This window comes from Apodemus sylvaticus, chromosome 9 (genome assembly GCF_947179515.1).
Source record: "Apodemus sylvaticus chromosome 9, mApoSyl1.1, whole genome shotgun sequence".
Classification (NCBI taxonomy): domain Eukaryota; kingdom Metazoa; phylum Chordata; class Mammalia; order Rodentia; family Muridae; genus Apodemus; species Apodemus sylvaticus.
In genome coordinates this window covers 49936718-50008806 of record NC_067480.1, presented here as the reverse complement: position 1 = coordinate 50008806, position 72089 = coordinate 49936718, and the positions used below count along the sequence as shown (strand labels likewise).

Below are 72089 nucleotides of genomic sequence, written 5' to 3'. Positions count from 1 at the left end.
CATTCAACCCAGAGCATAGATCACTTTTCCAACACTGAGCTACGTTCCCAACCAACATAGAATTCGATTTTCTGAGGAATAATTGAATAATCTTTCTGGTCTTCTCTTCAAAACATCATTGCTGTTGTAATGCGGTGCTGGGAACGGCAAGCAGGACCTTTTGCTAGTTTGGGGGAAACTTCCACTTAGCTACACTTGTTTGGATGAAATTTACAATGTTTTGTTTAAGTTTTAAATTCAAACAAAAGCAAAATGTTTTCAAAATGTACCCATGACAGCTACCAGTATGATTGTCTTTTAGTGGTTTTGAGGATGAACTTTGAATTGTCATCTCCTCTGCTTTGCACAAGAAGTCTTAGTGATTATATTCAGCATGACAAATTCAACAAGGTTTCTGAGAAGCAGGCTTTGGGGCTTATAATGGTTTGTTTGTCTTACATGGTTCTAGAGGAAAATCTGTGAGAAACAAATATACAGGGGAAAAAGAGTCTTTAAAAAGTTGTATTATATCAAGTAATTTGTTATTAAATTTCTGCCAAGTCCTTTGTCAGTAAATGTGGCAATAAAGAAAAGCAAGGTATGTAGGGATTTTCTGGTAGCTTTTTGAACTTTGGGTGAGGATTTGTGTTTGCTTTTGGCTTTTGAGTCACCTAACTGTTTGGGGCAGTGCTGAAATGTGCCTGCTCCTATCCTTTCTGTAAATCACCATGTTTAATGATCTTTAAAAGATGATTTTTATTTTTCTCAAATCTAGATCTTTGTAGCACAAGATGGTTAATATATCAATATGAAAGAAAGAGCATATGGAGCTGAGAAGATGGCTCAGTGGCTACCTCACTGCATGCAGCACACATATGAGGACCTGGGTCAGAGTCCTAGCACTAGTGCAAAAGCAGGGCAGAGAAGCACGACTGTTACCCAGAGTGGGGAAGGAAGCAGGCAGGGGCAAGAGGAGTCTGAGGCTTTCTGCATCTCTCTCTCTCTCTCTCTCTCCTCTCTCTCTCTGTCTGTCTCCTCTCTCTCTGTCTCCTCTCTCTCTGTCTCTCTCTCCTCTCTCTCTCTCTCTGTCTCTCTCTCTGTCTCTCTCTCTCTCACACACACACACACACACACACACACACACACACACAGAGAGAGAGAGAGAGAGAGAGAGAGAGAGAGAGAGAGAGAGAGAGAGAGAGAGAGACTCATTAGGGGGGAAAGCTATTAAATAAAAGCAATCATTTTCATATCTGTGTCTTACTGTACCTGGTTAGACCAAGTCTGGGGACATGATTACAAGTGTGTTGACTGGAACCAGTCACAGATGATGGGCCTTTGTCTGCTCTGGATTTAGTAATCGGTCCTAGGCAGCAGCCGCTGTATAAGCATGCCTGTGCCCATACGGAGGGTTTTGGTTTGCTCTTCTGGACATTGCTTCCTCCTCCTCCTCCTCCTCCTCCTCCTCCTCCTCCTCCTCCTCCTCCTCCTTCTTCTCCTCCTCTGCTTTTCTTCTTCTTTTGTCTGAACTTCAAACTAGGGGGTAGGGGGAAATCCAAGTCCTTCAGGATTCACTTTAGAAAAGCTTGTATACGTGAAGTGTTCGTTTTAGAGAAACTGGTTCTGATGTTTCAGAACCAGACCGGAGGTGCTCTGAAATGGAAGAAAATGATAGGCAGATCCCGCAGTTGCTTGCACAACATGCAGTTTGCTGGGGACTTAGAAACAAAAGCAAACGCTTTTCTTTGTAAACTTTAGACATTTTTAAACAACAGTGAGCATACACATAAAATTTAGCTTTTATGAACCTTTAACAATATACTTTAACCTTTAGTTTTAACTTTATATGTCTAACTTATAATCTTAAAGTGGGGGGAGGCTTTTAGTCAGAAGTGTAGTTGGCAGCTATCTCACTGCAGGAGGAAGGAGTTAAACCAGACAAAGGGTAGCTGAGACTTTTTTTTTTTTTCCAAAAAAGTAATATCATGTTTCAAAAAGTTAAGCACTTTGAAAGTTAGGTGTCCTGTAATACAAAACAACTAGGTGGTCTGAAACAAGAGGATTGGTAATTTGAGACTGATGTAGACGATACAAGACTTTACCTGTGTTAAAAAGCAAAACAGGACAACAACAAAAACCACAACAGAACGAAAGTACTAAAAGGTCACCACCCGTTGTTTGATCTCCAGGAGCCACATATGGAAAGTTACTATTTCCACAAGCTTGTGGAAAAACAGTGTACAGAAGTGCATTTGTGGGATCTGGCAGGCGCACATGCACACACACAGGCACACGCAGGCACGCACACACGCACATGCACACACGCGCGCACGGCACGCACTCAATGAATAAACATGGTGAGATGAGATGGCAACCACCTTTAATCCCAGCACCTGGGAGACAGGGGTGGGCAGAACTCTCTGAGTTCAACACCATCCTGGTCTATGTAGTGAGTTCCTGGCCAGACAGGGACTGTCTTGAAAAATACATCAATACACAGAAATACATAAATACATACATGTGTGAAAATAAAAAGTAAATAAATGTTAAACACAAGAAAGCAGAAAACACTGACTTTCTAAATAGTCCAGGCATCAGTGGGGCACCGTGCTGAGCTGTCCTCACAACTCTGACCTATAGGACTAGGGATGTGTGCCAGGGGTTGGATAAAACAAGCGATTAAGACCAAGACGCCCGAAGTCACATTAAGCTCGATCCCTACAGCGAGGTCCCTGGTGCAGTGTATGTGTTGCAGCTCACAAAAATCTTGTGCCAGAATACTCTTGACAGCAACGTAGTGGGTGTTAAGCTAGCACTGCTGCGAAGAGTTCTGAGGGGAGCAAACTGGGAAGCACAATTACTGCCAAGCCGCTGTGCCCTGATAGAGTTTGCAGAGATCTCAGAGGTGATTTTGCCTTCTCGGTTCATTCACCAGATTGTTGTATGCATTCAGAAAGTTGGAGAAAATGATTTGCTTATTGAATTGGTAGTTTAGTATGATAGATAGAGATAAAGGATAGCATTTGGGAATAGACAACTGCAGGTGAGACACAGGATGAGCCTTGTGGAAGGGAACCTCAACTCCTATGCCCCTTCCCCAGATGAGGTTAGGATCTGGTGTGATTACCTATCTAGGGTTAGCTGTCAATCTTTTACACTAGTAACCTTTTTGGGTTCCTGGGCTAGGTACACTGCTGTGTTGATTGCCAGTCTCAATGAAGCCTGGACTCTTGGAGAGAGTGTATGTGATAGTCCTGTCTCTTCAAATACTTGCGGCTACAATGGACAGAGCTCCAGTTTCTTGTTGGAACCCTTTGAGGAATGATATGACCTAAGTATGTGTGTTTGGGTGCATTAAACATCCCAGCCAACTTGTCTTGGAATCTCCAAATGTCATTATCCCCTAGAGTTTTCATCTTGGACTCTTTTGGGGTTCCGTGCACTACAGCTTGTCTTGAAATGTGCTTGTGGCACCCAGTTAGCACTGCTGTGTGCTGTACCAGTAACAGTTTTTATATCTCTGTCAGGACTCTTACTCAGCTCAAGAAGAACTCAGCTCTCCAGTTTCCCCAGTTTGATATTTCGAATGACGTCAAAAGGAGAGAAGATACTCACATAGCGGACATCAGCGGGCAGCGTGCTCCCACTAGCGGCATCTTCTTGGTTAGAGCTGATGCCCGCATCACCAGGTACTAAGCCCAGAGCAACAGGCAGATAGATCATCATGTAGTGGGGTCCAAACCACCACATTACTGAGCCAATTTAATCATGTCCCCAGACTCAGCTGAGTTATAGTAAAATATGAACATGACTTAGAAAGATTGTCTTCAAAAGATAATTGTAAGGATGCAGGTGGCTCAGTCCCATAAGATCACACTAAGTGACCCAGAGTTTGAGAAGAGCAGGTACTCACAGGAACACTCTAGAACCTTCAGTATACGTCCTATGAACTAAAAGGGCAAAATGAGATAAGTAGAACACGGCTAGGGTTGCAGTCTGGCCTTTTTTTCTGCCAAGATTTTAAAGCAGGGTAGTGCACATTATTAACGAAGTTACCCGGTTTGCTTCTTTCAAGGGTCTATTTCGTAGTGTGGGTCACAGTCACACTGTGTGACAGATGCTGAGAATTATCTTTCCTTGTAAATCTGAACTTCCGTGACCCATGAACCCTGGAGCTCCCTTCCCATCCCCCAGTCCTTGGAAATCTTTTTCTGTCTGTGAGTGGCCCTCCAGTCCTTCAGTCCTCCCAGGCGGGCGTCTTACCCTGCCGGCAGCTGTGTCTCCTTTGTGTGGTTCTTTGTTTGCAGGACCTGACACACAGATTTGTGTGGTGGCCGCCTCGCTCGCTGTCCCTCGCTGTCCGCGTCCTCCAGTCCCCTCTCTTCACTATCCGCACTCCTTTCTGCTTTCTGCTTTTCTTGTGCAGTCCAGATTTCCTTTGGTTGTGTTAAGGATTTGTACACATTTTAATTTGTACACACAACACATCCTATGTATGGGGTTTGCTGCAGCGTATTTTTTGTTTTGTTTTTGTTTTTGTTTTGCTGAAGGCTCGTCCCACTTTAGCTCACGATTTTCTTGAAAACCTTCTATTTTCTTGTCTTGACTGCTCTGGCTAGGTTGCAGCTGTGTGAGACCTTGCTGGAGCTTCGGTTTGTCCACAATTCTTTACGTACTTCAGTGAAGGTTTATTTCACTGTGTGTGTGTATGTGTGTGTGTGTGTGTGTGTGTGTGTGCGCGCGCGCGCGCGCGCACGCTCATGACACTTTTTTTCACCTTTATGTGAGTTCTGGAGATCAAACTTAGAATGTCAGGCTTTAATAAAGTACTATTACCTACACTGCCATCTTTCTAGCTTCTCGCAGAAAATTGAACAGCTAGCTATATAGTCATTATTTCTCTTTAATTTTTTAGATTTTTATTTTACTTTATGAATTATTGGGTGAATGCTTTACCTGAATATATGTATGTATGTATGTATGTATGTTATATGCACCACATCCCTGCCTGGTGCCCACAGATATTAGAAGAGGGTGTCAGATCCTGTAGAATTAGAGTTTGGGCACACACTTTTAATCCCAGCACTCTGGAGGCAGAATAAGGCAGATCTTAGAGTTTGAGGCACCGTGGTCTACAGAACAGCGTGGTTTCCAGGACAGCCTGGGCTACATTGAGAATACCTGTGTTGTCTCAAAAAATAAATAAATAAAACAACCCCCAAAAAATCAAACCAAACAAAAACCTGAAATACCCCAAAACAGAACAAAAAGGATGGTTGTGAACTATCATTTGGGTATTGGGGATTGAACCTGGGTCCTCTTCAAGAGCAGCCAGTAGTTTCAGCACCATCACTATCTCTCCAGTAATATTTTTAAAAGAATTATTTATTTTGTGTATATTATTATACTGTCGCTGTCTTGAGACACACTAGAGGAGGGCATCAGATTCCACTATAGATGGTTGTGAGCCACCGTGTGGTTTCTGGGAATTGATCTCAGAACCTCTGGAAGATCAGTCAGTCAGTGCTTTTAACCGCTGAGCCATCTTTCTAGATCCCCATATTCTTTTATGAACAGATTTAGTGTCTTTCTAGTCTAAAAGTTGGAGGCATAATTAGGATGTTCAAATGTCAATAAGCGTTTAATTCACAATTCAGTGTTACTAAACTGGACACTCATGACGGAACACCTACAGTTAAGAGGAGACCCAGGAACAAGAGCAGTTTCCCTCAGGAAATAGCTCATGAAATTGTGCAAGGAGTACAATTTAAAATATTCAATACATTTCAATTGCAGGATTGTGACACCCAGTTGACATTTGTCCGCTTTTGTTTTTATAAATATGTATTCTTCCACATTTGCACTGGGGCTGCCTGACCAACATTTGTTTTGTTTTGTTTTGTTTTGATTTGATTTGGTTTGGTTTTAGACTTTTATCCACCAGAAGCCTCAATCTTCGTTATTTCTTCTTTAGTCAGGAGGAAACAAAGAATGGGTGCAGACCTGGTGTCCAAAACAGAGGCCTTTTTTTTTCTTGAAAGCCCCCCAAAATAGCCTATACTCCTCCCCGCAGTAGGTGTGGTGCTGGGATCAATGCCGGGCTCTGTGAACCTTAAGCTGGTGCTTCCCAGCCGTGCTTCAGCGCGCCTTTGTTTGTTTTGTGTTTGTTGTTTTCCAGACAAGCTTTCTCTGTATAACCCTGGCTGTCCAGGAGCCACTTTTTTTTTCCTCAAGAAAAGTCTTTGGAATGGCTTATTTCTAGGCAGCTAAAATATATTTCCCCTCACCCTGGACATTTGCCAAGCTCCTGATAGTATCAAATATTCCCTGCTGTGAGCCGCAGCCTCCATTTCGAATTCTGACTGTCCTTGTTCCTGACCAGCTGCTTCCTGCTCTAAGGTCTCCTCATTAGGGTCAGAGGGACAAAGAGAAAGAAGGTCCCAAATAGACCCCACAGTCTTCAGGCTTATTGTCCCACAGCGATGCCATTCATTTGCTGGTTGTGAGCTTATTCCCTACAGAGAACACAGGCTAGGGATGGCCCTGCAGTAACTCCTCAGTCAGTGGGTTCAGGGACTCACTCCCTGTTCCTTTGCTATGGGAATTAATTTCCTGTACACCTCAGCCCTTGACCCGACAATTAGATCTCACCTGGTCGGCTCTCTGTTGGCAAGAGGAAGGGGCCTTGGCATCAGTCTTTCCTCTCTGTGGTCTCTCTGTTCCTGTCAGGACGGGAGATGTCATTTTCCTCCCTGTGGGAGGATTCATGATCACACTGGCAACTGAATACTTGAGGGTGGACTGGGATATGACCAGGGCACTATGCTGTGCGGCAGGAAAGAGCCACAGACCCTCAGTGACAGAGCTCTGAGTTTCCCAGTGCAGCTTCTGGGCTTTGCTTTGTGGGAGTGTGGAAGAGCTAACAGCAGGGTCGAGGGCAGCCCTCTGATGCCTTGACTCTCCTGCTTGCAACTCTCTTTTTACACTGTTACCGCTCTGTAACTCTGTTTTTTTATCCTGTCTTCCTCTAATTTCGTTGTGTGGTGGCAGGAAGAGGGACTCAGCTTTGGGCTGACAAGATTTGGAGGTAGTCATGGATTAGTCCCCTAGCCTTTCTCTGGACCCCTCGGTGGCCTGGCTTCATAGTGGTTGGGTGTCAGAACAGTAATCAGGTGTTCTTCACAGGGGGAACTTACTTTTGCAGATGAGCCTTGATTTATAATGAGGTGACACCTTGATAAACACATTGTAAGATGAACACATCTTAAATTGAAAACAGATTGAATAGGCCTAAGCTACTGCACATTGTTGCTTAGCAACACACTGCGCAGCAGAGTACCATTTTTTTTTTCCTCCTGGTGATTACGTGGCTGACTGAGAGCTGTGGCTTGCTGCTCTGCCTGGTGTCTGAAGTGTTTGTTATATTGCTAATCCTGGAAAAGACGAAAATTTAAAATATGAAGCACAGTCTCTGCTCAATGCACACTGCTCTCTCTATCTCCCCGAACCTAAATCCCCAGCTCTGAGGCTTATCACCGTATCTGAGGGTGTCTCACTACCAGACACCCGGGGTCACTGTCTGGTTTTTATCCAGTTTATTTCTAGGGAGACAGAGTCTAGGAGAGCCCTACTGGTAAGAGAGAAGGTGCATGCGGGTCAGGTGAGAAGGGAGAAGGCAGGAGAATAAAGCACGGTGGACAGCAGATCACTGGGATAATTACAAATCCCAGAGAAGACGGGGCCTCCAAAGCCAGTGGGAAGGGGAAAATGCCCAGACCAGAGGCACACAGTGGGAGGGAACTGAGGAGGGCAGGACAAGGGTCTGTGGGGGGACCTATAGGTTGAGGGGCACAGAGTGTTAGGCCAGCAGGGTTCCATGGGAAGATCTACTTGGGGCTTAGGGCGGGCAGCATGAGTTCCATTGCGGTTCTGTGACAGAGGTGGCCAGAATGAGTCAGTGGTCTGAAGTCTCTATAAGGGACTTGGGGGTCAGCTGGTTAAGTCGGGTAGGTTGTATCCAGCTGTCTCCTAGGGAGGTGGCATCAGGATGAGGCTGCATAAGGCAGTGGACTGTATCTGTCACCTCGAGGGGCTGCTGAGACTGCAAACGGATGTGGAGGCAGGGTGAAGAAGGTAAGTCCCTTACAGCTTTGGAGCAGGGGATGTAAAATCCACTCCCTGCTCTCCTCACACAGCTCAGAGTGGCACACATAAGACACTGTTTCCATACTCTTACTCTGTTTAAAACAGCAAATGATTTCGTTTTAAAGGAAAAAAAAACAGCAAACAAACAAACAAAAAACCATCATGGACTTGAAAAATGGAGTGTATTTCACCTACAAAGTGTTTTCAGAGCATATATGAAACAGTCCTTAAAATATTCATTTAGAAGCTGGGTAGGTACAGCTCAGTGGTGGAAAGCTCGCCTGCTGGCAAGCGAGCCAGCGAGCGGGTTCGGTTCTCAGCATGTTGGAGGTGTGGGTGTGTGTGTGTGTGAGGCATGTGCGTATGCGTGTGCGTGTGCGTGTGCGTGTGCGTGTGCGTGTGTGTGTGTGTGTGTGTGTGTGTGTGTGTGTGTGTGTAGCAAGTGAGCTCACAGGGAGATGGGATGCAAATACGGTATTAATTGGCACATTACTCTCTATCTAAAACTGTGTTAGGTGATTTAGTTAGAATCAATTTATATATCATAAAATCTCATCCTAGTTTTCTAGTTTGCCAAAGTTCTTGTTTTCAAAGACAATGAATAAAGCTTTGGCGAGGTGGCTTAATAGTTAGGAGTACTTAGTAGTTAAGAATACTTGTTGCTCTTGCAGAGGACAGGGTTTAGTTGTTGGCCACTCTATGACCACTTCTAACTTCTACTTCTGATGTTCTATTCTGCTCCCCAAGTACAAGGGATGCATGTGGTACATGTACATACATGTAGGCAAAACATTCATACACATAAGAAAATAAAACAAAAATAATTGTAAAACTTTTAAAAAGATAGTCAATGAATACTGCTTTCTACTACCTTCAGAAAATAGATTTTATTTATTTTTCTTATTATTGGACAAAAGTTAAAGTTTATTTCATTTTAGTTAATTAAAAGAAAAACCATTTCTCATAGCCTTAATTGACATTTTATAACTAAACTCTTTTTTTCCCTTGAAACAAACAAACAAAAAAAAAAACAACTATTATTTTGAGACAGGATCTCACTGTATCACTCTGGCTGCTTCTGCGCCTTCCTGAGCTCTGGGACTGAAAGCCTGCTCCGTGTCCGCTTGGCTGGCATTGTCCCCGACCCCGCTTCTGCAAGGAGGTGTTGTTCTTGGTTAGGTTAGCTTAGTTATTTCCCCTTTGTTCATTTCTTTCCTTGCATTTTTTTTTTTGTTTGCTGCGGGTTTCTTAATATGATCTCCAATTCCAAGCGTTTTCCTGTAGACGGCATGATTTGTTTATATCTGAGTAATAAATGTTCTATCATGTTTTTATATTCCATCTTCTTTACCTATTTGGCTCTTGTGGATAATAATTTGTGATAAATCCCCCACCCCTGCTCCGTGGTGTGTGTGTGTATGTGTGTGTGTGTGTGTTTCTCTGGGTATGTTGCCAGGAGTGGTATGCTTAGCTCTTGCCTTTACAAAAATATTTTAAATTGCATTTGTTTGTTTATTGTGTGTGTGCACACACACAAAGAGAGAGAGGTGTATGTGTCTAGGTACTCTGTGCAGGAGTGTGCACTTGTGGAAATTAAAGGACAACTCAGGGTCGATGGGGACTACCCTTTCACTCTGTGGGAGATAGGACTCAGATCATCAGTGCCTTTCTTTACCTCCTGAGATATCTTGCTGGCTCATTTTATTTATATTGATTAATAATAATAATAATAATAATAATAATAATAATTTATTTTGGTTTTCGTGATAGGGTTTCTCTGTGTAGCACTGGCTGTCCTGGAACTCTCTTTGTAGACTGGGCTCATCTCCAATTCACAGAGCCCTGAAGTCGCCTGCCTCTGCCTCTCAGTGCTCCGACTACACCACGCTGGCTTGCTGGCTCAGTATAAAAATTGCATTTTTGTCTTGTCTGTTCATGTGTGCAGCATCCATGTCATGTCCAGAAGACAGCAGGTCACAGCCCTGACTGCCTCCAGCGAGGGGCTGTAAAGAAAAGCAAAGGAGTGCTTGGCGGACACAACTGTAGATGCCCGCAAGTACTTGCTGACCAGAGCTGGATATAGCTGTCACCTGGGAGGCTTTGCCAGGGCTCGACAAATTCAGAGGGGGACACTCTCAGCCAACCATTAAACTGAGCACAGGGTGCCAGGGGTTTGCAGCATCATAGGAGGAACAACGATATGAGCCACCCAGTACTCCCAGAGCTCCCAGGGACAAAAACATCAACCAGAGAGCGCACATGGAGTTACCATGGCTCCAGACGCATAGGCAGCAGAGGATGGCCTTGTTGGACGTCAAAGGGAGGAGAGGCCCTTGGTCCTGGAAAGGCTCAATGCCAGTAGTGTAGGGGAATGCCAGGACAGGGAAGCTGGAGAGGGTTGATTGGGGGACAAGGAGGGGAGAGGGCTTATGAGATTTTCGGGCGGGGGGGGGGGTGAACCAGGAAAGGGGAAATCATTTGAAATGTAAATAAATAATATATCTAATAAATTTTTTTTTTTTTAAATAGGAGTGCAGCCGGGCGGTGGTGGCGCACGCCTTTAATCCCAGCACTTGGGAAGCAAAGGCAGGCAGATTTCTGAGTTCGAGGCCCGCCTGGTCTACAGAGTGAGTTCCAGGACAGTCAGGGCTATATAGAGAAACCCTGTCTCGGGAAACCAAACCAAACCAAACCAAACCAAACCAAACCAAACCAAACCAAACCAAACCAAACCAAACCAAACCAAACCAAACAAAACAAAACAAAACAAAACAAAACAAAACAAAAAAAGGAGTGCTTGGCAAAGCCAGCTCAGAGGAGATCGGGAGCTCTGGGGAGCTGTTGGGGAGTTCAGGCAGGGGAAACTTCTGCTGACCTGCTGCTGGGTGACAGCAGGTGACAGCAGGTGACAGCAGGGTCTGTCTTCAGAGCCACCTGCTGGGACCTGAGACCTGTGCCATTTATTCACTAAGAAGGGAGCTTTTGCAATAGTTGACTGAATTTTTTTTTAATAATTTATTTTATGTTATGTGCTTTGGTGTTTTGCCTGCATATATGTCTGTGTGAGGGTATAGGATCCCCAAAAGCTGGAGTCACGATTGTGACCTGCCACATGGGTGCTGGAAATATGAACGGGAACCTCTGGAAGAGCAGCCAGTGTTCTTAACCACTGAGACCTCTCTCCAGCCCAGCTTATGTCGCCAGTGCAATTAAAGCAGAGTTTAAGGACAAAGGGGAACTTGGGAATCCAGACAAAGTTACTGAGAGACGAAGCCCCAGCCCTGACTGGATTGAGAAATGATTCATTTTTAGGGTAAAATGAATTTCCATAGGATAATTCCTGAGAATGTGTCTTGCTAACATTTTCCGTAGTAGCTGAAATGAAAAGAAAGTTAAATGGAGCTTTTGGTATTCCTTACAATACCAGCAATGATTTGATGAAACGCTCAGTGTTTTACAGTGTTTTTTTTTCTAATTATTTTAATTCAATGCCAGAAAGCCTATCTCTTGTATTTAATTTTCTCTTTTTTTTAAATTTTTAAATTTTTTTTAAAAATTTTCTCTTAAACTACTACCATCATGGAATGGGGTAACATCTAACATCCTGATATTTTGTTAAGGTTAGCATATGGGTGCGCACACTCATGCACAAATACAAACCCAGAGAAGTGCATGAATTTGCAACCACTTACAGGCCTATGCTCTCATTTGAGACCATTTCCAACAGTTGTGGCCAGCGCCAAGGTTGTTTGAGAATTGAGCTCTGAGCCAGTGTTCTTTCCAATTTGTTATTAGTTATCATAACAGATGATATATGCAGGTCTATATTGTCTGTCCGTAGTTTTAACTATTTCCCCGTCAATCATTTTCGTTGGACTAGATCTGAGGATGTTACCCAGCGGATTTTCTGTTTCCGAAGTCTTCCACAGGAGCCATTCTCGCTCCCGAAGGTCCTCATAAATGACAATTGCTTGTTTGATTCAAATGAAAGATTTCAAGGTCCTTCCCGAAGCTGACTATGTTTGCTATGAGTAAAAACAAAAAAATCATGGAAAATTTGTCCACAAAACAACTCCATTAAATTGTTTCGTAAATTTTCGTTTACTATATTGGGGTTTTGGAGAACTCATTCATGGTGGTGTAAAAGTTGTAGCAATTCGAAGAGTTAAATTTAGTTGGTTAGCTCCAATTGTAGTGCCAGTGATGTGAAGGGCTTAGTGTGTCGGGTGGTGGTGGCAGCTGTGGCAGAGTGGCAGCAGTTGTGCATACATGCATTTTTGGGTTGTGTGTGTGTGTGTGTGTGTGTGTGTGTGTTTAGTAGAGAAGGGTGTTTGGTGAAATGTGGAGTTGTTGTAGGGCTTACAGAGGACGAAAATGATTTTTGAAATTAGAACTTAGAGGCAGAGGCAGGCGGATTTCTGAGTTTGAGGCCAGCCTGGTCTACAGAGTGAGTTCCAGGACAGCCAGGGCTACACAGAGAAACCCTGTCTCAAACAAAACAAAAACAACAACAACAAAAAGAAAGCAAAAAACCCAAAACCAAATAAAAAAACAAAACAAAACAAAAAACCCTAGAGCTTTAAAGCTTAAGTATAAAAGAAACTAGAGCTTAAAAACTTTAAAAGTTTTAAATGATTTTTGGAGTATTTAGCTACTTTTTCCATTTTTCATACTAGATAAAATAAGCAGACCTCCCCGAATGGAGATTTCGGTTGCCGCTCTGCCTCTCCAGAGGTGGATGATTGAAGAGTAACTTTCGGAGCCCCAGAAGGGTCATTGTAATTCCGTGTTTTGTAAGAAAGGAAACAAATGAGTTTAAAGTAGTAATGGTAAAAGTTACAGAACCAAAGATTTGAATTGACATGTTCTCAGAAGTCAGAAATCCCTCATAGGGATTCGGGGGGGAAAAAACATTTCGAGGGCTAGGGAGGGAACCCCCATTCTGCACATGGAGCCCCAAAGAAGGACATTCATGAGTTGCCTTCCAAGAGACACCCAGAATAACGGAAGTCAAAGTGCACCCCTACGATGAGCTAAGGATGGACTTCCACTAAACAATCCCCTTCACCTTGGCTGCAGGAGGGACGCGCTTCTGATTCAAAAGTGTGTTGTAGCTTAGTGGTAGGAGGCCAGCCCGTGTTTCAGCAATAAAGGCACTTGCGGCCAAGCCGGACAACTCGAGTTTGATCCTCAGAATTGACTGTGGAAGGAGATGCTGAACTCTGACTGACTTCCATAGTGTACTGTAACACAAGTGAGTGTAGGTCCCCCACAACACATATGCAATTATAAAAGTAATTTAAGCGGTGGAAACTGATTTTTTTTTCAATACCTATTGATAGGGAGAGAAAGGAGCTAAGCTCTGTTATGTTAAAGGCAATGCTGCCATCGATGCAGAGAGGAAGGATGCCAGGAGGGTAGAGAGAGGAGTGAGGCGGGAAGGGTGCTCGCTCGGGGAGCAGGCTGTGGCAGCAAGCGTGCGTCCGGACTACAGTCCAGTGACTCCACAGCTCGTGCATTGTGGGCACAGCTCCCCATTCTCCAGCTGTGTGTTTAAGTTGGAGTGTTTCTTTTTTTTTTTTTATTCGATATATTTTTTTTATTTACATTTCCAGTGGTTTCCCCCTTTCTAGCCCCCCACTCCCCGAAAGTCCCATAAGCCCCCTTCTCTCAGTTGGAGTGTTTCTAGGTCAGCCAGCCATTTCTTCCCTCTTTGCCCCCATATCACAGTCTGGGGGAAGAGTCTTCTTTCAGCACCCTTGAAAATCCCAGAAGCTGAGAGGAGAGGGCAGGAAGCACAGAGCTGAGAGGGGAAGCTGGGAGACTGGCACAGCAGCCTTGCTGAGGAGGCTCTGACGGGCAGGACCTCGGCAGCTGGCACTGCGTGAAGGCAGACGCGCCGGTCAGCCCTGAGACACCACGGTGATTTTCCCAGTAGGGCTTGCTGTTGTTGCTAATGGGCAAAACGTGCCCTTACAATTATTTGGAAATAGATACTAATTTGGTGTGTAGAGTATATATCCTTACTGGTTTTTAAATTTTATTTATCACGTGTATGTATGTGCACCTGCCTGAATTGATATGCATCATGTGCATGCAGGTGCCTACAGAGGTCATAGGGTGCTGGATGCGATGGAACTGGAGGACTGGCTGTTGGGAGCCACAGCACTGGGTGCTGGAAACTGCTCTGAAAGGACTTCTTGCTCTTCACCACCACAGCCGAGACATCTTCTTAGCATCTAGTCTTTTTTTGTTTTTTTTAAGATTTATTTATTTATTTATTATATGTAAGTACACTGTAGCTGTCTTTAGACACCCCAGAAGAGGCCATCAGATCTCATTACGGATAGTTGTGAGACATGTGGTTGCTGGGATTTGAACTCAGGACCTTCAGAAGAGTCCCCTCACCGTTTTTTTTTTTTTAAATGATATGCTTTTGTTTATTTTTCAAAATTTCTAAAAAATCTCACTCCAAACAAACGAAAACAACTTGTAAATTCTAAAAAAAAACAAAGTTAAACAAACAAAAATACCTCAGAAAGCATATATTTGTAACAGCTTTTCTCAAATCCACATTTGACTTTTTTTTTCCTTATTTTCTTCTTTCTTTCTCTTTCTTTCTTTCTTTCTTTTCCTTTCTTTCTTTCTTTCTTTCTTTCTTTCTTTCTCTTTCTTTCTCTTTCTTTCTTTTTCTTTCTCTTTGTTTCTTTCTTTTTTTTTTTTTTGGATTTTGTTTTGTTTTGTTTCTTTCTGAGACAGGGTTTCTCTGTAAAGCTCTGCTATACTGAGACTCACTCTGTAGACCAGGCTGGCCTTGAACTCAGAAATCTGTCTGCCTCTGCCTCCCAGAGTGCTGGGATCACAGGTGTGCGCCACCACCAATACCGCTGCCGCCGCCGCCCGCCAGGCACATTTGATTTTTTGTAGTGACTGTTTAAATGTTTTCTAGCAAGAAAAGCCACATATGATTTTCATGTAAAATAACTCAGTACTTTTTTTTGTTGTTGTTGTTTTGATTTTGTTTTTGTTTTTAAGACAGGTTTTTTTCAGCCCTGGCTGTACTGGAACTCACTCTGTAGACCAGGCTGGCCTCGAACTCAGAAATCCACCTGCCTCTGCCTGCCAAATGCTGGGACTAAAGAAGTGTGCCACCACTGCCCGGCTAATAAGTTTTGTAGATTTGGAAACTCAAGACTTGGTTTCAGTGTGCAGATTTTGGAGAGCTTTGGAGGAGCTTTCTCGAGCATTCACAACCAATTTATTTCTAGTATATATTAGAAGTTCTCTTCTCATCGAAGGCAGAATCTGAGGGCCACGGAATTATTCTAAGAATCTGGCACCTATTTAGAAACAAAGTGACTTGATGCCAGTGCGGAGATGCCAGCCCTGACATTGCTTCACACACTCAGATCTGATGGATACACCCAGCAAGGAGCTGTGTGTTGTCTTATGTTTTCACAGTGGGTCTGGTTTATTCATCAAAGTTAAGATACGCACCGTCTCGAAACACTTGGAAGACAGGCTTTACAAATGTCCAGTTTGGTGTGGACAATTCTGTCAGGTTGCTGTAATTAACATTTATTTAAAATTCCCCCCGTGTACCACGAACGCCTGTGGCAGGCACTGTTTGTGTGGAAGTCATGAGGACAACTGTGACTCTTGGTTCTCTCCTCCCTCTCCTGCCATGTGGATTTCAGAGATTAAATTTAGTTAGGAAACTCCCTTATCTTCTGAGCCCAGTATTTGGTTTTTTGTTTTATTTGTTTGTTTTTAGTATTGGGAATTGAGACCAGGATCTCTACAAGGTAGGTAAGATAGCTGAACTATATCAAATTTATCTTCGATATGTGTGTGGATCTGAGGCACCAAACCATGAGACATCCTATAAAAGTTCAAGGACAATGCATTTTAAAAGCCTTTTTGTTATCAGAACACATTGCAAATAGGAAGCAGGGCAGTCGTCCTTGAACGGTTCATCAAACCTGTGTAAACGCTTTTCTATAGTAGCCATGATTCATTTGGAAGCCACACAAAATTTTGCAGGGAAGGAAACTGTCTTTCAGGCCACTGAGTGAGTTTAAAGACTGCTACAGACAAAACACTCAAGCCTTTTAGGGGAACTCGACAGACCCATCAGCAGCTGTATGGCTAGCGAGGGACAAGTGGACCGTATTTCTCCGGTCTTAAAAGCACTTGCACCAACTTAGGGCTGCAAGGAGACACAGGGAAGCGATTTCCCCGGAGTACCTGAAAATCCGATTCTGAGAGAAATGCTGTATAAACCGTTCCTTTATTAGTCAGTGCCAAAATGAGGCTAGCAAATTAAGATGGAACTTTGACATTATTAAACATAGTAACACAGTTGTGACTCTTTTGTATCGTGCTACAATTCACTTTAATTCTAAGGCTATCGAGTAAAATGCTTCTTTTCATTTGATTCTCCTTGTCTTATGTTTGGTTATTCTGTGTATTATACAGGAACCCAATATGAAAGAATATACTGTTTGTAATTCAAGCTTATACACTTAGTTACATATAAATATATATGTGCTATGTCTGTAGATTAAATGACTCATATTCAGAAGAGGGGATAAAGGACAACAGCCCTCAGTCCGAAGGTCAGCAAGGGGCAAGTAAGTCTGCCGCCTGTGAGCTACAGTTTATCTAAGGACGGTCTCGCCTCCCACAGAGGTTAGATGGGGAGGCACAGAGTTGGGCTGGCCGAGGCTTCGGTCTTCACACCAATAACATCAGTGACCTTCGGTACCGGAGAAAGAACCTTCTGTTCTTGCAAAAGCTACATGTTTATCATTTTGAGCCTATTTTAGTAAATGTCCCACAAGTAGACATCAGGTGTATTGGTTAAAGGGAATTTCCCGTGTGGCCTGTGGCTTTCTCAGGCAAGCACTTTAAGGAGCTTTTGGTGGGCATTCTACTGATATTCGCGGTCTTCTCCGGGGACAGCCCCCATCTCTGGTTGTCTCGTCCAGAACCCTCTGCAGTGCGCTTTGCCAAGCACTGTCTTGTAGTCTTTTTGGAGATTTCTGTAGCATTTGTATATGGGACTCCTGTGCAAAACTTAAGGAGACACTGTCCAGACTGTGCAGTGCACAGGGAAATGCCGCTTTGAGCTGCAGTGTGCGGGCCACTCAGCTCCTACTTGATGACCAGTTGGGGCTGGAAAAAGTAGGATACTACCATGTCACCAGTGTCCCCTCAGGTATTGGTGACTGTGTGAGGGGCTAGAGCAGGCAAACAGCTTATCACTGTGGACTCCCTCACTCTCTGGTTGCAGCGACAATGCTTCTGCTCGGCGCCCTACTTGCTCTAATAGACTTTTATTGTATTGCTGGGCAGTCAGCAAACCGACCCTGGTCTGACCTTAGGTACCTTAGGCAACCACTCACCCACTAGTGAGCTAGTCGGAGTCCTCCATATTTCAATAGGGTTGTAGTGAAGGCACTTCCTACCAAGCCAAAGGATCGGCGTTCCATCCCCTGCTCTGCAGGGTGGAAGGAGAGAACTAAATTCCACATATTATTCTCTGACCTCCACATTGGGGCATAGTACATGGGCCTGAGGACTTGTGCTGTGCGAGCATGTATGCACACACGCAGACACACACTAAAATAAAAACATAATAATAATAGTATTAATAATAATAAAAAAGACTATATACAGTGGGTAACAAGATGGCTTTGCAAGGAAAGCTACCTACAGTCAAATCTGATGACCCCGAGATTCGTTCCTGCAACTGTTGCAAGCTGCATTCTTTTTTTTTTTTTTTAAGATTTTATTTTATTTATATGAGTACATTGTAGCTGTCTTCAGACACACTAGAAGAGGGCATCAGGTCTCATTATAGATGGTTGTGAACCACCATGTGGTTGCTGGGATTTGAACTCAGGACCTCTGATCTACATCCACACCATGCACACATGTGCCATGATACAACGTGCTGTGTACCTGTGTACGTATGTGAACATGCATGCACATGTTTGTGCGCACACATGAATAAATGGTTATGAAAATTATTGCTGGGAAGGCAGATTTTATCCCCCCCTCACCCCCGCTTCAAGTTCTCCAGATGTCGCCTCTTCAGACTTGCTGAAGCACAGAAGTGCCCAAGCAAGGGACTTCCTTGGATGAATAGGCGCGCCAGGTGAACAGGCAAATACAAAGGACTGGCTAGTTTGAACTGTTTTAGTAGCTGTAAGGAGGATCCTCAGCTGTCTTGCCTTGGTCTTTGTAGTCCTTATGGGCAGGGGAGATATCTAACTAAAAGAGGTGGTTAGAAGCTGTGAATCAGGAATGGATGTTTTTATAGCCAAGGCAGGCATGTTGGAATTAAATTTGTGAAATTAGTTAACCGTCGGGTGTTTGTGTGTGAGTGGGGAGTGATTATTCAAGCTAATGCCTTTAGTTCGTTCCATCAGAAATATAGGAACTAGGAGGGCTCAGCTTGGAATCTGGGATTTGATCCTCAGGACGCATTAGATGAAAACCAACTCCTACAAATAGTCTCCCGATCGCCACACTCCCACTGTGGCACGCACGTCCCATAGCGCATGCTGAGACACTTACATGTAGTAGCACACATGTCGTTGCAGCACACACATATCACGGCGCACACTGGCACATTTGCATCATAGCATGTACGCTCTATGGCACACTCACACCGCGGCACATGCTGGTTGTTACACGTGTTGTGGCGTGCACACACAGTGGCACATCCATACTGGAGTACATGCATGTCAAGGCACACTTGTGCCATGGCACACACATATATAGTAAAAATGAAATAAAATAGGAACCGAGGCCAAGCCCCACGGGGAAGCACTTCCTAGGCAGGGGCTTAATCTCCTCAGCAAGGGACCAGAGAAATCAACAGTACAGCACTTTCGGTGTTGGATGGCATGGAATTTTCTAATATTCTTTACATATTTGAATGCCACTGATAAAAATTTTAGGAATACAGGTCATAGGAAATAAAATTAGTCCTGATGTTTTCCTTATAGCAGCTCATATCTACACAGAACAATTAGCTTTCTTTTTTAGTCCCGATGTTTTCCTTATAGCAGCTCATATCTACACAGAACAATTAGCTTTCTTTTGCGGTGCCCGGGCAGCAATCAGCTGCTTCCTTCCAGTTGCTTCTGCCCAGCCACCTGCTGCTCATCCTGGCAGCACCGGACAGCAAGCTTCGTACTTTTGCGAGTGGTGTTTGGCTACAAACATTGCTGCCGCCGCTCTGAGTGAAGAGTGGAAGGAAGGGTTGTGGGTTTAGAGTCAGGGGAGGAAGAGCAAACAAGGTTTCCACGGGGATAGCAAACAAGGAAGGTTTCCACCGAGCAGGGCATCCTCCCCTAATCTGCTGACTGCTGAGTAAGGGGAATTCCTGTTGGAGACAGCAGAATCGGAGAATACAGAAATCTATTTGAGGTTGAGCTTTGAATAATAATCGGAATTTTGTTTGCTTTGTTTGAACAGGGTTCACTATGTAGTTCTAGATGCTTCCATGTAGTACTTACCATGTAAGTCAGGCTAGACTCGAACTCATACAGATCCACCTCCCTCTGCCCCAAAGGTGTCCTTGGGAAGGGAGGGAGGGAAAACAACAAAGGAAAGATAATTTCTGAATTGACAAATTCTATTGTCGCATCTTGCTATTCCGGAGCCTAAAGAGATGTGGAATCTGTGAACTAATCAGCTTCTGAAAAAAAAAAAAAAGGGTCCCTCTAGTATGTTCGAAAAAAGACACTAAAGATGAGAGGGCTGGGATGTTGCCGAGGTGGAGCCACAGTGAATGTGAGTCTGCAGGAAGCTGTGGGCTGAGCGGCCTCCTCAGCTGCAGGAGACTCTGCTAGCCGTCTGTGGAGGACTCGCGTTAGCATGGAAACTGCGATTGCTCTTCAGATTCAGGTTCTGCATGTAATGGTGATGGGGAAACAAAAATACAGCATGAGCCTGGACAGAGTCACTTCACATGTGCTCAGTGTGCCAGACTATCTGCCTCTCTCAGAGGCACATTGTTTCTGATGAGACATGCACCACAGAGAAGAGAGCAAAACTCAGAGAGAAGGAAAGAAGCGGAAAGCCTCTCAAAGGCTTTTAGAATTGTTCAAGTAGGTTAGAAAATATTACCCACCCCACCCCCAGTTCCTTTTTCTACGGTTTCATTTTATTAATTCATTTAATGTATTGTTCTGCGCGCTCTACTTCCATTGTGGTTCTGAGGATCAAACTGGGATTGTTGCACATTCGTAGCGCTGGATTCTCCCCGTCTCACGGCCCAGGAGTTCATTTTATAAAACCTAATGCATACTGCAGCTTTCAGCAACAATGGGACTGTTAGGCAGAAAGGCGGCCCTTTCTCCACAGTATTTCAGAAGGTTTGTCTTCTGTCCCTGTCGATCCCCTTTCCTCTGGCCTTTGCACTGCGGATTCATATGACATGGAGCATGTGACAGCCTCCATGAGCACAGTACCTTTGATGAAGAATTGGATCCAACTTGCTCACATAGCGAGGATTTATATTGCGCTCTGACAGCTAACTGAAGAGCCATCGTGATCCTCGGGTGCCTGGGCCACTTGTGCTTACCCTTTCCGTAAATACAGCGCTCCTAATTTAGTAAGAAGAAAGAACAGACGCTAAAACTATGACCTATAATTATATCTACGGGATCAATCAGTAAGCATGTTGGATGGCAACTAAGCATTTGGCAGTAAATTTTCTTTGGATATTAGATATAAATATAAATACCTTAAATATACGAGTTATGATGTTGGCAGTATTTAAAATTATCTGTAACCTTAATTAGGTTAAAACAATTTATATTAGAAAAGAATGAGTAACATTGATATTAAATCATTTCTTTCAGAGATTGTCCAAAGGGAATATTGTGGCCTTATACTTGCATTACATTGTAGAAAATGTATTTAATTTAAATGGATGTTAGTTGTGTATAAAGATAGCTTAGGTGTGTGTGGATTGTTTTTTGCGTAATGAGTAAGATGACAAATCCACAACCCACCCCCACGCCGTACAGGTACAGTGCAATGCGAGTGTGCGCGTGTGTGCGTGCGTGTGTGTGTGTGTGTGTGTGTGTGTGTGTGTGTGTGCGCGCGTGTGCTCCTGCCCCTCTCTGACTTCGCTGTGGTCGTCACCCCAGGCACTCAGTTTTCTTGTGTCTTGTGTTCCTCATCCTTGATTGCTAGATTTAATCTCTCTGTTTGTGTTTAATTTTTATGTGTTCTCAAAATCAGCTTTATTGTAAGCAACTCTGTGACTACTTTAAAAGACTGGAAACAGAAAAAGATAAGTCTCTTCCAACTCAAAGCGAAATATAACAAAACATAAAAATCCAAACCCAGGACCAAACCATCTGAGTTTCAGCATCTTGTCTCTTTACTGTTGTGCAGTCCAGAAACTGGCATTGGAGAAGCTACACATTTGAAGACAGATAAGAGGACCTGCTAGACGGCTCAGAGGGGAAAACAGCTTATTGCACAAGCCTGCTCGCAGAGAACTGAGTGATACAGCACACCTATACCCACCCCCGCCACGCACACACAATTATATTTTAAAAACACAGGGAAAGGCTGTGGACATGCTAAGCTGTTTTATGTTTTTTAAAACAAAAGCTGAGATGTCTCCAAAAACAGGGGAGAAAGAATAATTCTGCACTATCTCAAGTAAACCTGTGACGGGAGTTTAACCGGTGGGGAGGTCTGGAGGCCAGGCTTTTCATGCAGCAGATGTGAGGAAACTCACTTAGTGAAGCTCACTCTAGCATGCTGTAAGAGTGCTGGCTTCGAGCTCCAGCACACCGTGGAAATCCATTGTGTTAGTCTTCTATGCTATTACTGCAAGTTTGAGCATTTTTAGGTTCGTTTGGGGTACATGAGACTCAGTCTTTCAAAATAAAAAATTGTAAAAGGGAAGGCAAATGACCTGTCCATGATCTGGTGTATTCAGTTACCTTGGTTTGCTATGCCTTGACTCGAATCTGATAGGCAGAATCATTCTAAGAGTTAGTTTTACCTGCTAGAGGTTCATCTTTATGCTTAGGTAGAAATAGGCTTGTATCAGTATATGATGCTTTTCTGATTTTGTAGGCATTAACTATGAGCTTTGTTTATATGGGCTTAACTTGCCGGCTCTTCCCGCTGCACTCTGGTTCCTACACTTGGTCGTCCTGAGAACCTATCACACGCCTACCATATAGCTCTGCAACAGTCATCCATCCACCTCACAGTACAAGCCCTTCATCAACTTTCTTGCTTGAACAGTCGATGAAGCAAAGGGCATCATCACCTTTAAATTAAAAAAAAAATGTTCGCCAGTTTCCTACATATATAAGGAATCTTAGTCATTTTCACTGCCAGTCCCTTCTCTCTAGTCGAAACCCTTATCAACAAGCCCCCTCCTATTTTCATGTCTTCTTTCTGTGTGACCCACTGAGTTTAATTAGAGTTTCTTGCTGGAGCGTGGGGAGGAGGTAATTTACTGGCGCTTTGGCCACTCATCAGTGACTACCTCACTGGAGAAAATGACACCCTCCTCCCCCATCAACCATTAGCTGTGGATAGTCCCTCAGGGAAGGGGCTGGCCTCTTGGACCCCTCTCCCACCCATGATTAAATATAGACAGGCCCAATCTTGTGCAGGTTTTGTGTGGATTGTTACAGCTTCGGTGAGCTCGTGATTGCAACAGCTATGTCAAGCACAGAAGACATTTTTTTTTTTTTGCTGCACATCTTCCACCCCGTGGCTCTCACATTCTTTCTGCCCCTCCTTCCAAACACCGTCCCCCTACCCCCGGCCTTAGAGAGGCTGATAGAAATAGCTGTCGCGTTTGGGGCTGCGCGAGCCACCATCACTCCACACTCAGGCCAGTGACAGGGGTTTGAGCGACAGTGGCTTCAGGCCACAGTGCGCAGCATTTGGTGCTCTCTCCACTCAGAGGGTGCTCACTATCATTTAAATGGAATTTTTGTATGTTTCTCAGGAGATAACAGGACCAAATGCACATATTTTGTGGCCAATCTCAGTTTTAAAATGTTGATTTGGATGTGCAATGTGAGTGGATGTCACCTTTTAAAGATGACATACACACTTTAAGTAGTGCCAGGATCCCCCCCTCCTTGTACGCTTACTTTGGACAAGGGCTCTACTGCCAAAAACAGTATGCTCCCAACACCAACACATACTCTATGTTTTGTGCCATATGTATGTTTGTTTGTACAATAAAGTTCTGCTACTTAGCAAGGATGGCTTCAAACAGCTGATCTTCCTGCCTTTCTTTTTCTTTTCGTTTTGTTTGAGACAGGGTTTCTCTGTGTAGCCCTGGCTGTCCTGGAACTCACTCTGCAGACCAGGCTGGCCTCGAACTCAGAAATCTGCCTGCCTGCCTTTGCCTCCCAAGTGCTGGGATTAAAGGCATGCACCACCACTGCCCGGCTCCTCCAGCCCTTTTTAATCATTTTCCTTTTGACCTAGGGTCCTTACCATCTCACAACCCACTTATTTCTGCCCCTTCTGTGCTGGGATCAAAAGTGTGCATTACTGCATCTGGCACTACAACTTCTTTAAAAACATTTGTGTGTGTGTGTGTGTGTGTGTGTGTGTGTGTGTGTGTATGTGTGAAGACCAGAGAACAACTTGTAGTAGTTCCTTCTCTCCACCCACCATGTGTGGGGTCTGGAAATGGGATTCCAGTTGTCATACTTGGTGGGTCATCTTGTGTGTTGAGATTACAGGTAAGTGTCGCTATACTGGTTCTTATGGTATATTCTTTAAAGTAATAAAACGCCAGGCTATTGTATAAAAGCTTATAGACAGATATAATAAAGAGCAAGATAATAGATTTTTGGGGGATTAATAAGCCCCCAGGTCAATCGATGAAGGTTTAAATTGCTTTATGATTCAGTTTTGAATTCCAGATTTCCTGTACAGCTTTTCCCCATAAGGTATTAGCCTAACATTAGCTAAAATAACAACCAGCAAGTGGACACTGTGGAGATGATTTCTGGATATAGATGAGCATTGTTTTTATTTAAGGGAAGACAATCTGAGAGAATATATACTTAGGATCATGTCCTCCTCGTCTAGGGGGGAGATGGGGTGGAAGAAACCTGTGGACTAAGGTAATCTGGATGAGTTTCTGTTATGTGTACACCTTCAATAATGGATTGAAAAGGAAATGGGAAATTACAACTTTCTGATCTTCTCTTATTGATAATGAACTCTCCTATCACTCATTACCAGTAGACAGAAATTGATCTGAATGGGCTCCAATCTGATGCAGGATGGCACTGCCTCTAATATTGTGGGTTAGGATTACATTGGAAGAAAAGTTATGTGCAACCCATAAGAGGAATAGTTTGTTATTTTCTTACATGTAAAACACCCTTCCAGACTTTGTACATATTATATACATCAGTGTATATAAGAAGAATTAGAAGGAAAATTGGTTAGGATGTTCCAAAAAAGCTTTCTCAAATTCAGACCTTAATTTTTGTGACTCATGTTTTGAGTCAGCGGTTGATTGCTGTGATTTTTCTGTGCAGTACATCTTCGGTGGCACGAAAATGCTGGTGATAGGCGAGATGACTCAGCTTGTCATGTAAACCGGACAACCTGAGTTCAAACCCTGGAACCTGTGATGAAGACACATGACTTCCAGTCCTCTGACCTGTACTTGGTCTTTTTTGCCGCAGGAGCAGGAGCACACTTACACATGCGCACTAACTCTCTGCTTAATATTTAAATTATAGATATAAGTCAAAACGTTTTAAACTGCTAGTAATGCCCAAGGTCTTAGTCACTCAAGCAGCTAACCCAGCCTCTCCCTTGTATTTTGATGCTGGCACCTTCTTGATCTAAGTAGATGGCAGTGATTTTAGGTGATCTCCAAGCCATATTCTCTCTCTCTTTAGTGTTTCTGATTAAAGTGGAAAAGGGATTGTAAGTGAGCTGCTTGGCCATCAGTTAAAAAAAAAAAAAAGAAAAAGAAAAAAAGATATTCAAGGTGCATTTTTCCCCCATTTTGTTTTAGTACTGGATTAGCTTTATAGTGTTTTGTGTGTGTGTGTGTGTGTGTGTGTGTGTGTGTGTGTATGCACGCATGTGCTTTGAGTCAAGGTCTTGCTATGTAGCCCAGGCTGGCCTCAGATACAGGCTCCGCAGCATGCCTTCTGGATGCTTTGCTGCTCCACTGGTCAGCCACAGGCCCCCAGTGCTCCAGAACTAATATTCTTGCTGAGTAACTGGGGACTGGCATCAAGGTAACAGATTTTAGCCCAACCTGTCACCTTCATTTTAAAGTGCTGGGGAAACGGGTTTTGGTTCTAGAAAATTCCTCTTCTCAAAAACAAAACAAAACAAAAACCCACCCTTTCCCCAGGAAATCTCTTTTTACATTTATTGCGCGCGAGTGTGCGTGTGTGTTCCTGTGCGCTTGAGCTGTCTTGAGCTAGCAGAAGCTTGTACGTTGTTTTCAAGTTTGAACGAGATGTTCCCTTCCTTGTAGGGTTGTGGGTTTCATTAAACAGTGCATTTTACTCATTTGAAACGAGACTGGTTTTAAACAGCTGCATACATCTTTTGTGTGTGGAAGCAATACTGCCACCTGGCCAACAAAATCAAGAGGCCCCAAGTTTTTAAGATGCATTCTGATTTTGGAGATGTTGAAGTGGGAAGATTAAAAAAAAAATTGTGCTTTAGCTGAAATACAGTTATGTCCGTAGGGATGGATTAATTTGTGATTGGATTTCCTCTATAATTCCAAGGCTGATATTTGTAAAGCATTTCTCTTAAAGACATTTTAATTTTCGGTGTTTAACAGGAAATCAAGAGACTGGGAGAATAGCTCAGGGTTTGGCTGGAGTGTGTTGTGTGTTGCGTGGCCGGGATGAGTCTTCAGTAAAGGCCGTACCAACAGCTCCGTCTAAAGCCTCCAAGAATATTTTTACACAAAGCATAGCTCCCCAGCCTTGATCGGAATTTGTACTTTAAGCACTCAGGAGGGCAAAGCAAGAGAATTAAGAGTTTGAGACCAACCTAGCTACTTAGTGGACACCCTGTCTGCAAAAGAAAAGGGTGTGTATGTGAAGTAAATAAATACAGCTTTCAGAGGCTGTTCTTATTTTAGGTAACGATTATTTTCTTCATCCCAGATTCACAGTATATATTCAGGAGTGTCTGATTTAGCTTTGTGTCCCCCACCCCACCCCCCAGCACTTACTTTGCTTGTTTTTTCTCACTACTGCTTAGGAAGACAGGGCAGTGAATGTACTTGAGAGCAAACAGATATTTGTTAATATTCGTAATCCTTTCTTGTGCTTATTAGAACTTTGAATACCTTGTCTTTTTAAAGGAACCTGGGTCTCCCCCTTTGTTAAAGGGGGCTCGCTGGATTCATTTTACCGTTACTCTTCAGCAGTGAAAAGCAGAACGAGATAACAACCTTAAAGCAGTGTCTAGCCCTGAGTAAACGGGTCTTTGAAAAGCAGCTTTTGGTTGAGGCACCTCGCTGCAGACTCTGGGCAACCAAGCGCTCCATTAACCCCTTGAATGCCATTCTCCTTGCCTGAATTCACGTGTTGCTTTGCGAGCCATTTTCCATCTGGTCATTTGGGGTTGATTTCTCCAAGAGCTGAATCTCGGCTCTGGGTCCCGGCCCCAAGTCCCAAGCCCCCAATCCTCAATCCCCAAGCTCTGATTCCGGCGGGGGCGGCGTGGGGCGGCGCCTGCAGGAAGTGTGCGCTTTAAGAGCGGGAGGAAGGGGCTCGCTGCGGCGGGGGCTGGCGCGGGGGCCGGGGGCGGCGCCGGGCCGTGCGTCAGAAGGGGCCCAGTGTTCGCACCTTCGCTGACGTCAGAGCTGCAGTGGGGTTGCGGTGCCTAGGATAGCCCGTGCCAGCCCGAGCCCAGTCGAGACTCGGAGCCCGCGTCGAGCGACACGCGCTCCGCTCAGCTCCGCGTCTCCACTCCGGGCGGGCGTGGCCGGGGCCCCGGCGACTTCGGGACGTCTCTGGGGTCCTCGCGGCGCGGCGGAACCCAAGCGGCGCGCGGCGCGCCTAGGCCGGCCGCGGCTCGCAGCGGCCCGGAAGGAGAGCAGGCGACTTCCACGGAGGTGAGTGCCGTGGCGGGTCGGGCCAGGGCGGTGTGCGGGCCGGGAAACCCAATTCCTGCCCGGGGGCAGCGTGGACGGCTCGCCCGGGCTCCCGCGCTCGCCGCGACGGACTCGGGCGGCTCCATGGCGCGCAGTCCCGGGGCGGCAGCGGGACACGGAGGAGGGAGGAGGTGGGCCAGGGGGGCGGTAGGGACGCGGGCGAGGCCAGGGCGGGCGGCGGGCGGCGGGCGGCGGGCAGCGGTCGGACCCGGCCGCGCGAGGCACTCGGCGCCACCTGTCCACACACCCCCTTCCCCGCGTTGCCTGCGCGCTCGGTCCCAGGCCTTCCCCGCCGCGGAGTTTTGCTGGGGGGCGTCGATGCTGGCTCGAGTGAGTGTGTGAGTGAAACGATCGCTTTGCTGCCGTCGTGCAACAGTTGTGTGGAGCTAGTCAAAGACGCCATCGTTCTTACTTGATACCAAGAAGGCCCTTTCCAGGTCCTACGGTTTTCTGACGACAGTTTTGGGTAGCTCGCGAAAGAAAAGGAAAAGATGCCGGTCGCAGGGCTCTAAAAACGGTTTCCATCCCCCAAATGATACTATTTTTTATGTGTATTTGTTTTTGCTGCAGTTATATACTTCGAGGGGCGGCGAGGGGCATGAAGAAAGCCCGTAGCAAATCTCATCCACCGAAGAGAGTCCATTAACAATTCCAGATTATCAGCCCCTTCTTTTTAAGAATCTATACGTTCACGTACTTGCTTCATATGCGTGTTTTAGATAAGCGGGGATGTTTATTTTTCGTTCTTTTCACTTAATACATCGAGGACTTTTTCTGTATGGTCTGAAACCAAAGCGTAAAATGCCAGCTAGAAACTCGTTGAAATTTTGATTACGTATCACTGCAGTAGCCAGCCCATTGGCTGGAAGAAAGCTGAAATCGGGGTAGCAACCGGTTTCTATAAAATATTGTTTACTCTTCCTAATAATTTGGGCCACTGTTTTTCATACTGCAATTTTCTACCAGCTGGTCAGTTGAGAGACTGATGTAGTTATTCATGACTAACATTAAAAAATGAATTAAGACAACAGAGAAAATGTCAGAATGTGTATAGCTAGGGTATTGTTTTGTGAAACCTTTAAAAACTGCGTGTGCGTGTGTGCATGTGCGTGTGTGTGTGTGTGTGTGTGCGCGCGCGCGCGCGCGCGCGCTCGCACTCTAAGAGCACTGGGTTGTAATATAAAAAATTTATTGCTTCCTATGGTCTCATGCTAAATAAACTTAAAGTCACCAAAGTACTTTCAACACTCAAAAGGTATAAATGATGAAATTAAACTAAATGTTAATTTTATCTTTTTTTTCTCTGAGTAGTGATAATTGTGTAGTGTACCAAATTTGGTTGCTTATTATTTGCTTTTGCCTAATAGTAAAACATTTTTTCTAAAAATTATTCTAAATTATTTCTTTAAAAAAACATTTTATAGTCGTTAAGGAACTGAAGCACCATTTGCTCTGATTCACCAGCCATCCTGTTTTTGGTGTGAGACCTGGAACAATATCCTTCCTTATGCCAAACCTCAGTTTGCCTCCTATCTTTTGATAAGATAATGCATATGAAGCTGTTGACAGCATGCCTGGCTCAGATTAAGTGCTCACGGTTAGCTATTATTATTTTATTAGGAGCCAATGGAAGTGTCCAGGATGCTTGTCGCCATCGGGAAGCCAGCATAGCATGGATAATCCAAAAGGAAAAAAAAGCAAAGGTGAAAATTAGTTGATAGTGTTATATGAAGGAACCGACACTGAATTAAAATATCTGGCTGGGCCATTGTCATGATTGATTGCTTCTCCTATTTCCCACTGGGAGACATAATTTAGATTGCGGGCGTTTGTTTGTCTGAAGTTTAACTTTTTAATGTATTTTTTTCTTTTTGAGACAGGGTCTCAATATGTAGCCCAGGTGGCCCTTGAATTCAAGAACCTCTTGTGTCAGTCTTCCAAATGCAGGGAGTGTAGGTGTGCCCCACCACAACCAGCTCAGTTTTATTTAAAAACAGATATCCTTCTATCATCTTTTCTTACTTATTTTTTTTAAATTAAGTTGATGTCTTTTGACAGGCAGTTGAGAAATATTTCCTATGAGGATTCTGAATTTTGCTAGCTCTCAATTCAGTGACACAGTCGAAAGACAATATAATTCCAAACCATTCAACAATATTGGTTTATCTCTTGTTCAGATGTGCAAGAAATATTTTTTAGGAGTTGGGGATTTAGCTCAGTGGTAGAGTGCTTGCTTAGTAAGCTCGAGGTGCTGGATTTTGTCCTTAGCATTCCAGGTGATTTCATATATCTCTATTCACTGCCCTAGATTGGTTTATACAATTTTAGATGTTACAAAATCCAGTGAAATGAGTGTGACTATTGTCATTAAAAATAGTATTAGAATTTTTATAGAAAATAAATGGAGTATTTTGGACTAAAAAAAAAAGGCTTCTCTTTCAAAAAATATAACTGGGTATGACGTCTGTAAGAGATTGGGAAAATGGAAAACAATCATAATTCTGTTCTTGGATTTGAAAATGGACATAGGCTCTTGTCCTGTTCTACAGCAGTGAATGGGAGAGTGAATCGCACAATCTGGGAAACAAATATGCTTTGAATACAGATTAATTTGTCCACCAAAAAGAAAGAAAGAAAGAAAAAACCCAGACAAAACCTCTCCAAGCATCAAAGCAAAAAACAAAACAAAACAAAACAAAAACCTCAACCTAATCTGATTTTAAACATATATATTATATATTTTAAATTAAAATACTAAGATTATGTAAGTATTTTTTAAATTATTGGCTACCAGCTACTGGCTCTTATAAAGAGAGATTTTGTCTTTCACAAGTAAACTGAAACACTAAATGGCCTTTAAATATTCCATTTTGGAATTATATGTAATGGTGTGGAAAGGTGCTTATCACGTGTGTTTAAACGAAAGCAGAGGGTGAATGCATATAATGTCCAATATCATTCCCTTTCTGAACCGTGCGACAAATGGTACGAAAGGATCACAGTTTATATTCTTTATTTGCCTGTTTTACAATTGTGTAACAAAATGTCTTTTGTATTAAAATGGTCATTTTGAAGTGAAAACTAATGTGAATTGTTCTTTTATAGTTTTTTAAAAAAGTAGTAATATACCTCTTGTAAAGAAATTCCTACTCTGTCTAAATTCATTTTTTTTGGTTGACTTTTGAATATTATCATGTCACACCCCAACCTACTTTTTCTGTTTCGCTGCCCCTTAAATTCTCAAATCAAGCCTTTGATTCATCAGAGCTTATTAATTTACTATCTCCAAATGTACTTAGTACCTTTTTTGTTTTTTATATCTATTTTGTTTGCTACTTGGACTGTTTTTTCCTAATCTTATTGTAAAAAAGTACTCATTTCCAAAATTTGGTTAAAAAACAACAACAATAAAACAACAAAAAGCAAATAACCGCTTTTCTGTCCCCGACCATTAGATTTCTAAGTTGATCTTGATAATTAAAGCCATTATCATGTTCTATCATTGGCTGCAGTGGGTGCAGCCCAAGCCTCTTGCATGCGAGCATGCGAGCGAGCGAGCGAGCATGAGCGAGGCCAGGGCTCTCCCACCCAGCTTCACCCTCTCCTCATGCTTACTATGTTTACTTAGTTCTCAGATACCACTTCACACTTGGGCATTGATTTTTCAGTTCCATTTCACACTCCTTGGTGGCAGGAAAGCTTGTGTTTATGTCCTAAAACTCCTAGGACGGAGTTTCTCTACCAGGCAGGTGCCTGATAACATAGACTTCGAGTAGGAAATGGTCATATCAGTTCTTTTGAAACTAAGTGTTGGAACTTTTCTTTACAAGTGGTCCTGGGCACAGGTCAACATCTGACGTATAATTATAAGAAATTTAAAAACTGGATCATTTTGCTTAATTCTTCACTGATACAGATGAAAAATAAAATGTGATAGTATTTTTTATTTAAACTAATATGGTAGCTGAGAATTGGGTCCTGTACCCAAACTCAGTTTCACATGTGTGTTTCCCTTTGCGATTTCTCCAGAAACTAATTTGGTTTTGGGCAATTTTTGTTTCTCCTAATGTGCTAGAGGCACGGCTGTGCCTCACCTTCTTTTACAGCTGTTGTTCCTGGAGGCCAGAGCTCCAAGTGCCTGGGGGCTTGCTGGGTCCGCAGTCATGCTCCAGAACACCTGTTAGGGGGGTTATGCTGCGATGCTCAGTGAGTGGGGCTTGCTAGGTCCGCAGTCATGCTCCAGAACACCTGTTAGGGAGGTTATGCTGTGACGCTCAGTGAGTGGTAGTATGTAATGTGCTTTGTGTTCAAGATTTAATATTTCCTTCTGTTACTGGAAATAATTGTGTTATTTTTAAAATGCCTAGTAAGACAAGGGGGTGCTTGTACAGTCAACTATAGATGTGAGAATTATTGTCTAAAAAGTTGTTTTATTTTAATTTGCAGATGCTTGTCAAGACTAATGCAGCTGATGAGGTCCTTGCCGTTTTCTGCTCGGGGTAAGCTGCTCACTATTTTAAAAACAAGCAATCAGTCAGGTTCTAGTAGAATTTAAAATCAATATAAAAAGACCTATTGACTTATGCAGAGCACTATAATTCTAGACTCTGGATAAATCCTTTTAATAATTAAAACTTTATTAGTTCATAAAAATTACGTTAGCTTAGAATCTGCTTGAATATTTGAATTCTGTAATACATATGTGCTGTATTCCTACCGCAGGGGGATTAGATTTGGGAAGTTTTAGGTAAGGTCCTGGAATGTGAAATGTAGCAACTCAAAAGTCAGTGAGTGCTTCTGATGCGTGGTAACTCCCTGCTGGCAAAGCCTGGTGAAGCCGCAGGCTGGCGCAGCAGCAGTGCCTGTGCTGCTACAGGCTGGGGCGCTAGCACTCTCTCTCTCAGGTCTCTCCTCCAGGGAACGAGTCAATCGGATATTCAAGAAGTGGTTGAAACATTCGTTGTTATAATTTTCAAAGTTTAGTCTTGTGTTCTAGGATTTACTTAGCCTAAAACCTGTTTTATGTATAACTATAACTGTGAGTTTTGTCTTAGTCTCTGGTTTTCAATTAATGAATGAGGTAAACGAATGAGGAAAAAGACGCAGTACTAAATTGTCACATGTATTTTTTTTTCAGATGCTGGTTTAGTTGATTTATTTCCCCTATAAGTGTGGAAAATCAGAAAGGCAAAGGTTCTCAGTACAGAGTAATAATAGGAAAGTAACGATGACGATGGACTATCAACTCGATAACGCTTCCTACTCCCATTTTATTAGTTTTGAGGATGTAATTTCATTTTTACCATTGGTTTTAATAGTTAAATCTTTTACATTGCCAAATACTCGTGCTCAGAAGTACTAATGCCATAGAGCTGGGCTTAGTTGTACACGCCTGTAATTCCCCTGCTTGAGAAACTGAGGATGAGGGGCTGAAAAGAGGTCACCTGCGCGGTACATGAAGACTGTTTCTGCCTTTTCCTGCTAAATACAACACATCGAATGATTCTGTTATATATTTCCAACAAACAAATGTTTAAATAATTAGATTAAAACATAAAAAGCTTATTTGAAATTCTATTTTCGACTTTTAACAAACCAAGTACACTGCATTGAATTTATTAAAATAGCTGCAACTATGTATATATAGTTGGAAGAGAGAGAGTGAGAGTGAGAGTATTACCAACAAATTAATTGGCTGCGTGTCAAGATTATCTAGGGAATCAATCTCTCTTTTAGTAGAGTAAATGTCAATTTACTTAAAAAAAATCTGAGCATTGAAGGGGCTGCGAGGGAGCGAGGGAGGAATCCTCCTTAGTTTTTGCAAAGTGACAGGGGTTTCATTTAGAAGCAAGCATATGTACGGAAGAGCCACACTGCAAGGTAGTAGCAGGAGCCTTACTCCTTTAAACAGTGTGCCGAGTCTTTAAAAACTCTGAATCCTAGGCCCTAAGTTGAATTCTAGTTTAGAATTTGAGGAGTGATTTCAGCATTCAGCTTGATTTTGAATTTGGGGAAGACATACAGTTTTAGGTGGGTAAAAATTAGTAAACCATTTATTGGTTAAGAAATCTCAAAAATAGTAGTAGGAAAAATTCTCCGTATTTATGTAGCTTGTACAGTTATTAGAAAAGTTTGGTGATTCAGGGCCATTTTAATTGCTCATTTTAAGCAACTCTGATAAATTCTGATAGGGGCCTCACTTAAAGCCTTAGCACTAGCCTATTTCCAGTTAGCCTCATGGATAAACCAAAGTCACTGATAACACACGTGCCGTCATTCTTTACCAGGACGTTTCTGCTGTTTAAATCTCGATGGGAAATTGCAGGTTTATAATGATCTGTTTGGATAATTTCAAATACTTATTAATGCGTAAGTAGAGCTAGTGGAGATTAAATTAACATGCAGATAATGGGAGCTGCAGACAGGGAAATAAAAGACAGGGCTTCTCCCAGTAAGTTGTCTTCTAGAACACTGGGGCTGGGAAAACAAAGCGGGAGGGGGGGGGCAAGGCCACACCTGTAATCCCAGCACTAGGGAGACAGAGGCAGAAAGACTGAGACCCTACAATTTCAAATCACTATTTTCTAATAACTCCTCTTACATATATAGCTAGTAAGCACTAAACATTCAATTGCCGCATGGCATCTTCAATTCTCAAGTTCAGATAACCTGGAGCTTTTGTATAAGAATACAGGGAAATGGTTGTGTTTTAGAGGAATATACGACAGACAGTAATATGGTATTTAGAAATCTAGTATTGTATTTCATCCTGAATAATTTCCTAGTAACTTGGAGCTATAGAAAATTGTAAAAGCCTTAATCGTCTTCAGACAGCTGGCAGCAAGCTGTTCTTTCCAATGATGTGGATATCAACTCAGTAGCTTATGCCTGCTTTGTGTTATTTTCCTTACCAAAAGAAGTGGGACTGGTGGAAGTTAGGTATGATGGTATGTGCTTGTTCTTTGGGAAGCTGAGGCAGGAGGATTGTGATTTCCAGGTTAGTTTTAGAGTATATAGTGAATTCTAGGTTAGCTTAAGGTATATAGTAAAATCCTGTCTTGAAAAAACAAAAATGATTTTGAGCTGTTTTCCTAATAGTAATAAGTAAATATTCTATTTATGATTGTTTTAATGCTCTTTTTCTTTCTTTGCAGTTTGCCTTTTGGAGGCCAGTAGCCTCCTGATTGAGTGAGTGTCTGCTCAAGATGCAGAAAAGTCAAGGGTACTGCAGCTATTGTCGTGTGCAGTATTCTAACCTGGAACAGGTGAGCGGTTCCTACTAATATGATAGTAACTAGCACCTCAGTTTGGAGTTTTTCTTTTACATTGTATTAGATTCATTTATTCGTTCACTGAATGGATTTTTGTTGAGAATCTGCTGGTTTGCAGATAAAGTTTAAGAGCATGAGAATGTGATCATGAACAAAATCAAAGTTTTGTTTTTTTATAGAGGTTATAGTGCAGTTTAGTAAGACAGAAAATGAATAACCCTATAAACGAGGGAGTGCTACTTCAGTCGAATGGTCAGAAAATGAGCAACTGTATAAATGAGGGATATTTTTTTAAAGTGACATTTTAGTTGGCATTTGAAAGAAGTTCAGTACCAGGTTTGAATCTATAATGGAGGAAAAACTCTAGACAGAGAAAACGACCCTAAGGAAGAAGAGTATCCCGCACAGCTGAGGTCAAGAGGCCAGGGTAACGCCAGTGGGGACGGAGCCATAGCTGCACAGCAGCAGGAGGAAAGGGGAGAGGAGCAGGCTGAGAACCCAGTGGGTTAGCCGGGGGCAGTGATGTGCCTTTAATATCAGCACACAGAGTTAGAGGCAGGCTGGTGCCTGTGATTTCAAGACTAGCCTTATCTACAAAGTTCCAGGCCAGCCACGGCTATACAGTGAGACCTTGTCTCAGAAAACATACATTTTTGATGGTTAGGGTGAGAACATTGACTTTTATGCGAGTGAGGTGGGTGGCCGTCTCAGGACCATGGAAAGGGTGATTGTATTATTGAATTCATACTTTAGAAGGATCATTCTGACTGATAATGGAACAGAGATTATTTTCTATTTTTTTTTGTTGCAAGGTAATTCTTTTATCATAAACTTTCCCCTTTAAGCTGAAAATCAGAGATCTTTAGTATATGCACAAAGTGATACATTGTCTTATTTTCATCTTTAAAAGAAAAACAACATACCTGCTGAACAGTCAGGCTATATTCCCTCGGATCTCTAACCTCTGGCAAACACTAATATACTTTCTGTTTCAAAAGACTTGACTATTCTAGATATTTCCCCCCAAATAGAAGAATATACGTGATCTTTTGTGTCTAACTTTCTATTTAGCATAATATATCTAAGGTTCATTTATATCATAGCATGTATTATTACTTCATTATGACTGAATAATATTTCATTATAAAAATAATACCACATTTTATTTATTAAATAAACAATTGATGGATGCTTAGGTTGTTTTTACTTTTTTGGCTACCATGAATATTGCTGCTATGGATATTTGTGTATTTTTTTGTGTGAAAATACATTTTCAGTTCTCTTGGGTATATATGTAGCAATGGAATTGTTGGGTCACATGATAACTTGTTTTTGAGGAACTGCCTCACTGTTTTCCAAAGTGGCTCTATTTTATGTTACCTCCAGCAATGCATGAGGGTTCCAATTTCTCCTCATCCTTGCCAGCACTTTTTTTCTTTAAATTATAGTCATTTTGTGGATGTGAAGTGAATCTCATTGTGATTTGATTTGCATTTACCAGTGTCATTGAGCATGTTTTCATGTGCTTATTGGCTGTTTGTGTACATCCCTTGGGCAAATGCCTAATGAGATCCTATGTCCACATTTTAGGTGGTTTACCTTTTTTATTGCTGAGTTATAAGCCTTTCTTCTGGCTAGCAAACCTTTATGAAATACTATGATTATAATACTTGGTCTACTCTGTGGCCTTTCTTTCTACTTACTCATAGTATACTTTGATATATAAACTTTTTAAAATTTTGCTAGGTGTGGTAACTTGCTTGTAATCCTACAATTTAGGAAGTGGAAGCAGGAACATTGCAAGTTCCAGGCCAGCTTGAAAAGCATAATGAGACCTGTCTAAAAAAAAGTGTTAAACTTTTTAAATTATTGAATTTTTTATGTTCCTCTTTTGTAACTTAAAGACAGTTCTGACTCTGCAGCTCAGGCAGGCCTCAGGCTTGAGGGATCTTTCTCTTTTACCTCCCGAGGCCTGAGATTGCAGGATGTACCATGCACCATTTTTTGTGTTGTTTTGGATGAAAGATTGCCTAACACAGCACCATGAAGATTTATGCCTGTATTTTCCTCTAAGAGTTTCACAGAGTTTGCTTTTATAATTAGGTCTTCTGCTCAATTTGAATTAATTTTTGTATACTATGAGAAATGGAATCCAATTTCATTCTTTTGCTTGTGATATCCAGTAATCACTACATTGCTTGTTGACAAGACTAGTCTTTCCTATTCAGTTGTTACATCCGTTGAAAATCAACTACTTGTAAGAGTTTATTTCCTTGTTCTCAGTGTTCTATTGGTCTACATATGCATCGTAATTCTAGTACCATAGTCTTTTAATAATATGTTTTAAACTGGCATACAGTAATTGTATGTATTTATTAGAAAACCATGATATTTCAGCACATGTATACAATGTGTAATGATCAGATCATGATAATTGGCTTGTCTGTCATTTCTTCATACTGGGAACATTCTCTCTGCTGTTTTGAAATACAGTTAATTGTTGTAAGTCATAGTTACTGTACCTGTTCTATAGAACAATAGAAGTTAATCCACCTATTCACCTATGCTCCTGTATCCATTAACTATCCTCTTCCCATCCCTTTGTTCTTGTCAAGCTTGGGTGACCACTCTATCCATTCTCCCATCTGTAGATACCTGGATTGATTCCTTTTTTTTCTGTGAATATTTGGTAGTAAACAGAAGAATGCAGATGTTGCCTTGGCATACTGATTTTATTTCCTTTAGATACGCATTAGTAGTGGGATTTTCCATTGTAAGAGTCTGCTTCTAGTTTTTCAAGGTACCTGTGTCATGTTTTTTGAATGGTTCTGCTGTTTAGCATATCCTTACAGTAGTGCTCCCCTGTTGTCACATCCCCATTAGAATTTGCTATTTTAAAATCTTTTTATTAGTAGCCTTCTTACAGGATTGAGATGATACCTATTGTCTTTATATTTCCTTGATGATTAGTGATAACAGATAATGGTTTGCTATTTATATATTATCTTTTAAATATGTCTATACAAGTTATTTGCCCATTTAAAATTATTATATTTTGCTATTGAGTTGTTTGAGTCCCTTATATATTCAGGCCTGAATCTTTTGGGTGGTTGAGTATGGTGGCTCATGCCTTCTAAGCAGTCAGGAAGTAAGTGTAAAAGCAGGAGTATCAGGAATTGAATGGCAACCTTGGCTACCGAATGAGTTCGAGGCCAGCCAGAGAAACATGAAACTATGTCTCAAAAAATAATAATAACAGAAACCAATACTAAAAAATTCTTTGCTAGTGAGGTAACTTGGTGGGTAAAACACATATCACATAAAACTGAGCTTGAATCTCTAGAACCCTGTAAGCAAGGCATGAGAGAATACTTCTGTATTCTTAAGTGCTCTGTGGTAAGATAGGAGATAGAGGCAGGAGAAAGGAATGCAGCAGTGAACAGATAATATGGAGAGATCTTGTTTTAAAATAAGGTAGAGGCCGGGTGGTGGTGGCGCACGCCTGTAATCCCAGCACTTTGGGAGGCAGAGGCTTCTGAGTTCGAGGCCAGCCTGGTCTACAGAGTGAGTTCCAGGATAGCCAGGGCTGTACAGAGAAATCCTGTCTCGAAAACAAACAAACAAACAAACAAACAAATTCAAAACAACAACAACAAAACAAAAAACAAAGTAGAAGGGAAGAACTGCTACCTAAGGTTGTCTCTGACTTTCATATGTGCACCACTGCACATACATGTCCCTTATGTTTTCTTTTAGTAGTTTCTTATACTTGTGAGTGTGTCTTAATTACTGTTCTATTGCTATGAAGAGACACCTTGACTAAGGCAACTCTTATAAAAGAAAAACATTAAGTTGGGGGCCTGCTTAGAGTTTTAGAGGGTTATTAGTCCACCACCATCAGGCAGGGAGTCGCACCACATAGTGGCCGCCATCCATTGTGCTGGAGAAGTAGCTGAGAGCTTTACTAATGATCCTTTGGCAGTAGACAGAGACACTTAGGCTGGCAAAGGCTTTTGAACCCTCAGTGTCCACCCCAGGGACACACACCTTCCCACAGTTACACCCCACCCACAAGGCCATCCCTCCTAACCCTTCTAATCCTTCCCAAACAGCTCCACTAACTGGGACCAAGCATCCAAATATAGGAACTTCTGGGCGTTGTTCTCATTCAAACCACCAGAGAATATGATATATTTGGACTTATTTTTTTTCTTATGTAGTAAGAGATTGAAGCCTAGTTTTATTCTCCTGTATTTATTTAATTCATCATCATCATCATCATCATCATTATTGAGACAAGGTCTTACTATGTAGTTCTAGGTGTCCTGGAACTTACCATGTACACCAGACTGACCTTGAACTCTTAGAGTTCTGTGTTGGGATTAAAGGTTTAAGCCACCATGCCAGACTTATTTCCCTATATATAGATAGTGAAGTTTCCCAGCCCAATTTACTGAAGAAACTTTAATTGGTTCCTTCTTTGCCTTGACTGGTTAACTGCTTTTGTTACATTCCTTTGGAGCCCAGCTCCTGGTGACTGTTTTAGTTACTACAGTTTTGTATTATGTTTTGTAGTTGCTATTATAATGACTCCACCTTTCTTTATTTGCTCAAGATTTTATGTCTGTTATGAATATTTTAGGATTTACATGAATTTTATAGTTGCTTTTTTCTAGTTCCATGAAGGTTATTGGTATTCTGATATGAATTGCAGTTGAATCTGTTATTATGGATACCTTATATTCTTCCAATTCATGAACATGAACTTTTTTTTGTATGTGTCCTCAATTTCATTCTTATATTTTGTAACTTTCATTCTAGAAATCACTCATGTCTTTGGTTAATATCTAAGTGGTGGTATTATTATTATTGGTACATTTCTTGGTAACCTTTTGACAAACAGTATGCAAAACGGTGCTTTTTGTGTATTGATTTTATATTCTTTACCTTTATTGAACTTGTTTTCCAGTTTTAAAAATATTTTAATGGAGCCAGGTGGTGGTGATGCACGCCTGTAATCCCAGTACTCTGGGAAGCAGAGGCAGGTGGATTTCTGAGTTCGAGGCCAGCCTGGTCTACAGAGTGAGTTCCAGGACAGCCAGGGCTATACAGAGAAACCCTGTCTCCAAAAAACCAATATATATATATATATGTTTTAATGAAGTCTAGGTTTTTTTTCCCCTTAGTGAAATTGACCTCTGGGGCTGGAATGGCTCAGCGAGTGAGTGCTTGTTGCTTTTGTGGGACCCATGTGTGGTTCCTAGGACTTAAATGGCTGTAATTAGAGTTTCAGGGTGTCTCATAGCCTTTTCTGGTCTCTGTGTATACCAGGCATGCATGTGGCATACATACATACATACAGGTGAAACGCCTATACATATGTTGTTGTTTTCTTGTTTTAAGATTGGATTCTACAAATGAAACTTTGATACTCTTTACTTCTTATATTTATATTCTTCTGCATATAATTAGATGATCATGCAGTTTTCATCTTTCATTATGTTGATGAGATATGTTTGTTGATTTATAGATACTGAGCTATTTTTGTCTTCCTGAGGTAAATCCCACTTCATTAATATTTCCTATGTGTTGTTGAATTTGATTCACTAGCATTTTGTTGAGAATTTTTGTATCTGTGTTTATTAGTAATATCCATCTGTAAAGATGTGACAAAATTTATCAGACCCTGGACTTTTATTTATTTTGGTGTATTTTACTGATTTAGTCTTGTTATCAGTTTGTTGATTTTATTTGTTGTCATAGTTCAATTTTTGTAGACTGTGTATATAGAAACACATTTCCTAGAGATTTTCCAGTCTATAGGTTTATCATTGTTCATCATAGTCTCTAATGGGCATTTGTTTTCCCAAAGTATCAGTTATAGTATTGCCCTTTTCACCCCTGATTTGATTAGGATCATGTTTTCTCTCCTCTCCTTTTCCTGTCTTTTTCATGCCTGCTTTTGTGTGCATATGCTATACCATTGAACTACATTTCTTGCCTTCTTATAAGTTTTAGTTTATTTCTGCTGTGTTTTCTATTTATTTCTTTTTGCTACTATGTTTGGTGTTTCCTTGATTTTTTTATGTTATTGGTTTGTGCTATTTAAATTTTTTTTTTAATGTAGGCTGTAATGAATTATAAACTTCTATCTGTATCTTTTGCTTTACTCCATAGGTTGTAGGGTGCTGTTTTAATTTCAGTTTAACACATTTTAAATTTTCTTTTGATTCACTTAAGAACATCTTTAATTTTCATGTGCTTGTGCAGTTTTAAAAATACTCTTGCTAGTTTTATTCAATTCTGATCAAAGATACATGTGCTGATTTATGTCTAATTTGTTGAGAACGTTCCACAGACTGATGAGAATAATGCTTATTCTGTAGCTATTGGATGAAATCATTCTGTAAATGTCTGCTTGGCCTCTTTGGTCTTCAATATATAAACTGTGATATCAAAATTAGTTTCTAGTTTTTGTGTAGATGATATTTCCATTGATGGAAGTGGGGTTTTGAGACTCATTACAGTATTAGAATCTCCTTTTAGATCTAATATATGTGTGTGTGTGTGTGTATAGATGCATACATGTATACACACACATATTGTTGTTGATTTGTGTTTGTATTTATTTCCTTTTGTTGGATTTCTTTTATCATTATATCTTGTCTCCCCAATTTTTTTTACTTTGAGTCTGTTTATTCTGATACAAATGTGGGTATTCCGGCTTGGGTTTTGTTTACATGGTATGTCTTTTTCTGTCCCTCACCTCTAGAAAGTGTGTTACTTTACTGGGGAAGTAAGTTTGTTAGAGCAGTATATCATTGAGCCTTAAAAAAAATCCCTGTTGAGACTGTCTACATCCTTTTGTTTCAAGAATTTAATGTTTATATTCAAGTTTATTATTGATAAGTAAGGATACACTCTTGTTATATTTTTAGTGCTTTTTTCTTCTAATTTTTTGGCATAATTTTGTTCTTTCTCTTACTCATCTTTGTGGTTTGATGATCTTCTGTCTATGGTTCTTCCCTTGTGTATCTGAACAACTATTGAGTTATATATTTGCACATATTTTTATGATAGTCATTGTCTTTGCTTCTAATGTAGAGCTCTAATAGATATTTCTTTTAGGGATGGATGATCTGATGACAAGGAATTACTGCTTTTTGTGTTGGAAAGACTATTTCTCTTGCATTTCTAAAGGATAGCTTTGCTGGGTATAGTATTGGTTGTTCCTTTTTTAAAATTTTCACTTTTCAGGACTTTGAGTATTTCTTATCCTGTAAGGTTTCTTCTGCTAATAAATTTTGTATTAGTCTAGTGGGAATTACCATTTATGTGATTTGATGCTTTTGTGTTTCTTTTTTAGAATTCTCTTAGTTTTAGCAATTTGATAATGATGACTGAGAGATTATCTTTCTGAACCATAATAAAATACTTGAGATAATCAACTTACAGAGAGGAAAAGTTTGTTTTGGCTTTCAGTTTGGAGACAGTTCAGTCTGTAATCGATAGGTTCTATTACTTGTGGGCTTGTGGTGAGACGGCACAGAATGGAGGAAGTATAGTGAGACAAGCTGTTCACTTAATGTCTGGGGTGTGAGAAACAGGTAAAATAACAGACTCTTGGGAGTCACTGGAGGCACATTTGCAGTGACTTAAAACCTGTAGTTTTAGACCTCCCATCTCTTAAAGGTTCTAATAGTACCAAACTGAAGAACAACTTTTCAATGCATGAGCCTTTGAAGGACTTTCTAGGTCTCATTTGTAGTTTATAGGACCTCTTTTTGTCAAATTTGAGAGGTCCTTTGAATATCCATATCTTTTCTAAGATAGAAAGTTTTAAGTTGACTAAGTTTTCTGTTTTAGAACATAAATAACACCACTATGTGCTCATTTCACCATCTACACTAAATGTCACAGGCCTTATTTGTTCTTAATCTTTCTTCTAAGACTGGATTACTTCAGAAAGGCAGGCAGATTCTAATAGGGATTGTGTTGAATCTGCAGATGAATTTGTGAGCAGGATGCATATATTTTCATTAGATAAAGTTCCTTAAAAACCTTTTATCTTAGCCTTAGGCTTTTTTTTTTTTTTAAGTGCACAGGTTTTGTACTGTTATGTTAAATTAGTTAATATTTTAGTGCTATTTTGTTAAATTCATTTTTGATTGCTTATCTCTGGTATATAGGCCTATAATAGCACTTTAAAGTATTGATCTTACATCATGCAACTTTGTGGAACTTAATAGCTCTAAATATTTTTGAGTCCTTAAGGCGAGATCCTTCCATATATAAAATAATCACACTAGTTTTCTAGTCTGGATACTCCTTTTCTTTCCTTGAACCTATCTCTGTAGTTCAGTGGATATCAAGTAGAAGTGATGAGAATAGATATCCTTGTCTTTCTTGATCTTAGGGAGAAAGCTTTCATTCTGTCAGATATGATTTGCAAGTGTTGTTTTATATAGAGGCCCTGTTAGGTTTAGGAAATGATCTTCTGCTCCTAGATTGCTGAATGTTCCATTATAAGAAGGTAGAGGATTTGTCAAGTGCTTTTCAGTGTATCTTATGTGTTTTTTTTCCCTTAGTGTATAAGTGTATTAGCTCATGGTGCGGTAATAAAACATGGTAGTACTAGATGGCTTGAGAAAACTGATTTTTTTCTTGCTGTTCTGAGGCTAGGGAGTTCAAGAGCAAGGTGCTAGTGGATTGGTCAATTGGTTGGCTGTTTGGTTTTCCTAGTTGGAAGAGCTTTATGAACCATTATATAGAGAGATTTGACACAAGTATTCATTTTGTAGTAGCTACTGTTTTCTGATCAGGTTTGTCATTAAGAAGTGTCTCAAGTTTTTCTTCAGGGTCTAAGCTGTAGTTGTGGCATAGATGGAACAGTTCATAATGACATTCTGGTTTTTTAAATGCTGAACTGTTTTTTTGTTGTTGTTTTTTTTTTTATCTTAGATGACATCTAAGATAATTGTATAATATGTAAAAATTCTGTGTGGTGGCATTTGTCTTGTTTATCTAATAGAACTCACTTAATAGTAATAAACTTTTTTCATTGTGATTTTTTTTTTAACGCCCCTACCCTTTTTCAAAGAAAAAAATTTAATGCTGGTCAAAAACATGAGGCAGAAAATAAATGAAGTTTCTTTATCTTTCACTTATAATTGATAAATTATTTCATTACATGACTGGACTTGTTGAACCTTTGGCAATTGTAAAAACCTTGATTCTTTAACTTCAGGTTCTATTCAATAAAGATTTTAATTATTTATTTTATTATTATTATTTTTTGCTTAACATTTAAAATAATTTTATTCATTTGGGCACTTTCATAGTAAATTGGCATTTAAAAAGATTCTGTTGATGACAGCGAGGATAATTTATATTGACTTTGAAAGCTTGGAAAATATATGTGCGCGCATGTGTGTGTGTGTGTGTGTATACATATATACACACATATATATATATATATGTGTGTGTGTGTGTTTCCAGGCTTTGGAAAACTACTAAGGCAGTGAAATATGGGGCCTAGATCTAGTTGAGTATTCAATAGAAAACAATGGGAGCCAAAAGAAAGAAAACAACTGCCAACCTAGAATTCTCTACTCAATAAGTATATCTTTTAAACGTAAGGTAAAATAAAAATATTTTCAGGAAACAAAAATTAAGGGAATTTGTCACCAGCAGACCCTCACTAAAGGAAAAACTCAAAGGAGTTCTTCAGGCAGAAGGAAAATGATTCCAGATGGAAGCTCAGAGCTATCAGGAAGTAATGAAGAACAATGGACAGGTAAATATGTAGGCAATCAGTAAACCATGTCTGTGGGGTTAACAGCGATGTAGGTTGGGAGGGTAGTAAGTGGAGTTAATTTCTACGGGTCTTTCATTGTTTAAGGAGAGAATAAGGAGTAATTTTAGATTTTGATAGTTCAGATTTGTCATCATTCCTACTAGTAGACTTGGAAGAACGTCTGTAACTACTAAGCTAATAAAATGGTGGAAATTAGAATAATAAAGAAGAGGAAGAAAGAAGAGAGAAAACACCCATAAGAATATTAAATAACAGACTACTGAGTATGCTCAAGTAAAAATAGACTTACTGCTTGAATTAAAAATATGTTCAATGTGTGTGTGTGTTTACTTCCATGGTAGAGTACTTCACCTGCTGTATATGAAACTGGGAGACCCCCAGTAACTCAAAAAGGAAAAATAAAGCTATATTTGCTACTTTATGGGAGGCCCTATCTACAAAAATAAGAAATAAAAAGAAAAAATGATGAAGATAATTGTGTAAGAAGATAAAAGGCAATTATCATAACATTATGATGGCTAGAAAACCAAAAATAGATCAACCATTAGAATTAATGAGTAAGTTTAAAAGTGTCTTGGAACCAGGTGTGGTGGTGCATGCCTTTTGACCCAGATACTGAAGAGGCTGAAATAAGATGGATCATTTGGTTCTGTTGGGCTTTTGAGATCAGCCTGGGCACTATTTGATTACTTTGGCTAAAAAAACAAACAAAAAACTCTAAGGTGGTTGGACCAACAGAAAAAGTCTTATTTCTATATGAAAATACTCTCCAGAAAATGAAATTTAAATATATCACTCAAAATAGCAACAAAGAAAATAGCATTCTGAGAAATAATTATAATAAATATGTATAAAACTTTTGTATATAATCTGTGAACACCAAAAACTGAAGATTTAGCTCTATGATAGCATGTCTACTTAGCATGCTTTTTTAGGTCCTGGGTTCAATCCCCAGCATTGGGCGGGAAAGGAACTTAATATTTTTATAGATTGAGTCAATATTAAAAATGTCCAATTTTCTCAAATTGTAGGTATCCAATGATATTCTAGTGAAAATCCCTTACATTCCAGTGAAAATTAAGCCATTATAAATGTGGAAATAAAGAGAACTAGATGATGTTAAAGAAGACCTGAATGAGTTGTATCCCTCTAGATAACCACTCTCACTCATCCACTAAGGCAGGCTTGGTGCAGAGTTAGAGCATAGGAACACACTCCAGAGACAGATGAATGTGTGTATCTGATCTGTGACAAAGGTGACACTGCAGAGCAGCAAGGAACAAGACTGTCTAGTAGATGCTGTAATGTCAAGTGAGCAGCTAGTTGGGAAAAATGATTATGTATGTAAAAATCATTCCAAGTGAATTATAGATGTGAATGTTGTAGGTAATATAACAGACAGGGGAAAGTTCATGACTTGTAAGGAAGAGCTTCCAGTTAACAAAAAGCACTGAAAAAAAAACTGTTCTGGGCTGCAATGAAATTAAGAAAATAGTAGACGATTAAAAAAGTGAGAAGACAAGCTACAGAATGGAAGATGATACTTGAAACATACATAACTGAATGGAGAGATTGTGTCCAGAATAGATAAATTCTACAAGATAAGGAAGAAGACATCTATTTGAAAAATAGGAAGAGGAGCTGGTATGGTGGCACATGCTTGAAACCAAACATTTTGGAGACAGATAGAAGGATCCCCCAGTTCAAGGCCAGCCTGGACTGCATGATGAAGACCCTATCTTGAAAAAAAGTCAGGAAAAAAATCTAAATGGACTCAGAATTAAGGAGATGATCTGGATGGCCAGTAAAAATGATCATCAGATTTGTGTTTAATGTGAACACAGTCCACAATAGCTAAAATGTAAAAAACAGAATACCAAGTGTTGATGATAAAGTAGAGCGATACAAAGATAGACTGATGATTAAGGCATACGTTGTTCCAACCACTTTGGAAGGCTAGGTACTGAAGATGAACATACATGTACTATCTTACACAGAAAGTCTACATCTAATGATCCTCACCTCCCCCAAAATGTGTTGTCATACAAGACAAATATCAAGGTTCTTTGCAGCATTATGATTTGTATTGCCCAAATGCTGAAAAAAAAAACCTAAAATATATCATTGTGTAAAATAGCATAGATTCATTCAGTAGAGTACATACAGACTGTGAAAATGAACAGAAGACAGTTACTATTGATTAGTATCATAAATGCGATATTGAATGAGAGGAGTTCAGTGTAAAAGAATACATCTTGTATGGTGTCATTTATATTAATTTTAGAACCTTTCAAGACTTAGCACTGGAAATCAGAGTTATAGTTACACTGGGGGAAGAGGGAAGGGATATTAGATTGGTATGGGTCAGTAAAGGGATTTCTAGGTACTTATATTCATGGATAGATGGTTATGAATGTTTTTATTCTGTGATGGTTTAGTGGGCTACATACAAATGTTTTGTGTGTTTTGTGTGATACATATGTTGAAAAATTCTTAAGAAAGCCCTGTGGGACATGTCGGTTATCCATTCCCATTACTCTTTGTCTTTTTGCCTTAGCAGAGAGAGGACAAGGTTGGATTTTAGTTCAACCTTTATTTGTTCCCTTGTAAACTAGTTTTTATTACCAGCAGTCTACTCTGATGATGGGCACTGGACAGTGCGTGAGTTTATAGCAAAGGATTTTGAGACAGTCATACTTAATTTGGGGCCAAGATAACATTGCAGAAAAATTTTCATGTCAAGAGAGGAAATAATTTCAAGGGTTCTAACAGTGGTCAGGAGTTAGCAACGTGTTTTTTTTTTTAATATCTTAACTATGATATATTAAAACACAGTTTTCTTAACTAATTTTAAAGCATTATATTATAAAGAACATACATAATTAATATGCCATTTATATTAGCTAATTGAAAAAGCACATAAACTACAGTTTGACTCACACTCAAATTCTGGCTTTGCTGTTTGCTGGGTAACAGAGCTTAAGGCGGCTTGCTTTATTTTGTACTTTTTGTGCCCCACTCTCTTTGTATCAAAAGAGGGCACTGTTCTTGCTGAGTGAAAAACGCAGGGAGCTTTTTAGATGGATTGAATAGCCCTGTGTGTGGCATATGGTATGCGTCCCCCCCGTGTTAGATTCCTTCTTATCACATTGCCAACCCACTAATACTAGTATCTGTGGTAAAGCATAAGTCTTTAATATACTTCAACTAATATTCTGCTAAGGCAGGATTCTTCTTAATTACTGAAGAAAAAGAAATGTTTTTTTGTGAGTTAATCGTTGTTCTTTTTTAACGCCACAATCCAACCCTATTCTCTCTTTTCACAGTTTTTTTAATTGTAAAAACACTTACTGAAAAATACAAACATTTTAAGAAAAATTAAAAATTATCCATAGCTATATCACTTAAAAATATACTTTGAAGATCTTAGTACATTTTCTTCCATTTGCTTGTTTGTATATTTTTAATACTAGTTTGAGATAGAGCCATGTGTATGATTTTTTTGATTACACAGTTTTCTCTTAATACATTTTCCATGTATTTTTTATGTTATTGTGGTTTATTATTTTAGGTAGCTGTATGGTATTACATCTTAGTCTACATTATAATGTTATTGTTATGGGACTTCCAGGCTTTGCTATATGATCTCTTGATGTCATCCTTAGGAATGTATTTAGAGAAATATAACAACTTATTTAAAGAAGACACACTTTTATGGTTTTAGATGCATGTATTAGAGGTGCTGTTTGGAAAGACTGTCAACTTATATTTCTACAAGGAATACATTCGTGAGTCCATTTTGTGTTACCATGAATACCATTACTCATTTAAACTATTTACTGGTTTCTCTTTATAGCACTTGTTTAGTTCTCAGCACCGAAGCCTGACCAGACAGAGCAGACGTCCAACAGTTACCAATAACACACTCATGGAGCGCTTTTTGCAGGACGTCTTGCGACACCACCCATACAATTACCAAGACAGCAGGTAAGACAGTTCAGTGAAATGTTAATATATGTGTCAGTGGTATATCCCACCCACCTTTACCATCTTGCTGTGTATCCCAGGACTAGTCTTATCAGTAAATGCTGTGTAGTCCAGGCTGGCTTCAAATTGTCAGTATCTCAAGTGAAGAGATTATATGAATGTGCCACCATACCTACCTAGCATTTAAAGGCTGCATTTGAATTTAAAAAATGTGATGTACAAAATAGTTTTGTGTTTATGGAACTGGGGATCGAACCTAAGGGCTCAACCATGCCAGGCAAATACTTGACCATGTATATACTCCCATAGTAGTGAACTGTCTTATTTAACTAATCAAAATAAATAATTGGAAATGAAAGTTAACCAGATAAAATTTTGGTTGAAGGTTAGAAGAAGAGTTAGCACTTATCGAGTCCTAAAATGAAATTTTAAATAGTAACTTCCATTTTAAATTGTTATTGTACTTATTTCTTTAAAGATTTGTGTGTGGGGTACTGGAGTGATGGTTAAACAGTTAGCATTTGTTCTTGTTAGAGGACTTGGGTTCAGTTCCCAACACCCACATATTGGCTCACAATCAACCATGGGGTCTAACAACCTCTTCAGATTTCTGCAGGCATGCATGCATACATGCAGGCAAAACATTTATGTGTGTGTGTGTGTGTGTGTGTGTGTGTGTGTGTGTATATGTGTGTGTGTGTATATATATATGTATGTATGAATAAATATTTTTATTTTTATTTTTTATTTTTAAAGATAGATTTGTGTATATGTGTGCCCATATGCTTGTATATGTGTGTGCCTGTGAACTTGCATGCTTAGTGTTTTCTGGTCTAAGCTGGAAGCCAGCAAGTCTCAGCAACCCCCTTGCTTTTTACACAGCTCTGAGCTACTTTTATAGGCTTGTACAGAATGCCTAGCTTGTTATATGGCTGTTGGGAATCCAAACTCCAGTTCTCATGACTATGCAGCAAGTACTCTCACCTGCTGAGCAACTAAGGTGGAGAAATGGCTCAGGGAGTCAGAAGCAGGTAGATCTTTTGAGTGCAGGACCAGCCTGGTCTACAGAGTGAGTTCTAGGACAGCCAGGGATATTACATAGAGAAATTCTGTCTCAAAGAAAACCACAGAAAACCAACCAACCAACCAACCAAACAAAAGACCGTGACTCTTTTTAGGAGCAGTGACCATTTATTTTATGGACAACATCCCAGTTTAGGCCTGTCTGATGTTTCCTCACAATTAAACTAAGATTATACATTTTGGGCAGTAATACCTCAGAATGGAGGTTGTATTCTTTAGGGCACATGATGTTAACATATTTAATTGCTGCTGATGTTTTTAAAAAATTCCTAAGCTTGGTTAGTTAGGCTACCAGATAATAGCTTTCATTGACATTTTAATGTGTGTGTGCTGTTTTACTTTCCTTGAATTCACTCACTCCTGCCCTTTGTGTTTCCACTCTTGCTAGTCCATTCTTCAAACATGGATGGTGGTAACTTGATTAACTTGGCAAAAAGCATTGTGTTGCAGCTTACTCACTGAGCCACCTCACTGGTGCTTAAAGTTCCCTTTTAGCTTAAGAGTTTATGTGCAAGGGTTTGTTTTTTGTTTTTTTTTTAATCTTTTAATAGTTGTATATTTGTAGGGCTTTTTTGCCATAAAGGGGCAAATGACTAGAAATTGAATAATAATTTGTTAGTATGAAATATAAATACAAATGCAGGTATACGTAGAAGCATCTAATTGGTAGTTGTGATATTCTATCTTTTCCCCTTTTCCTTTCATTTTTGGTTCCTTAAATTTTCTATATTGTTTTGTTAAAGAATTAGTTATCAGTATGTTGTGATAGTATGTTGTGATAGACTTTAAAACAAAAGAAAGTAATTAAGAGTTTTGAAAATGCAAGAGGTGACAGTGGTCCTTGGATTATTATTTCATTACTTAGAAGGCAACATTGTTTTTTGCCATAGTGTAATACTATATTATTGACAGGTATAATTTTTATTTCCCATATTCCAAATTAGTATTAAATAAAATGACTTATGGAGGTGATGGAGTGATGGCTTAGCAACTAAGACAATGCACTGCTCTTGCTAGGACTCAGAACTAGTTCTGAGCACGCACATAATGTCTCACAACCACTTTTTACTCCAGTTCTAGGGTTTCCGACATACTCTCCTGACCTCAGTAAACACAAATCACACACGTGTGTACTTAGATACACACAGGCAAAACACACACAGAACATCTAAAAATCTTTTTAAAAAGATGATTTATGCAATGATAGTATTAATTCTGATGTGTTAATAAAAGATCAGTTTAGGGGCCTAGTGGCTAAAAGTACTTGCTGTATTTGCAAAGGACCCAAGTTAGGTTCCCAGCACCCACATTAAGTACTTCACAAACCACCTGTAATTCTAGTTCCAGGGACTACATTTCCTCATTCCAGTGATACATATGGTACAAATACACACACACACACACACACACACACACACACACACACCGTGCGTGCGTGCGTGCACACAGGTAAAACTCATACATAAAGTCTTTAGAAAAAAATAAAAGCAGTTGGAGACACATGCATATGTTTTTCAAGTTTAAAAAATACTTATTTTAAATTTTTTACCCTTTTCTTCCTTCCCTTCTGTTTGTCTGTCTGTCCTTCCTCCCTTCCTTACTTTTATTTTTTGAGACACAGTCTTACTATGTAGTCCTGGCCAGCCCCGAACTCACTATGTAGACAAGGCTGGCCTCAAACTCACAGAGCTCTACCTGCCACTGCATGAGCCACCACACCCTGCTATATTTTCTAATTCATCTAGACATTCATTTGGTTATTACAGTGGTAGGGATTTGTGTATCACTTTTTATGGTAACAGAAAACATATATTTAATAAAATATCAAAAGCATAAACACAAAAATATGGAACACTTCCCAAATTTGCACATCTTCTTTGGGCAGGGCCAGTGTAACATTTGAATTTTAGTATATGTGCTGCTGAAATGAGCACCTGTTGTTTGTTTTTGAGACAGTGCCTCATAATATATCTCAGCATGGCCTTGAATTTGATATCCTCCTCAGTCTCTTGAGTTCTGAGATTGCCACCTTGCTGTTGCTAAGCTGTAGAACTGTGTTGTAGTGTGCAAGAAGCCAGAGCCTGACGCTGAGTGTTGGCTTTTGGCTTATCACCTTATTTTTTAAGACAGTCTCACACTGAACTTGGAGCTACCCGTTTTGACTAGTGAAGCCCTGGGATTCTTGCCTTCACTATTCTTCGGTCTAGATGTGCACTGCCTCGAATTGTCCTGGTTCTCATGTAGGTGCCATGCTGGAGATCCAAACTCAGGCCGTAGATGACAGGCACTCTACCATTGCAGCCCTCTCTTTCAGCCTTAGGCTATAATCTGTTAAAGACAGTTTTAGCAGAGAAATTAAAAGGGCCAATAAAGGTTTTTATAAAGATGGGCACAGTGGTGTAGACCTTTAATTTTAGCTCTCAGGAGGCAGAGATAGGCAGATCTCTGTGAGTTTGAGGCCAGTAAGTTTCACTACAGCAGCACTACCTAGTAAGTAAGATCTTATCCTCTCCAAAAAGAAGAGGATCTTTATAATATGACCTACTGAATTTACCTGATACTATGTCTCAACCTTTGTCGGGTACATTTGTTTTAATTAATAAGCTGATAATACATTACTGTTTATAAATTTTCAGTAATATTTAAGTTGATTTTTCAAACAAGATTTCCTAGTTTGACCTCTTTTTATTTTAGGATATTCATCCTATATTAGCTTATGATACCTTAGGCCTCTTTTGTCTATGATACCTTTTTTGTGGATATAATTGACATTTTTCACTGGAAGTTGCTGCCATTTGAATGCTTCTTGAGAGCCAGCTTTTGTTTCTTTGAATTTGCTCACGTGCCTAGAGTGCATAGAGTGTACCACTGAATTAGAGAACCTTTAGTATTTTGTATATGCCTGCTATGACTGAATTAAGACTATGACAACATTTTTAGGACAGCTGTTTATGTATGTGAAAGAAGTATCCCTAAAATGTTTTGAATCAAGCTTGTGCTGATGGCAGTATATGAGATGAACTGACAGAATTTTAGATAATACAATTTCAGATCTTTAAAAAATTATTTAAAATTTGAATTGAGAATCTAGTGTACATAGGTATAATTCAAAGGAACATTTAAAAAATGATTTAGTCGTAAGTCTAAAGGGTATGATGGTATTGTGCCTATAATCCTAGCTACTTGGGGAAGCTGAGGTGGGAGCATAGCTCATCCAAAAGAAAGGTCAGCCTGGGCAGCATAGCCAGATCATCACCTTATAAAAAGGAGACAAAGGCTGGAGAGGTGGCCCAGCAGTTAAGAGCACTTGCTGCTCTTCCAGAGGTCCTGAGTTCAAATCCCAGCTCACAAGCATCTATAATGGGATCTGATGCCCTCTGCTGGTGTGCATATAGACAGTGTACTTATGAAATACATAAATTAATCTTTAAAAAAAGAGAGACAAATACATATTCCATATATTCCTTTTGAGGCCCTGGACTTCATTTTTACTTTATTAAAGGTGACAGATAGGACTAGCTTCTTACATGTGCTTTACAGATAGAATTAGCTGTATACAGTTAATTTTTGACATAGCTCTTAAAATTTGAGGTTGTATAGATCAGATCCAGGGCCTTGCACATACTTGGCAAGTGCTGTAGCAACTCAGGGACATCTTGAGCCTATGGGTCAAACTTTGTAGTGTTTATTGTGATAACTGAAAAATGGATATAGAGATTTCATTTGCATTTTTGTATGTTCAGGAGCCATTTGTTTATGAAATAGCAATTGGTGGACTTATTACTAGCTAACTTCCTAAAGTCCATGGAGTATACAGTCTGGTATTTCTTTTCCTCTAAGAATGGTCCATAATAGAAAGAAAACAATACTATGGATTTTAAGCAAAAACTAGGATATTTTAATGTTTCCCCCCCTTCTTTTTTTTTTTTAGATCTGCACCAAATGAGGGAGCAGAAGCAGAAGCAGAAGCAGAAGGAGGAGAAGCAGCAGCAGCAGCAGCAGCAGCAGCAGCAGCAGCACCCGTAGCAAATCCTGAATCACCTGAAGTGGTGATTTTGGATGACTCTGATGAGGATGATGCTGCAGATAGCAGTGCAGAGAGGAACTCCGAGGATTCAGCATCTGTCGAAGAGATAGATTTTAGACCTGGTACTTCTCAGGAATGCGCAGAGGTTGCAGTTCGACCATCAGTTATTCAAAAACTTGAACGGGGACAGCAGAAGTCCTTGGAATTGGCTCATAAAGTTGAGAGTGGTGTGAAAAAAGTTAATTCAGCCGGTGTTGTTCAGGCTACAACTAGTGGAAAAAAGTTAGTGCGTCCCCCTGTGATTTGTAACGCTCCTGCCAGCTCTTTGCCTAGCAGCTCTTTCGAGAGACCAGTTGCGGCTAACAATGCTCCTCGGTTAGTACTGGCAGTTGCTTCAGATTCCTTTCCAGCTTGTGACACAGACAACCTTGAAACATCCTTTGAGTCCCCAGGTCAGGGCCCTAGCAACCCATCATCTCGACCCCAAAATAAAGACCCCCAAAAGAAACTAAGTATAAATTTAGACAAATTGCTAGCACAGAAAAATCTCAGAGCTAAGGGTGCGTCTTTTTCCCCTGTTGTACGAGTCCGTGAGCTAACAGGTCCTGACCTTTCTGTAAGAGCTGAGTCTTCTTCAGAGTTAGAGGCAGGTACAGCAGAAAACCCGAGTGAGACTGACACACTACCAGCACAAGCACGTGAAGGTGCCATTCCAAAGCGTCGTGGGGCATCTCATTCAAATACAGTTCGTCCCCAAGAAGAAACACATTTGGTTTTTAACAAGCCAACACTTCTGAAACAGAAGCGCTCAGTGAGTTCTGAAGAGAGGGTAAATCGTGAGTCTCTTCAGGCAGTACCTGGTCCTTCCCAAGCTGCTGTACGTGACCTAAGTCTTTTGGAGGAGGAAGTGGAGGAGGAGGAGCAGGGAGAAGAGGGGGAGCAAGAAGAAGAGCAGGAAGAGGAGGGAGCTGACCAAGAAGATGTGAGCTATGAACCTAGAGGTTCTGACATGAGTTTTGATGGTGGGTCCTCTTGTCAGTCACTGAGTGCCCTATCTGAACTGACCAACAGAGAAATACCTGTATTAGAAGAAACACATGCTGATGCACAGCCTAGGAATGAAACACTCACTGTTTCTGGAGCAACTTCAGATAATGGTAGCAATTCTCGTCAAGTGGCTACCAACCATTCTCAAGTGATTACACCGAACATACAGCACATTAGTCTGGTTGATGAAAGCTATGAGTCCAGTGGCTCTGAAGTGAATTTTGATGGTGATGACTCACTCCCGTCAACTAGTCGCCGTCCCCCACAGCCTGTGGCAGTAGTAGTGCCCCTTCGTTTGGTTGACAAGAGCTATGGAAGTGGTAGCTCTGAACCATGTGAGGATTCTGGGTCCTCAGCTGATGAGACTCCAGCAGCAGCAGGACAGCAAAATCCTGTGAACAACGCCCATGCAAACCTGGTTGATGAGAACTACGGGTCAAGTAGTTTCAGTTCTGACAGTGATGCAGCTCTAGACCGTCCCCAGATGCCTGTTCAAGAAAGAAGCCGAAGAGACAGAGCTGTCGAACAGGAAAATGAAGACCAACCCGATAGTGCTGAAGCACATCCTGAACGTGACAGTTCTCTTGAGACAGTGGCTGATGAACCCCAGAGAGAAACAGAAGAAATAAATCTTCCGAACCAGAAGAATCCCAGCCTGGGGGATATGAACTGTGAGTCTCATGGTCGTGAAGTGGGTTTTCATGCTGATGCTCAATTAGAGGCTGATCAATCTCCAGTAAATCCTGAGGAAGTAGATCTTGACCTAGAAAATCAGAGTATTCACTCTGGCATTTCTAATCTAAGTTTTGATTCCCATGCTTCTTATCAGTCAGCTAATGATCAACCTCAAGGGGCTTGGGGTGAAGTAAATCTTGATGAGTTAAATGTTGACATGGAAGTTAAGAGCAATGGGTGCTCCAGTTCTGAGTTGACATTTGATTCCGATTCCCCTCTTCTGTCAGTTACTGAGAGGTCTCTGCTGGATTTTGAAGGATTAAACGAAGATGACTTTAACCTGGAAGATGAAAACTGTGTGTCAAGTAGTTCTGACATAACCTTTGATTCTGATATTCCCGATGACTCAGTAGCTGACCAACCTCAAGTAGCTGTTTATGAGGAGGAACCTGTTGGTCTGGAAAATAAGAGTAATGAATCTTGTGTTTCTGGAATAACATTTGATTCTGATATTCCTCTTCATTCAGGAAATGATCACCCTGAAGTAGCTGTTAAAGAAGTAATTCAGGAAGAAGAAAACGTTCACTTAGAAGGGAAGAATGACAAACCCAGTGGTTCTGAAATATGTTTGGATTCTAATGCCCCTCTTCATTCAGTGACTAATTCTGATGTAGCTGTTAAAAAGATAAATCCCCCCAAAGAAGAGCAGGTACATGTAGAACAAATTGAACAAAAGGAAAATGAACCTACTGATTCTGAATTAAATTTGGATTGTAACTCTTTTAATTCAAAGCCCGGATGTTCTGAAGATCCCATTATATTACGTGTTTCTGAAGCAAGATTCGATTCTCGTGTCCCCTTTCAGTCAGTTATTCGCAAATGTGAAGTAGTTGTCAAAAATGTGTGTCTTCAAAGAGAAAAGCATGCTGCTGTATTAACAAGTGAAAGCACGGAATCTCATTCTGAAATAAGTTCAACTTCTGCTGCTTCTCATCCAGTGCCAGAACCTTATGTAGGTAAGAAAGCAAAGAGAAAGACAAAGCACCTTGAGGAAGTCAACAGTGATGATGAGTATGGTGGCTCTCAGCCAACTCTCAATTCTGATGTTTTTCCTCGGTCAATGACTGAAAAACCTCAACCAGCTGCTTTGAAAGAGGGCCATGCTTACCCAAAAGATGAAAGTACTGAGCTTAGAGGGGTGGAAGTAAATCTGAATACTGCTGCTAGTCTCAGTTCAGTCATTAATCAGCCTGGGTTAGCCTCAAATGAAAACTCTGTTGAACTGAAAGACACAGATGGCCAACCCAGTGACTCTAAAGCAAGTGTTGATTCTACTGTCTATTTTTACTCATTGCCTACACAAGAGTTTGATGTGATTACAAAAATGAGTGAGTGGAAGAAAGAGGCAAAGGTTCTTGAACAGAAGATCAGTGATCTTATTTATTCAAAAATAATACATGACTCTAATGTTTCTTTTCGTTCTGCAATGGATCAACTTGAACTAGCTCTGAAACAAATAAATCTTGATAGTAATGACCAAGTGTCCTCGGAAGATAACAACCAAGAAACGAGTTCTGAAACAAATTTGGATTCTGGTTTCTCAGGCCAGGCAGTAGTTGAACCACCTGAAGTAACTGTTTTGGAGCCTGAACATGTTGAACAAGAAGGTAGGAATAATGTGTCTTGTGATGCTGAAGTAAGCATTGATTCTAATGGCTCTGTCCAGTTAGAGGCTGATCAGCGTAGTGAAAGTGGTGAAAACAGAAGTCGGAAGGATACAGATGGCACAGAAGGTAAGAAGGACGACACAGAAGGTAAGAAGGACGACACAGAAGGTAAGAAGGACGACGCTCAAGGTTTTGGAAGTACATGTGATTCTAATGTCCCCCAGCCATTGGCTGGCCAAATTGAAGTAGTTCAGGAGATCCACCATTGGAAAGATCATGCTGATTCAGAAGATAAGATTGTTGAATCTAATAACTCAAAAACAAACTTCCATTCTGATGAACCACTTCAGGCTGTGACTAATGCAACACAAGAGCCTGTTCAAGAGATAGCTTTACTGAGGGGACATGCTAGTCCAAATGGTAATGACTGTGAGCCCTGTGTCTCTGGAATAGTTCCTGGTACGAATGTCATTTTTTGCTCAGTGATTCAGAAACCACAACGTTCGCAAAAAAGGTGTACCAGTTTGAAAGTAAACAGCAGTGATCCTTGTGGTCCTGAAGTGAATGTTGATTCCCATGATGGTCCTGAACTGAGTTTTGATTCTAATGATCCTTGTCAGTCGGTAGCAGGCCATCTTCAAAAGCCTGTCAAGGAAATGAACCTGAAGGAAGACCATATTTACCTGGAAGATAAGAGCTACAAGCTAGTTGACTTTGAACCAACTTACGATTCTGATGATCCAGTTCAATATGTGACAGTTCCATCTGTGGAAGCTGTGTCTATTAAAGAAGTAAACCTGCAAAAGGGGAATCATGACCTAGAAAATGAGAACTTTCAGCCATGTTGCTCTGAAGTAGCATATAATTCTGCTATTCATCTGCAGTCAGAAGTTGACCCACCTCAAGTGACTTGTAAAGAAACAGACCTTGACAAGAAAGAGCTGGACACAGAAGACAAGGGCAGTGTATCTTGTGTGCCTGAAATGGTCTATGATTCTGATGTCTCTTTTCAGATAGTAGTTAACCAGATTCAGACATCAGATGGAGAAACAGATTCACCACAGGTGGTGTTTGTGGATGTTGTGTCCAGTGATAGTGATTGTGACCGGGAAGTAATTTCTGATTCAAATGTCCCTCTTCAGCTAGAGCCACCTCAAATAACTGTCAAAGAAACCAGTGATATAAACACAGATTCTCTTGGTTCTGCAGCAAATGAAAAGTACTACTGCAAATTCTGTGGTTGTCATTATGAAGCCTCTCAGTCAGTGACAAACCAATCCAAGGAAAGTTTCAAAATAATAAACAGGAAGAATGACTATATTATCCTAGGAGATTCCACTTGTCCATCTTGTGGTCATGAACTCAATTTCAGTGTTGAGCCCTCTGATCAGCCCACTACCTGCCAGGTACAAGAGCCTAATGGTAATTTTATTGACCGAGGAAACAAGAACTATGGTAATAGTCATAAAAGAAAAGTTAGTTGGAAAGATACTACTCAGCCGATGACTCACCAACTACAGGAAACTGGAGAAGCCATCAGTCTTTGGAACGATTCAATAAATAGATTAAAAAGAGATAGGAGCTGGGAATCCAGCAGTGAGGTAGCAGACCACACTGCTTACGCAGTGTCAGTGATCCGCCAAATAGCTGGGAGGCACCACTCTTTGAAGTACTGGGAATCTGAGCTAGATTATCAATATGAGTCTGACCTTGTCCAGCCTGAAGCTAAGAGGAAAGGCCAGGGTAAGAAAGTGACTTTTGACTTGAGAGTAACCAAGTATGAATATCCACCAAACCCACTGTACGGAGAAGGAGAAGGAGAAGAGGTTGCAGAAGGTGATCCTAAGGAAGTAGTTCAAGAAGCCTCACCTCAAGTTCAGGTTCCTCCGTCATCTGTTGAAAAACCACGGTCTCATGGGAAAGAAGATGATGTGAAAACAAACACAAAGGACTGTCAAGGTTATTTCTACAGTTACTATGATGGTGGCTCTGAGACCAAGAAAATTCCGGGTGAAGAAGAAAAGGCTACCACGTCTGATCTTAATCAGAACGCCACATCAATTCAATGTGTTAAAGGTAAGGCTGAAGACACTGGTGACTTTTCAGTGGCCTCAGGTAAACGCTCTTGTTCCCCAGCAGAGGAGCTTCGTCAGCAGCCTGGGCAAGTGACTTCTCAAGAGCAGGTAGGAGGAGTAAGATGTGGAACTCAAGCAAGTCCCGGGAAGAAAAGGAAAATTAAGGAACAAGAAGATGACTCACTAAAAAGGAAGTGTTTTTACCATGTTGGCCACAGGAGAAAAAAAACCGCAACCAGGACAACTAAGTTACCTGAACCACAAACTAAAGTTTTAGAGCCTGTACAGCCGGATTCCTTGGTCTATATTTTTTCTTCTCTAAGTATGAAGGAAGATCAGTCTTTGAACCCACCCAAAACAAAGCCTGGCAGTAACAGTGATTTACGATATGTATACAGTTGTAAAGAACATACCTTTTCTGGCCCACGAGGTAAGAGAACTGTAATTAATCCTCCACAGAACCTAATGGTACCAGATGTTGGCAGACGTGACATAGTTGGTGTTGATCTTAATAGGCGTGACCCGAGAACGTCCAATGCAGGAGAGAACGGTGCCAAAAGACAAAACTTGGCTTCAACATCTTCCATGACAATGCCGAAAAGATCCGTGTTAAAGTTCCACAGGACCAGTCAATCTTCTCTAAAAAAGTCAGAAGCTGCGGGTGCTACTCAAGTCCCAAAGGATAATTTCCAGGAGACTCTTTTAAATCGTGATGGTGCCAAAAAATTTCCCAAATCAGTTAAAAAGGAAGTTCTTGAAAGTAAAGTTCAAAGGAAATTTTGGAAAAAGAAGATGGTTTCTGAAAATAAATTATGCCTCATCAAAACTTATAAAACAGTAGTTCTCCGGAAAAAATCAAGACTAGCTTCAGAAAAGCTGGCTCTTTGGCTTCAGCTGAAAGCGACCGATGTCGTCAGGAAGTATGCCTCTAAATGCCATGGTGTTGTGAGCCGGAGGCGTCAATCAAAGACTGTTCTTATAAGAATGCAACTGAAGAAGAAGAGAATAGTTGCCCGGAAGATAAAGGAAGCCAAGAGAGCAGCTGAAGAGCTTGCGCGCTCTCGCGCGCTCTCGCTCGCGCTCGCGCTTGCCGCGCGCCCCCCGCTTGCCGCGCGCCCCTCGGTTCTCCCAGCTGGTGCTGAAGAGCAGTTAAGCACTACTGCTGGACCTGCAGGGCCTGCTCATCTTTCCAATCCTGGAGGAATAAAGCGCTACCGGAAAACTTACTACCGCAGAAGGAAGAAGCTTCTTCCCGTGAGAGAATATGACCTGAGAAGCTTGAGTTCCACACCAAATACCGACAGGATGGTGACGCGGCTTGCAAGCAAGTCGAAAAGTAATGAGGCAAAATAAAAGTGCGCGTCATAGCAGATGGTGATCTCAGTTCTTCACTTGGATGAACACATTTGAGACTTGAATGCACATACTTTTCCCAGCTTTGGTGGGGAAACTGACCTTACACTATTTTGCTACAGATATTATTTTTCAGAGATTTTATATTCATTTAAAATTAGTGTTTAGGGTCCTTTTTTTTTCTTTTAAAGATTTAAAAGCAACCTTTGTCCCATTTCTGTAGAAGAGCTTCATCTTAATTTGTCTTATAATTTAGCATACTATATAGAATTTTGTCCCTTAAATCATGTCCTCTGAAAATCTTTCGTGCCAAAAAGTTATACACTGGGAGAATGAACATAACAGCTTATAAATTTAATTTTTTTAAACAATTGGGACAGATCTCTGTTTACTTAGTTACCACACTTCCGAGTTGAATAGCCAGTAGGTATTCTAACTGGATAAATAAAAAGAGCGGCATTGTGCTATCTCAGTTTTCTAGTATCTCAGTTTTGTGATCAAATGATCACAAAAATATAATTTTCTTTTCCTTTAAAGGCATTCCATAAAATATTTAATCCAGTTTTTTGAAAGTGCCTGGTGAAAGACAAATTCTTTTTCATTTAAATTGGATCTGCAAGTCTGTAGCTTTCTTTATTTGCACACATACCCTCAAATCTTTTTGTTAACATTATTAAATCTTATGCGGAAGAGATTTTGCAAATGTGATTAAGCTTTGAAGCTACCTTTTCTCCCCTTATTAGTAACCTAAAATGAAAATCCAGGAAATTTTATCATCTTATTAATATAGTGGATAACGTTTTTAAATGTTGAGCTTAAGCTATTGGTTTGATAATGGCATGTGAGCTGGCCATTGTCATTAGTGAAAAACTTTACATTTCAGAAAAATTAAGTAAAAGTAATAACCTAACTAGAGACCCACTTTACAAGTGAAAAACGGTTTATACATCAATTTATCTTAAACTATCTAATTATCTTAAACTAGCTAGATAGTTCAAGGTTAAACCTATTTGACATTTTATCTTAAACTACCTAATTGAGTTTAACAGTTGAGATATGATGCTTGGATGCACAGTGTGAAGCTCTGTGGTACTGGAGTTTATTCCTTTAAGGGTCGTTGACTGAGCTGCTGCAGATGCAGCCCCTTTGCTTGTTCAGTCAAGACCTGGATCTTTTTCTGTCATCGATGTTAGGAAACTCAGAAGTTTCCCTTTATTGTGTAACTACAATATTTTATTGAAACTAGAGTCAGTGTTAAGATGTGTCTTGATTTCAGATATTAAACTGTGTTACCTTAGAATTAATGAAATACCAACGTAGTTTTGTTCCAGGGGCCATTACTTAACCCTTGAATCGTTAATGGTGATACTATTGTCATCTCTTTACTTCTAAATATAAGTGCTAATTATATTGCAGAGTGGACAAATGTGCTTTTTTAGTCGGCAAGTAACGTGTTTAAGTTTTTCAACCTTGCCTCTTTATATTACAAGCATTTTAACTTCTTTAAAAAATTCTCAATGGGCTGCTAGTTTTTTTTAAAAAATCCTCAAATTTTAATTAAGGAAGAAACTCTTTTATTTATTATGAAGTAAGAACGAAAAAGTATTCTTTGCAGCTACTAATGTCTTTTGCAGTTCCCAGACACCATTAATAAACACTCTTGTAGGTTATAAGCGAGAGCTCATACCTAAATAACCTACCGTGTAATTATGCCAGATTATATCTATCATAATTATGTCCCATAATGAAGATTCAAATGATGAAAATTCAAAGTTAAAAAATTCACAATTTGGAAACTTGTCTCTAAGGACCCCTTAAAGGGAGAGCAAGGAAAAAATTAATATGTAAAATTCCCATCACCAAAAAATATAAAAATGACCAGTATAGAAATGATTGCTTTTTTTTTTTTTTAGAATTTTGCAAATATTTACTAACTTCTTGAAAGCATTATATTTTAGACAAGATTGGAAGTTTTTCAACCTTGTAAATCTTAAAAAGTGAATTATTTCAGAATTTGATAGTATATAAGATGTGCCCCCTTTGTCTACATAAATTTTGATTTAATTTTCAGGCTAGGTTGAAACAATTGGTTATTTTGTGTAGTCAAGAGTGCATTCTTTCAATAGTAGTACATCAAATTGCAACCATATCATTTCATTAATCTTGTCCCTTTTAGTATATTGAATAGAGATTTTTATTGTGATTGTCCTGGTGTATACAGTGTGTGGACAATATTGTGTAAAGAGTGTTTTCTGCATTTGTGTGCATTTTAAATTATTTATGTAACTAGGGCTCTGAGTAACTTTTTTTTTTTGCTTAAAGAAAAGCTATATTTAAATATTCAAATAATTATATATTTCCATGTGAAACTAATGTGAAGACCGATGTATTTTTTATAATGCAATTTAAAGTGTAAACTTGTTTTGATGTTATCAAGATAAATTTATTAAATATTGAAATTTGTGTGTACTCTCACAATGTTAAAACCTTTTTCTGGAAATACTTAAAAAGAATCAGAGAGTAATCAAGGCTGAAGTAACTCTGTAAAAGGCCTGAGAGATGATAAATAAGAATGCAAATGTTGATGCTGGCGAGAAAATAGTTTAACCAAAGATACATAGGTTGTATTCACATCAGTAATTACTTGGAGAGATTAAACAACCACTGATTTGCCTGGTGGAGTGATGGGGCTGCTGCTTGACTAGCACACCTGCACTGAAAGGATTGAGTTCAGGAGGCAGGTTCCATAGCACCATCTGACTCCCCTGGGAGTGAGCACTCCCAGACCTTCCATCTACCTCCCTGTCTTCTAGTGCCGTAGCATCTGATAGTGATGACAGGATGACATGGAAGAGTCTGTGAAGAATAGTGACATAGGTGCTTCTGACCCTAGAATTACTGACTTACAACACTTGTTGGTCAGGGATTTTTGAGTGAGAATTATCCTCCTATTTACAATGAGAAGTTACTCCTTTTTAGTAAAGGACTTTTATGTTTAGAAACATGGAATTATAGAATTATACGCCAAAATGCCAACTCAAGTAAATTCCAAGTGAGGAGACAGCATTTTTTTCATCTCTTACTCAGATGAACTCAAATATTGAAGGAAAAATTATTTAAAATATTTCCCTTCTTAAAGTTCATATATGTAAAGTTCTAAGTATTTTAAGCCACAGGCTTAACTTTTCAAAATTATTTGCTTTAAATAGAGATTGAATTCAGGATAAAGTACAGTTTGTTGCTGGATCTTTATATTATTTCTAGGTTTATTTATTTTAATGACTTTTAAACCTGGAAAAGCAGTTTATTTCCCAGATTTTTTATTCCCAAATTTAGTAATGCATGTACATATTGAGGTAGTCTTGAGTACAGCACAGTGTCTCAGACTTTAACTGTATCATGTCCCTTGATCTTTGTGTTTGGGAGCCTTGTTGGATACTATAATGATCACTGTGAAGTGAGAAAATTGAGGCATAGAGTAGTTAACCCCTTGCTGCCCCCAGTTAGAGGCCATTCTCTAGTTTCTGTCTCCTTTGTCATCTTCTGTTCACTTCATGTAAGCAGTATCTTTATCTCTCTCTCTCTCTCTCTCTCTCTCTCTCTGCCTTGTTTCATTTATCATGATTAGGTTTTTTTGTTGTTTGGTTGGTTTTGAGAGTCTCCTATGTTACAGCATGCTGAGCATTTTTGGTTTTTAAATTAATTTTTAGCAGTTAGTTTTAAATTTACTTAATTTTTAATTTTTTTAATATTTATGCCTCTGAGAGTTGAATCCAGGGCCTTGTGCATGTGAACCAAGTGCTTTGTTGTGTTGTACCTCCAGCTCTCAGTCTTGAATGGCAAGAACCTTCCTCTCCTGACAGCAGATGGGATAGCCAGCAGGCGCGAGGCTAGCCTTGCTCCCTCATGGCTCTTACATATCTGATTCCTCCTCAGATCCAAGACTGGACAGTAGAGTTGCCCTTTGGAGTGTTCCCGTAGTTCATTTGAGTGTTGTGTGCACTTGTGACCTTTGACTGCCCTTTCCCTGCCCATCATGCCACTTTTCCCTGTGCTCAGTTCTCATTTTCACCATCGACACATCACCTCATGCTCTCAATCCTTTCAGGATAGAGTGCTTGCAGGTAACTATTACCTGAGAACGAGAACCAACAAATTGCTGGTTTTAATCTACTTGTGCTACAGAGCCAGGAGTGTGTTGGCAGCCTCTTGGTTAAGTTGCTCTCCTGCATACTGGGAAGTTGGCATTGATCTTGTCTATCTGCTCTGCAGACTTTAGTCAGATTTTGAAAATTATCTCGAAAATGCCCTTTGTAGATCCTGGATTTGATCCACAGTTATGGACATCATGGCTACTTTGTTGCTTTCCTCAGTGTGGAGCAGTTTCTCGCCTGTCTGTACTCGGTAGCATGGCATTTGAAGGTACTGGTTTCTTTGTAGAATATCCTTGAGTTTGAGCTTGTCTGATGTTTCTTTGTAATCTATGCATTTTTGGAATTCTGTGTTCTCAGTGTGTATTAACAGAAGCCATGTGATGTCAGTTTGAATAAATGTGGTGATAGAATAATATATCCTGTGTTTGTCTTTATTTTATATAAAAAAAAAAGCCATTTGAAAACCACAGAATGGGGGGAAGGGGTGTGCCTCAGAGGTTTTTAAAAATTAATTTATACTTGAAGTTTTCTTGGATCTGTTTATTTTATGTTGTTTGTTCACATGTGGAGGTCAGGGGACCCTACCACACAGGTTCCAGGATCAAACTCATGGCATTAGACTTGGAGGAAGGTGTTTGCACTTACAAACCCATCTCACAAATACTCTGACAGCTAACTTTTGGGAGTAATTGTATCTGAAAATTTGGTGTCACACACTTGCAACCCTGGTCATTTTGGGGGAAGCTGAGGCAGGAGGGTTCCAAGTTCAAGGACAAGCATGACTATATTGTGACACATCCTGCTAACTGGGGCTTAGTGTGTGATGGTGACACTCAGGAGGCCAAAGCAGGATTATTGAGAGCTCCAGGCCAGTCTGGACTTTATAGCAGGGCCCCTTCTCAAAAAGCAAAACAAAGCATTCCGTAATCATATAGAGGGGACGTCAAGCGTATGTATATATTCACCAGATATTCTATCTTCGTCCCCTCCAATATTTCTACATGCCTGGCCTAACGGTGGGTTCCAAACATAAGTGGCAAGAGGTTTACTGAGCTGTACTTCTACGCTGCTGTACTTCTGTACATTCTTTTCCTGCATCCTTTTCAGTCATAAAATGACCAGTTGCATTCACCGTAGATGAAATCATGTACAAAAATTTCTTTTAACTATCCGGGTTAGAGAAAGACATTTTATACAAAAGCATAAAGCACTTTGTAGTACAGATTACATGAGTTGAAATACTCTGGAATAATCAAGAGATCCAATTCCTTTTTTTAATCCCTGTCCAGTATTCATGGTTAACAGTCTATCTGTAAGCCTTATGTGGATTTCCACTATATAGTACATAGAGCTTAGCATTCCAGGCCTGGGTAATTTCTTCCTGAGAAACAACAGTTATATGGGAATTGGGGATCCATCCCATATACAGTTACCAAACCCACCACTATTAGTGGATGCCAACAAGTGCTTGCTGACAGGAGCCTGATATAGTTGTCTCCTGAGAGGCTTTGCCAGTGCCTGACAAATACAGAGGTGGATACTCTCAGCCAACCATTGGACTGAGCACAGGGTCCCCAATGGAGGAACTAGAGAAAGGACCCAAGGAGTTGAAAGGGTTTGCAGCCCCATAGAAGGAAACAATATGAACCAACCAGTACCCCCAGAGCTCCCAGGTACTAAGCCACCAACCAAAGAGTACACATGGAGAGACCTATGTCTCCAGCCACATATGTAGCAGAGGATGGCCTTATCGGACATCAATGAGAGGAAAGACCCTTGGTGCTGGGAAGGCTTGATGCCCCAGTGTAGGGAAGTGCCAGGACAGGGAAGCGGGAGTGGGTGGGTTGGTGAGCAGGAGTTGGGGGGGAGGGATGTAATGGGTTTTCAGAGGGGAAATGAGGGAAGGGGATAACATTTAAAATGTAAATAAAGAAAATATCTAAAAAATGAAAATAAAAAAGATAAGTACAGAATAGGGTAAACATAAAACATTGAAGAGAAGAAAAGCTAAATATGTAAGTAAAAAATTCATATTGTGAGCAAAATTGGAAGCTTAAGATAACAATTCTTATTTGTCCTCTGCATTTAAGGTAGTCAAAATAAAAATCCAGCAGAACCTTTGGGGGTTTGGGATTGGAAGTAAGAGTAGAGAAATAATTTGATTCTAATATGAACAAAGATGTGACAGTAGGTCAATAAAAAAGAAAAATGTGCTGGAGATATCAGTGCACACTGTGTTTGGAAGCATCAAGATTTCATTCTTAAGCTGAGTTCATCCTGCTAGTGAATTGCCTCCGTCTTCAACATGTCTGACTAGGAGAATAACTCCTCACACAATAATAAACTCACACAATTTCCATCATTTTATTTAACTAAGTTTCCCCATAGCCAATCAACATGTGAATGGATTTAAAATCACTGTCACACTTACAATGAAATACTAAAAAGAAGGAAAAAAAGAAATTGGACAATTTAGGTCAACCTGGGGGACATTATACTAAATGAAGTAAGCCAAACACATATAAACTAGTAATCTCATTTATGTGTGGAATCTAAAAGTATCACACTCAGAAGTGGAGATGAGAGATCACTAGTCTGTCACCACCTTACAGATCATAGGACCTGAGAGAAGTCAATAGATAAGACAGAAGTCTCATGGACTAGCCAGTTGTAATGAATAACTGGAGTAAACTCACCCCGATCTGATACACCTGGGAGGAACAATGCATTTCAAGAACAATTCCATGTTATGAAGAAACTGAGGTAGCAAGGCTCTTTCCTTGCTTTCTTGGGGTTTTCTCACAGGCACTCAGAATTCTCATAGGACTCCATTGCTGGCATGTAATGACACTGGTCTACAGGTACAAGCATCCAACCAGGAAGAGGGCAAGGTCATGATTAGTATATATTTCAAAGCAAAACAATTTATTTAAATGTTTTCACAACCTAGGATATTTGAGGTCATGGGTCTTGATCTTTCTACTATGTAGATACAAAACTATCATTTTGGTTTTTTTTTAACAGCAAAATTTGTTAAAACAGAAACACCCACTAAGCTATAAAGACATTAAAATTTGTATGTAACCTACACCTCAATGAGATACAAGTAATTCTCCTATGAGGCTTGTTCCTACTCCTGTGGCCACAAAATTAATTTTCAACATCATCCCAGAAATTTCCATTTATTTAGGGGTCTGGAACTTCAGCCATTTTAGAATGAATACCTCTGTAAGTCTGTTTCCCCTCAAGAACAATGAGAAAACTGCATGAAAAGTCAAGGCAGCCTTTTGGTCTCTAGATACTGAAGGCTTGCCGATACTATAATTAATATTAAGGAAAACCTTACAAGTCTCAGGATTGTGTGTCTTGTAGCATTTTGAATGGCTCTCAATACACTCCAATTTCATTGTAGTTCTGAGCCAGCAGATCTTGCAGTCAGTTGCTATAAAAACTGGGAGCTGCCATATTGCCTCTCTAAAACCCTATCCCTAGAACTGGCATTATTTGACCTGTCTTGGCAGCTTCTTGGAAAAGCCCCAACATGAAGAGGTTATATTAGTTTGTCATGACAAGGGGTTAATTTCGCCAAAAACTATCTTCAGGGCATTTCTGTTGAATACTCACTGGAATTTGTCTAACATCATAGCTGCCATTATCAGGTAAAGCAAGTAAGAGCCTGGGCAGATATGGGTAGTTTGGGTAGTTTTGAAGAAGTGTCAATAGGAACTTGCAAGAGCTCTGGTAATTCCTGGTGATTTAAAAGCTTACACAAAGGTTGAATGCATGACCTGGAAAATTCAGAGAAGACCTCATTCATCTCTGACTAAAGACTCCACTTAAGCAGGAAGTTAGGACTAAGGCAGGATTGTGAACTGCCTGAGAGCTGAGGGGAAAACCTGTTAACACATACACAGAGGTAGTTCTCACAAGGTTTTAGTTCTGACCTATCATTAGCTGCCCACCAAGCTCAATGAACACAGAAGTGGGTGGCTAAACGGTACAGGTGGACAGGCTTTTGCGGAAGTAGCTCATGAAAACCACGAAACTATCAAATAGGGACAGCAAAACAACCAGAGCTCTCATTCTCTCATAGACAAGATACTAGTTTGGGGGCTGGGAATGAGGCTTGGAACTGCTCTGCTGGAAGCTTAGAGTCCTGGGTTTGATCTTCAGCTGCACACCATTAAACACACACACACACTCTCTCTCTGGCTGGAAAGCCTCCAGGATCTTCCTGTCTTTACTTCCCAGCAACATCATCCCCAGTTTTTGGGATCCTATGCTTGTGTAGCAAATCACCTTAACTACAGATTCATCTCCTTAACCCTAAAATACCTTTTCTTTTACAATTAAAAATTGAAATTCTCAAAGAAACAGGAAACTGTGATTATACACAGAAGGAAATATAATTAATAGAAAATGTTCTTGAGGGGTGGACTTACGATGAAGACATTATGCCACCTACTAAGTATATATGATATATATAATCTATAACTATCAATTTAAAAACAAAACCAAAAGAAATCATGAATGAGATGTTAGTCAGGGTTCTCTAGGATAACAGAATTTATAGAATCTCTCTCTCTCTCTCTCTCTCTCTCTCTCTCTCTCTGACTTACAGGGTGTGGTCCAGCTAGTACAATAATGGTTCACTGTGAAGAGAAAGTCCAAGAATCTGGTAGTTGCTTAGTCCACAAGACTGGATGTCTCAGCTGGTCTTCAATATATGCTGGGATTCTGAAGAAGAAGATGTCTTTAATACCAGTGAACAAAGGAACTTGATAGGTCAAGGACAAGTATGCAGAGTAAAAGCTTCCCTCTTCTATGTGCTTATATAGATTTTCCGCAGGAACAGCCCAGATTAAAGTTGTGTCTTCCAGCTTCAAGATCTGGATTAGAAATGGATCTACCTACTTCAAATTAAGCAAAACTCCTCATAGGTGTGCCCTTCATCTTGGAGTTTTACTTACTTCTAGATGTAGTCAAGTTGGCAACCAAGAATAGCTATCAAAGAAAGTAGGAAACTATTTTCCGAAACAATACCAATAAAGAGAAACCAGGTAAAAGAAGTAGCCGGGCAGTGGTGGCGCATGCCTTTAAGCCCAACACTTAGGAGGCAGAGGCAGGCGGATTTCTGAGTTTGAGGCCGCCAGCCTGGTCTACAAAGTGAGTTCAGGACAGCCAGGGCTACACAGAGAAACCCTGTCTCAAAAACAAAACAAAACAAAACAAAACAAAACAAAACAAAAAACAAACAAACAAACAAAAAAAACCCAAAAGCCAAAAACCAAAAAAAAAAAAAAAAAAGTAGCGGTTCTAGAATTGAGAAGCCTTTAGATATATTTTGCTATAAAAATGTGTATATTTTGCTTTTCTTGCTAGATTACATGGCTTGGTAAAGGTGTAATAATTATGTAAGCATACTGCATTCAGCCTTATGCCAAATTCTTTTCTTTAATGCTTGGCATAATTTGTGCATATGCTCTTCTGGGTGCCTGTTTTCCTAAATCGCACATAGACCTCATCAGAATTGGGCCTCATCCACTTCATGCACTGTTTGTTTAGCCTCTAACTTGATATCTGGTTGGCAATAGGTTTGCAAAAAATGTGTAGAATAAACCATAAACAAGTTAATGAGAGGAAATAGCACCTCACAGTCACTTTAAATAGGTATCAATGCTCCACACATTAATATCTGTCTCTTGGAGATGGGAAAAGCCAGTAGTTGAGTTGATTTGGTTAATGTACTATTGACAGGGGTGATTTTTTATCTCAGTCTGGAATCCTTGTCCTGTCTGTTTAACCCCACTGAGTGTGTTGGTTGAGTGGCTCCTTATGATGGTTCAAAAAATGGCACTATTGGGAGATGTGTCCTTGTTTTAGTGGGTGTGGTCTTGTTGGAGAAAGAGTGTTACTGGGAGTGGTTTCAGATGCTCAAACCAGGCCCAGGGCTTGCTCGCTTTTCCTGCTGCCTGCCAATCAGATGTAGATCTCTCAGCTACCTTTCCAGCACAATGTCTGCCTGCATGTTACCATGCTACTCACCATAGACAATAATGGACTAAACCTCTGAATGTAACACAGTGACAGTTCCATGTTTCCCTTAAGAAGAGTTGCCTTGGACTCTGGTGGTGTCTCTTCACAGCAGTAAAACCCTAACTAAGACGCCTTTCACCCTCTGCAGTGAGCACGAAGAAACCTTAACTTGGTCTGTGTTTTGGTTTGGTTCCCATTGACTTATTTAGTTTTTGTGCACTCAAAAATTTCTTTTGATGCCCATCGTGACATTAAAAACTTTTAAAAGGTAGAGCTAAGAAGACACATGTCATTTGATAAAGCAAAAATGTGCTAATGACTTCAAACATTTTAATTTGTAATGTCTCCTTTCAAATTCTTGTCAGGAACCATGAACTATGGTTTTGTTTAGCATTCTAGCCCTGTGTTTGGTTACCTGTTGCATCATACAAAGTTTGGTACAACCTAATCCTAACCCTAACCCTAACCCTAACCATAACCATAACCATAACCATAACCATAACCATAACAAAAACCCAACTCTAACCTTAACCCTCTAACCCTAACCCTAGTCCCTAAAAATAAGCTAACCCTAACCTCACCTTAACCCTAACCTAACTTTAACCTAACCCTAACCCTAACCCTAACCCTAACCCTAACCCTAACCCTAACCCTAACCCTAACCCTCTGTGTTTGGCTACTTCTAGTACCATACACAGTTTGGTTAGGAAAAGGGATTAGGGAAATCTTGTATTTATGGGCTCTAAACACCAAGTTTACTCATGAGTATAGCAGAAGGTGCTCTATCTGTATCAGATCCTCACTGATTCTGACTGTACACACGTACACACACACACACACACACACACACACACACACACACACATACCACTTTCCTCCATATACTGTCTTTGTGGTTGTGAGTTTCCATATACTGCCCTCACAGACTATGTGACTCATAAAAGACTCGGACACCTCATGAATGTTTTTAGTTATAGTAAGAGATTCTTCACCTCAATATCTAACAACATAGCAATACACCACCGAAACAGTGGCATGGGCTGCACTTTCACGAGCTGACAAATGAATAGCTCCTTTAAGGGAAGACTCTTTTCTGTAATAACAAGAGTGTGTGTCTTACCAGCTCATCTTCAGCCCATCATCCATTTCTCCACAGCTCATCTTTGGAACTAACTGATTTACTGCATCTTCAAACCTCACCTGCTTGGTGTGGCATTCTTACATTCTTTTAAGCCCCAGTGGCTTACAGGAAGGTCACTGGTTCTGACTTGTCCACTTCTGAATTACTGACCCAACTGTATTTTCTGTATTCCCTTTGTTGCAAAAGATACAAAATCATATCCTTTACCCAGGTAGCTAACATTTCTCAAAAGGGGAAAAATTACTAATTTGATATCTGTTTTACTTTTCTTTCTTTCTTTCTTTCTTTCTTTCTTTCTTTCTTTCTTTCTTTCTTTCTTTCTTTCTTTCTTTCTTTCTTTGTTTCTTTCTTTCTTTCTTTCTTTCTTTCTTTCTTTCTTTCTTTCTTTCTTTCTAGTTTTTTTGAGACAGAGTTTCTCTGTATAGTCCTGGCTTTCCTGGAACTCACTCTGTAGACCA

General features: G+C 40.3%; 1 protein-coding gene across 1 annotated transcript; it reads left to right on the top strand.

Moving 5' to 3' along the window:
* Positions 1 to 34503: 34503 nt before the first annotated feature.
* Positions 34504 to 60392, top strand: Zdbf2 (zinc finger DBF-type containing 2). The gene is made up of 4 exons (XM_052193085.1): positions 34504 to 34563; positions 48243 to 48373; positions 53388 to 56998; positions 57041 to 60392. The coding sequence occupies exons 1-4, from the start codon at positions 34504 to 34506 to the stop codon at positions 60298 to 60300; spliced, it is 7062 nt and encodes a 2353-aa protein (XP_052049045.1). The 3' UTR covers positions 60301 to 60392.
* The last annotated feature ends 11697 nt before the right edge of the window (positions 60393 to 72089 follow it).

What these genes read in the sequence shown, in the direction of transcription:
- Zdbf2 (XM_052193085.1), top strand. Translation starts at nt 34,504, where the DNA reads ATGCAGAAAAGTCAAGGGTACTGCAGCTATTGTCGTGTGCAGTATTCT. An exon ending in TACAATTACCAAGACAGCAG is followed by an intron (nt 48,374 to 53,387) that starts GTAAGACAGTTC and finishes TTTTTTTTTTAG; the next exon opens with ATCTGCACCAAATGAGGGAG. An exon ending in GGATACAGATGGCACAGAAG is followed by an intron (nt 56,999 to 57,040) that starts GTAAGAAGGACG and finishes ACGACACAGAAG; the next exon opens with GTAAGAAGGACGACGCTCAA.